Source organism: Tinamus guttatus, unplaced genomic scaffold, assembly GCF_059628265.1.
Source record: "Tinamus guttatus ecotype Peru unplaced genomic scaffold, ASM5962826v1 Tinamus_guttatus_pri_ptg000090l, whole genome shotgun sequence".
NCBI lineage: Eukaryota > Metazoa > Chordata > Aves > Tinamiformes > Tinamidae > Tinamus > Tinamus guttatus.
In genome coordinates, this window is record NW_028288624.1 from 3,199,538 (window position 1) to 3,271,056 (window position 71,519).

Below are 71,519 nucleotides of genomic sequence, written 5' to 3' on the forward strand. Positions count from 1 at the left end.
GGCCTGAGCTTTTCACGTGGCTTTCAAGTGCTTAGGAAGAAAGGCAGCAATTACAGAACATGGCCTAGGGTCACTTTAAGTCGCTCAGTGATGAACATTTATGTCACATATTACCAGCTTTTTAAAAGGCACTGTTCTGCGCCAGTGGTTACCCACTGTATAGATAATTGTAAAACAAACTCCATATTCCAGTTGACACCCTTTCTAATTACATCTCACCTTCATTAGGCTATTAAAGTGATAAATGCTAGCAATTACACTGAACTCCAGTGAAAACACTCTGTCTGTGACATGCACCAACTGTGATGTGAGTTATTTGTCCAGGAGCCCAGCACAATTCTGCTCACAGAGAGATGTTGTGAAGGAAGCAAACAAAAATAAAAGCCTGTCGAGGCAGTGCTTGGCTCATTAGGGAGTCTCTGACAGCAGTTTCCTTACCTGGCATCGAACCACTCTGCTGACATGGGTTGATCCACCAACGTGGTGCTCGGCAGCCTGTGCTGGCTGCTAACAGCTCTGTTGCAGGGAGCAGGTTTTGGATGATTAAAAAAAGAACATCCTTGTTGGCTGAAAGAGGAGAGCATCAGGAACGGGGAGTGTGGGAGCCAGGGAAAAGAAGGGAGCACATATGGCGCCTACCAAGAAGCAGCAGCCCCTGCATAACTCCCATGTTTGTAGGTGAACTCTGCACCCAACACCCGCAGGCTGCTAAAGGGCTGATGTGCCTTGGCCTTGGAGCCAAGGGCTGCTGGTGGAAAAGGCAGAGATGGCAGAGAGGAAGCAAGGTGTCCCCCTGTTACAGGAGACTGACAGCTCTAGCTCATCCCTTGGCTGTCCTTGGGACTACCAGGCACTGAAACGGGCCCTCGGAGTAGCATGCCCTGCTCTGCGGGGGTGTGGGGCAAGGCTCATGGGGGCACTGGCAGCTCTTTTGGCCTGCAGCTTTGAAATCCCTTTGCAGTGCCTGTGTTCCACTGCCTGATGACTGTTAATCAGTCTGTTAATTGGGTGGATGTGGCTTTATAGCAACTACTTCGAATCTGCCCAGTTTCAGCCTTGTAGCAAATTTAATTTTAAAACCTCTGCATGCTTTATTCTTGCTATCCATGTGGTTCATCTGAGGGATCAGTCAGCTTCTGCAGGAGCAGTTGCTTCTTCTGTTGGGTTGAGTCAACACTGAAAGTGGTGATGAAGTCTTGTGTGGTGTGGGTTTTTTATGGTTTTCTGTTTGTTTTTCTTTGTAATAAATACAATAGCTTCTGCAAACTTTTTCCTGAGGACTGTTGTAGGGCAGCTAAAGTTGCTGCTAAGAGAATGCCCTGACTCAGGCTCTTGGGAACTTTACTCAACTGTTCAGGGCTGGTGATTTTTGGAAACAAACAACAAAGCTTTCCCAGAACGAAATCCTTCCTAAAAGAAGGAGATTCAAAGTTGTCTCTTACCATTTGTAATTTTCCTATGGTTATATTTAGGGTTTCTCACATACATTTGCTGTCTGAAATTATGTGGTGTTTACCATCATCCAACATATTTGATTTATGCATTTTTCAGTCCATGAGCAGCTCAAACTCAAGTATTTGATATTCAGAATCTTGGTTGCATCTATGTGTTGATTAGCTGGTCTGTATGTATCCAGACACTTGATGTGTTTCTATTCGCTGATTAAACAAGCATGCCCTTTGAGTATTTTGTACTACTAAAAATAATAAGTCATTAAAAGCATTAGTAGTTGGCCTATGCCTTTAGAATACAATCCAGGGTTGCAAAGAATGAATTATTGTCAAATGACAGTAAAATGACAGTTTCCTCCAACTTCTTTTAATGTGGAAAGCTTTTTCCTCCTTGCATTTCATCATGGTTTCTGAAGTATCGTGCGAAAGTGCCTTATGCAAAATGATTAGCATCTGTCACAAGTTATTTTTTCCCTTTTCTCAGAAAGAGAATGGAATGAGATGGGAGTGAGTGTTGGTACAGAGGCTTTCTCTAAAACTGCTGTTCCTAGCAAAGCTTTCTGTATCTGGCTAGTTACAGGCTCAGTGTTGCACGAGATGAAACATGGTTTGGTGATACAGCAATTCCTGTGGTGGTCACCTCAACACCAAATGTTGAAAGCTCATGTGTGTGATGCAGAGTTACTTTTCTGTGAGAACTGAAAGCTTTGCTCAAAATACTACTCGTGAGTTTCCTCTTGCTGCTGGAAGTGTTTGAAAACACCCTTGCAGAAAAGTTGTTTTAAAGTAGCATGAACTTGAGGGGAAAAATGAAGTCTTTGAAGAAGAGGAAAGGTAAATCCACAGAAAAATGCCTGCAAGGATTATCAAGAAAGAGTTTTCCCTGTTTGCCAGTCCTCTGACCTCTCTGTTGGAGCAGGGCAACCGCAGTCCCTGCCACCCACTGTGCCATCAGCATGGGGAGTGGTGCTCCTCGGCTTGCCCGTCCACCTCCAGCAAGCCGAGCAGTGGTTGTGGAGGGCACGGATACGCACACGCAATTCCCTGATGGCTGCGCCATGCAAGGTGTGCTCCACAAGTAAAGCAAATGCACAGAAATCTTTACAAAATGTGCATTCTTTACAACACGTTTTTTTTTTTACATTTTTTGTTTGTTTGTTTGTTAATCTCTTGGCTTTTCTGCAGCATGTGATAATGGCACTCATTAACGAAATGCCCAGACATTCATTAAGTCAGTTTGGTTAATAAAAAACAATTAAGGATTAACTGCTCTGCAGCTACCCAGTGCCTTTTTTATATTCCCAACTGTTAAAACATAATAAAATGTTTTCAACCTTCCATCGTTCTGACGAGGAACAATTGTTTGTTAATACTGTGTGGATTATACAGTTCCTGGAAGCACCAGTAAGGGATCAAAGTCTTGCTGCACCAGGCACAGCGAGCACAGAGCAAGCAGCAGCCTCAGAGAGGTTGAAGTACATGCTGTACCCTTGCTGTCTCCTTCTTGGTTTCCATTTTCTATCTTGGTAGTCTCTTCCAATCCTCCTCTCTGTGACCATCCTGTTATTCAGTATGAAATGCCTCCTCATGCCTGCTGCAATGTCCTCTGTAGCCCACAGTTGTTAGGAACTCCTCCCTGGTGCTGTGGTGGGAGGCTGCATAGGGAGCGAGGAAGAGGAGGGAGGAGGGTAACTTCCAGGAATTGGACCCCCACAGTATTTCCTCATCAATACCATCTCCTGTCACTCACTATAATGTATGTTGGGCCAAAAAAACACAATCTAGTTTGATTCTTCAGTGCCCATGCTGAGTTTTGTCTCAAATGTGGTAAACAAGGAGCTGTCCTTGCCCCACCCTGCACTCTCCAGCACAACATGGCTATGCGGAGAGGTCCGGGCATGGACTGTTCCTAAACATAAAATGTCTCATTGGAGGCAAGGAACAACCCTTCAGCTGTTTGCTGTGGTGAGTGAAGATCCCTGGTGTGTTCCACTGCGATGTGAGGGCGGTGTCACCTTCTCTTCTCCATCAGCGAATCGGGAGAGCTGCTCGGTGGAGCTCTGCTCAACACTCGCTTCCTTCTTCTTGCCTTTGTGGCACCAGGGCACTTGGAGAAAATGAAATGCCATAGAGTAAGACAAGACTCTTCTTATCAGGTGAGCCATGAGGGTTGTGACAGCTTCTCGTCTAGTCCTTGCTCCATTTTAAGCGCTCTTTCATATCTGTGCTAGAGGAGTGAGGTTAGTGATTTTTGTCTGGGAGTTTCTAATATACCAAATTAGAATTAATGTTTTCTGTGTGTGTGTGTTTTTTTTTAAAATAGAAAACAAGAAATGCAGCAGAAATTGGGGTACTACCATGGTTTGTTTTCCAGATTCTTTTCAGACTCTGCTGTATGCTTCCCAACATGGAGCCGAAAATGCTTCACTTGCTTCAACCTAGAACAACCATTTCCACCTCTGCTCTATCTTGGGGCCTGTCCTGCTGGCCCTGTGGTGTCTCTCTTCCCTTCCAATGTCTGGTATTCTCTTTCATTTCTCACTCTTTTCCTGGTGAGATCATTTTGACAGAAATTATACCCTGTAAAAACACCTGAGAACTTGCTCATCTCCTTACAGTCTTTATTTCAATCTCTTTTGCCTGCTGGTTTGTGACTGTTTGTTACATATAATGTCCTATGCTCCATTGCAGAGGTTTAATAGTTTGATTCCTGTGCTTCTACCCTTGGGGAGAAAGTAGGTGCTGAGATGTACTGTACCGTAAGGCTAGTTAAGTTACCTGTATTTGGTGAAGAATTTCCTTTACCTAGTGTAAAGTAACTGGGGAAGAGAGTGAGTTGAAATTGTCCATTAAAAAGTGTCTGTAATGTTCACCAGGGACCATACACCGTTCTGCACTGATATCCTGCACTCTTTATGTGCACTGAGCCCTAGTGAATGTGTTATCTAGCTATTTAAGGTATTTAATACTTCAGATATGGTAATGATCCTCATTGTAGAAATGCTGAACAGGATGAATGGACTGATAAAAGCAATGGCTTCATGTTGATCCTCCTTACACAGAGGCCTGGCTAGAGTGGAGTCCCTACTACAACGCTTCACTTTAATGCCCACGTACAAAGAGAAAGAGGAGGGACACCTCGAGCTGAGAAGGGCAAGGGTACATAGTACTCCTTCATAGCTCTGGTTACTAAACATTTATCAGCAAGGTTTGGGGAATACTTGCAAGGATAGTGTCATGACAGCTTCATTACTCCCCCCCCCCCAAAAAAAAAGGCAACAGCAAAAAACAAAATTGGTGTTACTGATGATGATGTAATGGGCTTTTATTTTTCATGGAGAGTTTCAGTGCTACCTGTCACAGTCAAACCGAGCTTTCCGTTTGTGGGCAGTTCAGTACGAGGTACTTTCATATTCTCTTTCTCACTCAAGAGGAAACCAAAGTCTCAATTCTCCTATGAAACCAAGGTCTGAAAAATAATGCCGGATTGAATGCAGTGAGCTATCGCAATAACATTTTTTGAAAATTAATTTTTATTATTATTTTTACATTTCATCACATTAAACCTTTTGGATAACACACAGAGTTTTCAGAATTGTTTTTTCATAAGCAAAAAAAAAATCAAAATGGACTATAGTGATTATGTTGAAATATATTGAGTCTCATAATGAAAATTTATTGCTAGTGGCTTTTGAGTTTGATGGATAGACATTTTCTGAGGCAAAAATATTCCAGTGGGAAATTTCTAACCAAATCTAGTGCTAATATAGATGGCAGTAGTGGCTGCCTGCTTTTTTGTTTTGTTTTTGAGAATTCACACTGTCATTCTGAGGCCAGTAGATGTTTCTCCTAAAATATGGCTCTAAAGAGATATATATTTTTTCATACTGAACCCCCTCTGCCTCCAGTGACAATGGGATCTAGCTGTGCAGATTCATTGCACGCTGCGAAGTGGCTGCCACACTCCAGCAGCAGTTGTCCTCCATTTATGAGCAAAATGAGTCATGTGTGAACATGGGTGAGTGCTGAAGGCTTGGGTTAGTCTGTGCGAAGGGGCAGCTGCTGGACAAAGGCTGCATAAAAACAGATATGGACCTAGGACTTTGGTACTGCCTGATACTTTATACACTCATAAAAGCCTGTGCTTTAGAATGGAAGGTCCTTCCAGAAACACAAGTTCATGAAATCAGAGCAAAGGAGGTAGTACTAGTCTATGAATACAATTATTCATAGTCTTCCTAAATCTTGACTGAGGCAAATAAATGATAACATTTGACTGATACAGGAAATTATGAATGAGTAAATGATGTGGCTTGATAGCAATTCTTCCATTAGTCTCAGCCCACAAAAGCAGTGGGATGCCTAGTCACAGTGACTATGGCAAATGTCAAGCTTATTGAAGGAAAATCCCTCCTTCACACTCAAGGAGGGAAAAAAAAAAAAAAAAAAAAAAAACGGAGTGTTCACTACCCTGGAGAAAATCCCAGCCTGTTTGTCTTTTTTACCATGCTGTGCATTAGGACTATCTCTGCTAAAAGAGGGGGATCATTACAAGGGCAGAAGCAGTGAAAAGAAGACATGCAAGCACATGTGTGAAATCCTGCAAAAGGTGCCGATCGCGGTACTTCAGCACACAAGCGCTGGTGGCGGGGTAAGGAGAGCTGCCTTTTTTAATGCTCAAGCTGCCAGAAGTACTTGGGCAAAATTACACTATTCCCTTTCCTCCTTGGAAAGATGACATAAAACTTGCTGCTTTGCAGAGCCTGCAACAGCAGCCTGCCCTCGGGACTGCTGAGGGGCGTCAGCAGGATAAATATATTTTCTTTAAAATCTCCTTTAAAAGAGGCTCTGTTTTTGTGCTTTTTATTTCTATTCTGCAGAGGAGCCACATAAGGGTGGATTAAATCCCCAGATACATTAAATGCTGTGGTACTAGCCAAGACATGAAAAGTCATGCTAACTTCACAGAAAAAAAGGCGTCCAGCACTTGATGTTTGCCCTTTGGTGTCAGTGTGAGTTGGATGGGAGGAATTGCTGCACAGCTACTTTTGGCCCCCAGTCCAAGGACCCCACTTAAATGTTTAACCACCCTGTGGTGGTATCTGACCCTGTAGAAGCAGCTCTGGGTTTCCAGTGATCTCTCAGCATCTTTTGCTTGTAAGTGGATTAAGTTGCATGGTTTCCCCAAAGGTACATCTGTGCCTCTGCTCTGCAAAAGTAAACTTCAAGTTGGGGCAGTGGTGCATCTGCCAGAGCCTGCCAAGCAGAAGACATCCCTGTCACAGCAACACAGAGCCCTGGGCTTTGCACCAAACATCCCTCCCCTCCTATGGGATTCCACAGACACTTAGGAGAGGAAATAATCCTCATTACTGTCCATAAATCTCTCTGCCTTCTGGGTTTCATCCTCCAGAGCCGTTCATGAAAACGGACACATTAGTACAGCCTTCTGCAGAAAAGCTGGCAATCACAAAACAGTGTCATGCTGCAATCACTGAAATCCCCTGCCAGGCTGGTGATGGTGTTTTCTAATCAACTTCGCAATGAATATTTCTTAAATCATGCTAATCCAGCATTTAAAGCAGAGGTATCAGTTCCAGACAATGAATCCCTGTAGCTGGAGGGGGATCTACCTGCCGTTTCCCCAGAGAGGAGGCGATTAACAGCACGCGTGCTGTCAGATGAGCGAGCAGCACTGGCGTTTATAACCCCAGAGCTCCTCTCCTGCAATGAAGGAAATCTTCGCTCCCTGCATCTGGTGCAATCAGCTTTTATTTATGTAATGTCTGTGGAATATAGTTCTTAAAGGAAAACTGCACCTGTTTTGTTCTCTGGGGCAGGTTTTGCTCTACTTTATGCAGCTGCAGTCTGCTAAATGCTGAGTTTTCTTGTGGAAGCAAGAACCCTAAAATATGGGCAGACAAGACACCATGAACAACTTCTAAAGATTCAGCTTGGAGTCCCATGGACCTGAATTAAACATTGATGAAGAAACTGAACTGTCTTTTTCATGAAAATTTTCATCTTCTCGTCTCCACATACTCCAGAGAACCAGCCCTAACATTAGGGAAAATGTGAGCATCGCACCTCAAAGAAATTGTAGCCATGTAAGAAGTCTTGTTCTAAAGACATTTCTAAATTCAGGTGATGCAGTTATTGGGGAAAGAAGTAAGTACTGGTTCTATCTTCCGTGTAGCTAAATTTCTGAGAAGGGACCTTAGGTGGTCATTGAGGCCCTTGCATGTTCAAATCAGGACTACAGAGTTAAGTGGAGTTGCTCAGGGCTTTGTCCAGTTGAATATCTCCAAGGATGGAAATGCCCCCCCCCCCCCCCCTTCCAAAACCGAACTACCTTGAAGAATTTTTTTTCCCCCTTTGACCACCTGGAAACTAGTTTGCTGCCACTTGTACCTGTTGCCCCTTGCTCTTTTGCTGTGCACCTTTGAGAAGAGACTGGCTCCACTTTCTCCATAGCTGCCTTGTAGGTGCTGGAAGACTGTAGTCAGATCCGATTCTCAAAGCTGAACAGAGCAGCTTTCTCAGCCTCTCCTCTGACATCACCTGCTCCAGATTCAAGGTGCCTCACTGGGGACCCCAAAATTGGATCCGATGCAGCGGGTGTCAACCTGCTGATTGTGCTTCAGCTCATGTGGGCAGGATACTGATGGCCTTCTCTGTTGTAAGAGTGCATAGCTGGCTTGTGCTCAAGTTGCTCTCCACAGGGACACCTAGGTCCCTTTATCCAGGAATATGTTTCAGATATAGGAATTCACATAGAGATGCTGCTGGGGAATGTGCCTCAGAGAATGTGTTGCACACCATGCTATGTGCTACACCTATTTCCGCTAGCTCAGTTTGGCCTCCCCAGAATAAAATCACCTCCACACGCAGTTGCTAGATACTTAGCTTTGGGCTTTAGGAACTGGGGTCCAGTTCCTAGACATCCTAATTATATGGATAATCCTTACCTCCTCAGCCAGTCCTACCTACCCACGCAAGTAAAGTGATAGAGAATTCAAGCTCTAGCATAAGGGCCCAGTGTAAATGCCAGCAGGTGTTGGCCTAAAAGTACCTGCTGCTTGTACTGCTGCAGAGTGATAAACAGCTCAGCTTGTTTATAGCTTGTTTCTTGGTGAGTACTGCCAGCCTGTGCCTGGATCCAGAATCATTTTTGCCAAGAGGGGAGCAGATAAGGTGAAAGTGCAGGAGCTACGAGTGAATCCTTCTTTTCCTATAAGAACAACTTAGTCTGAGACCACAGTAAGCTACGAGAGGCTAATTACCAGCCCATTTTGGCAGATAGCCAGAGTTGTGGGTGGCTATTTGAAGTAGTATATAAATATACGTGTATATGTACCTATGTCGGAGTGGCTGCATGAAACTACTATGACAGAGTCATACTGTTTGTTTTTTGGCCTTGAACTTGAGTTCAACTTGGTTACGTTTATTAAGGGAGGGGCAAAGGCTGCTCTATAAAAGAATACAGGATAATGCTATCGTGTCTGTCAGTCCACTGGTTTTGGCTGGATAGTTCCACCGGAGGCATTGCAGGTAAAACATCACTTTGCTGTTTTATTTAGTACAAGGTAAAGCAGGAGAATGCAAGTAATAGTGCTGGAAAAGCACTATGGACGCATTGAGAGGGATTTGTCTTGGGGAGACAGAATAAATTAGAGTTCCCCATCCTTAATGTTACTTGGAGGGAAAGAAAAGATGAATTAGCTCTCCTAAGAGGCGCCTTGCAGTAAAACAGTGAGTTGTCAGAGGTAATTGGATCAAGTGGGAGTGGAAATTCTGGAGGAGGAGGAGGACTGTATAGTTACTGTGCGCTGCTGTTAAATGAGGCAAGAAAAGGTAGCTGGAACTGTCCTATGCTATGTATGCAAATGAGGGGAAATTGTCTTAATCAATAGCCAAAAAGAAATACTTCTAGACATCACTGGAAAGGTAGTCTCTGGCAGAGTTGCCAAAGTGACTGGCTTTGGTTTTGATTTTCTGAGGTGCTCGAGGCTTTCGTGAAATATAGGCATACTGTTATCCATCCTTTAGATAGAGGCTTTAGGAGATCCACTTTGTTTCCTGCACTGCTTCCGCTGCACGTTGTTGCTGTGGAAAAACTGCTGAAAAACAACTTTCTCTTTCTTTTTTTTTGTTTGCTTGTTTTTTGTTTTGTTTTGCTTTGTTTTTTTTTTCTGGCTACAGTGAGTTAACAAGCTCAGGCCTTGTTCATGTTAAGATTATTCTGAAACCGGCTCCCCAGAGTTCATCCCATGCTCTCAAAAGGTTCAATGACAGAGTCGTAGAGGGAAAGAAGGCTTGCATTACTATAGCACACCTTGAATATGTGGATGAAATTAAATGTACATGGATTTTTTTCACTGTCTGAGAGAGAAGAGAATAAAGAGGGCTACTGTGATTCTGGAGTATTTTTATAGTGTCTGAGGCAAATTCAGCTGTTCTTCCTAAAGCGCAGCTGAGCCCACACATGATGGAGATGTTCTGGAAAAATTGTCTGAATGGTAAAGAAGGCAGACAGCTGAACTATGAAATAGTCTGTGTTTCTACTTATCTAATTTCCACCTTAGTATTCAGTGAAAAATAGCAGAAGATGCCACTAAAGGAAGTTATGTCTATTCCCCAACATAAATCTTTATGCAACGTATGAGTAGCTGCCAGTAGCATTTGCCTGGCTATAATAGTAATTTGACATCTTTTATGAATGAGCCCTGGAGGGAGAGGAGGAGCATCCTTCACCATGGGGTTTAAGATGTTTATGACTGCAGAAAATAGTGGGTTCCTTGGGTTCCTTGCAGTAGTCACCAACCTTCTGGCTCCCATATCTTGAGACATTCAGTCTTCCTGCCTGTCCTGTCCAGGTGTCCCACCTGGCCTCTTTTTCAGCTTCTCCCAGTGTTTTTTTCATTGGCCCTTGCTCATTTGACCCTCCCTCGGTGACTGCCAACATGCCGTCTGCTGAGGAGGAAGAGAGGAACCGAAAAACAGAAAAGGGAAGTAGATGTAAACTTGGACATGATTTATGTATGCATTTCAGATAAGTAACTATCTTGGAAAAGCTCCCAGTGTTAAGTGAATGTGCCTTTAACCCCTCCTGAATAATAATTTCTTTCCCTAGAAGGGCCTCACTCTCCTTGCCTTTGTCAGTGTTCCACAATTGGCCTGAATTAACTTTTTGAGGTGTTCAAAATCCCCTTCCCTTCCCCAAATCCTGTGGCAGGGGACAGCCTAAGGATGGTACCTCAGAGACCTGATTTGTTACAAAGTTGAGGCATAGAGTGCCTCAAGGGACAGAGTTCAGTACTGTAAGATGCTCCTGAACTGGGCAGGCCACATTCTGCCTTGCAAGATGTTGACCTTTGCTGTTGTTGATGCATCTATCAGAGCAAATCAGAAGAGGACCGTGGCCGGAGTTCAGGATGCCGCTCTAGAAGGTTCAGGCTGTTGTCAATGCATGTATCAGAGCAAATCAGAAGAGGACCGTGGCTGGAATTCAGAATGCTGCTCTGGAAGGTTCAGGCTCTGTGGTCCAGCACTGAGTGTGGGAACGAAGCGGATGCGTGGTCCTCGGTGCCTACAGACACATGGGGCTTGTGCATCCGTGCACGTGCGTGCTCAGACACAGCGCCTACAATGCCGATGAAGTTATTCTTGAAGGGAAAATGCTTAAGTGTATTATTTCCTTCACTCTGGTTGCTAAATTATTCCGGATATGTTAAACAACATAATTAAATACACACACACACATGCTAAAAATTCTTGTTCTCTGTCAGAAGAGAAGGAACGTGTGTCAGCCCCAGCCTTCAAGCTCTGTTAGTTTTAATTTGAGTTGTGGAATTAGTAATCAGTTTTGCTGGAACACTGTTGCAGGAAATAGATCTTAGCATGCATGGGGCCTGGGCACAGTTTCAAATGAGTATTTGTTAAGAAGAAACCATTCCCTTGTCGTGTTATGGTACATTACGTAAGATTTAATTCCATTGTATTAAAAAATGCAAGCCTGAAGGAAATGCTCTGTCTTCTTGTTGGCCGAGGTGACTCCTGATTTTTTCGTGGGGCTTTTAATTAAAACGGTAAGACACAAAAGTCCTTCTCTTTCTAGGCTGTTGCTACAGATCCTTAGAGGAGGGCGCCAAAAGGCCAAGTTACTTCAAGCACCAGGAAAGGCGATGGCTCTAAGTAAAAAGTGGGGAGTGTATTGCAGCGTCAGCGAGGCCAGCCTGTGTTTTTTGCATGTGTGTGAAAGGTTCACAGCAGAAATCAGACACGTAGCTCTTACCAGAATCGTCATGTCTCTTTATACAGCACTAGGAATATGCCAGATACAGAGATAAGTTTGCTTGGTAGTAAAGAACTCACCCATGTACTAAAGAAAAGAAGTTTTCCAATGGCGTGCAGCTGAAACCGAGTAAGTTCTGTCTATACAAATTAGCACAGTGAAGATAACTAATTGTAGGAATGGTTTGGCCAAGCCATGCAGTTGATTCTCCACTGCTGGCTGATAAGGTGCAGTTTAAGGGGAAGCTAGAAGCCAGGTGCATGCATTAGTACTCCCCCAAGTGCATGGGGAGTTTTCCTGGGGGTGTGTGTGCAAAACGTTCATTTTTCCTGAGAGTCACCTCTTGGCTTTACACAAATATATCCAACAAAGGTGGGATCCAACATCCTCCTACAGCTACCAGGCTTCCTAGTTTAGATATGAATCTATAGTTTGGATCTGTTTAAACACTATCCCCAGCAGGAACTACTGAGTCCAGAATCCCAGACCCTGGGCATACTCACATCGGCAACCAGTGTGCCAGAGGCAAGTCTGAGTATTGCAGCTCAGTCCCATTGCGGCACTATAGCTCCTAGTGGGTCTGGTCCAAGTCTGTGGATGCTGGTAAGAGCCCATGCACAAATCTGGGTCCGGGATGCTGGTGCATGTTCTTCAGGCTCCATCCCACAGCCGCTGCTCGCTGACCATGTCCTTCAACAGCAGCACAGTGTTGCATTAATAACTCTCTTCTCTGTCCTCAGGGAAGGCACAAAATTGAATCTATAGCAGTGACAGCACTGGTTTAAGATAAACCAGTTGGGATTTGACTGCTCCGTTTTCCCCAGATGTTTTCAGCTAATAAGAATTTTGTCACTGTGACTGGCCTCTGCCTTGCATGCAGCCACTGCTGAACTGCCCAGGGGTGTCCACACCCCTGGGGAGCTGCTGCAGAGCTAGTGATTAATGACAGTCCCCGTGTTCTCTCCTTCACAGGGAAGGGGCACGATGCTCTCTCCCCACTCTTCCAGGAGGCTGGGGCAAGACTGGGAAACAACAGGGACGGCTGGGAACCTCCAGAGCCTGAAGAAATTTAATAATCAGGACTTCAGCCGCCTGCGAGCCTCATGCCTGAGCCAAGGCCTCCTCTTTGAAGATGACACCTTCCCAGCTCATGTCAGCTCCATCGGGCCCAACCTGCTCCCAGAGAGCAAGCTGTGGCTTATTCAGTGGAAGAGGCCAACTGTAAGTACCCAGCTGCAGTGTTTCCAAACACTGCCTCTGAAGGGGGACCGATGGCTTCCAGGGTGTAAATGCTTTGGCTTTGAGGATGAGGCCTGGGTTAAAAGCGGGCTAAAAGTAGAGCTCAAGCACCTGGGAGTATGAAGCTGCAAGGAGGGATCCTCATTGGAGAGGCACATGCGGGGTGGAAAAGCTCTATATGGATTTTCCTTTGCAAGTCAGCTCAGAAGGGAAGGTGGTGCTGCAAAATGCCTCCTTAGGCAGGGAGATTTGCAAGCAGCCCATGGGAGAAGGCCAGTGTTCACCGCATGCTCTGATCTCTTGAGCTGGAGCTAGCTGAATTATGGGCCTTTGCAGAGCCTATTTATTCCAAGTTTTTTCTCCCCAAGTCCTGAGGCTCACAAACTGCCCTATCAAATTAGTTCCCTATTTCTCTCCCATTCTGAAAATGAACACATTTCTCCATTTAAGTTTTCCTGAAGTAGGCGGTGAACTAAATAAAGTACCCTCAGGTTTTCCTTCTTGCATTTGGTAAATGTGCAGGTTTGAATCTTCCACTACTGCAACTCATGTGGCTTTACCCATGGCTGCAGGTCTTGTAGGTCGTGCATGACACGTAGTTTCCCTTGTATCCATCTGAGTGCATCTCACAGAAGTGTGAAAGAGCCTCGGTAGCTGCAAAGTCGTCTCAGATGTTTACCACCTCTGGATTTGTCCTGCAGAATCGGCGTCACTAGGAACAAATCCAGCTGCACTCTGCTGCCATGTTGGTTGCAAGATTGTCCTAATGACCTATTTTTGAGGGGTTTGTCTAGCTAGGTTAAAAGACACCTGTAATTTCCCTAGGGAAAACCATTTTGTACCAGAATATATCTCCCAGAAAGTGAGCGAAGTTGCATCCAGCCTACAGAGTGTGACCAATTTAACCTATATCCCTACTTTTCTCACCCACCACCAATAGCTCCCTCTGACATTAAAAAAATTGACTGGAAATGTATCTGTGACAAAAAAATGGCAACTTGATCCTATTAATCTCTTTGAGACGCTGCCTTCTGAATCATATAGCATCTAGTTATCAAGTGGCAGATTGCAATTGGAACTGCTACCATTACTTCAGATCCAATATAGCAGTTGAGCAACATGCTGTTGCAGTTTTACCTTGTACATTGTCAAGAGAATTGCCAGTTACATTCAGAGTTTGAAGCAGAAAGAAAACAGCTTGATTTTCAGACAGCAGCACTCAGCGGTGACAATTAGAAACAACTTGTTTTGACTTGCAATGGGAGCTCATCTGACATGGAAGTCCCTGGAAGGGGAAGCAGATCGGGAGTACCAAGATAAGATTTTAAATGCTACTCTTCTTAACTCCCTAATATTGTGCAGTTGTTTCCCATTAGGGATGAACTGAGACAGTCCATGTTTTCTACCCTTGCTTGGTGTCCATTGAAATGCATGTGCAGTTTGTCACTGAGTACTGAGTGCATGTAGTACTTGAGGCATTAGAAGTAGGCCTGAAAATACCAAATGTGGCAGGAGCTTGGCTGAAAAAAAACAGTATGTGATCCTGCAATTAGAGATTATATCGTAAGAGCTCTGCAATTAGCTAGCTTTTTTGCTCACCCATAACTTTGAAAAATGGAAGAGAAGTACTATTTTAGGCTAAATGAAAGTGTTTTCTATCGCCAGCCTTTTTTAAAGGTTAGTCAGAGGGAAATTCTACTTGAAAAGTTGTGTCAGACTTTAAAAACTAGGAAGAATGTCTCCTTTCCTTACTTCTTGCTTTTCCTTTGTGCAAGAAAAGGAATGGGATAGAGGAAGTCACAAAACTTTGGTGGTGCTGAATCTCCATTTTTTTTATCAATGAATGTTTTGGCTGTTTCACTCTGTTCTAATCACAAAGCACAGTATCATACAGATGTAGAAAGAAACAGAATTATCACAGTCCAGACAACAGGAATCGTGGCGGTGGTGTTATCTTCTGAATGTTTGACCTTGCAATACTAGTTATGTTTCCAGCTCTGTGTTTTTGTGTGGAGAGAGCTCATCATTATACAGTGATGCCTTGGCTTTAGGACAGAGGTAGCTCTCCCATGCCCACTGTGCTAGATCCAGTGTCCATTGCACACTTCAGTAAAGCAGGATAGTTCTTGGTCTGTGGAGCCTATGGCTTAAAAGGCAAATATGGGCCAAGGGTAAAATTGCCAATGGTGTTTCTAGGGGATATGCAGCTCTTGAGTGGAACAGGTAGGAAGGGAAGCAGGGTGTGTAGTTGCTCGTGTTTTTTTTCCTCTCTTCCTCTGCCCCTTCCCAATGCAAGTTTCACCTTCTTTCCAGACCAGTGCGTCTGGCATGGAAAAGGACAACTTTTGTTCAGGAAAGACAGCAGATTACGGTTTAAAGTTAATCTTAAAAGTTGGCTCTAATAGTGCAGGGGAAAAATCTTTGAAAAATAAATGTGCATTGTCACATGACCAACTTTAAACCAGCTTCAGGAAATGGGCAGCGATGATGAACAGTGCTGCCCGGCACTGCTTGCAGTTCTGTTGCTCTGCGGGGCCATTTCCTGATATGAGGCAAAGCCACTTTCCAGCTCTTAGTGGTGACAGCTCACAGCTTTAGTATTTCATAGTGACCACAAGGGTACAGAGGCCCTTGGATTCTGTTTGCTATTTTTCCTTGACAAAAATCAAAAGCAATTCACCTTATTGTGTGTGTGTGTGCATACGCAACCAGTGTAATTGAATGGAAGTGGCGTCTCCAGCCATCTGTTGCACCCACCTTTGCCTACTCAGCTGATTGAGTCTGAGCTCAACTTCAGCACTAATATCTCTGGGCCGAGGAAGCTGCAGTGCATCGCTGTTTATTACATCTGCCTCCATATGTTGGCTGCAGCCTTAGGAGGGTTGATCTACATAATGTCTCCAAGCTCTGTTTTGGAAAGGGCTCCTGATGGGGAGGACTGTGCACATCGCCATTTGAGGGGGGAAGTAGCACTTGTGATCTCCTCCTGACCAGCACTTTTCCCATTTCCCTGGCTGACCAGTCAGATAGCAGGATTATACAGCAATGCTTGGACTTGGGAAATGGCTGGTAGCACCATGCCACTCTGGAAACTTCAACTAATACCAATTGGTCTGACCTGGGAGCACAGTAAATTCATGCTGAGCCTTTGCCTTGGTTCCTCCAAGAAGCAAGGTGAGCAGGACTTGTGTGCTAGGTAGCGTGGCTGCTGCTTGGCTGCATAGTAGTCTTCCCTGCACCAAACTAACCTGACCAAGAAAATGGGGAAGAGAAAATGAAAATGGTCGAGAGTGAAAGACTAAAAAGACCACCCTGACTTGAAGCCCAGCAAAACTGAAGCAATCCTGCCGTTGACATTGTGTTGTTAGTTATGCCTTTTATTGACTTCTCTGCTTGTGATAGAGGGATATGATTTGTGAGTGCAGTTCCGCTGCCAACACAAGCATAGATTGCAAAGCTTCTAAAGAGGCAGTCTCTGGCAGGCTCAAGGCAGCCCCATATTTACTCTTTTTGACGCAATTTTCATTGTATTTTAGTGCTGAACCATATGAAATAAAGCAGGGATTGCCAGTGCAATCTGAGCTGGCTTTCTGTTCTTCTGATGGTTTTTTGGAAAGCAGTTCCTTTTCCAGCAAAACTTTTCTGTCAGACTCAGACTCGTGAGCACACACTCGTGAGCAACCCAGCTAGTTATTCTGCCATGAAGCAGGAAATTGAGTCCTGGTGGTGCAAGGAAACCTCTCAAGCTCCGCTTGTTTTTTTTTTCCCCTCTAATGAAATGTCAAAGAAAAGCAGTATATGAGTAAAAAATAAGATGATTAGGCAGAGCCAAGGGAGAGATTCCCTCAATGTCTATTAAACACCAAAAAGATGCAGAAAAAGCCTCCAGCCTGTTCAGTCCTGTAGCCACCAAGGGAGGGTAGGTGGGAGGAGGTGTGGGAGGAGGTGCTAGCTCCTGCTTGCCCTGTCTCCTGCACCCTTGCCTTGCTGTTGGAGATGAGGTAACAGCTACGGAAACAGCTAGATATTGGTCTGACTCCATGTGGCTGCTTCTCTGCTCTGTGTCCCTTATTGCTCAGAGAAGCCTGTTTTTGTGTCAGTTATTCCGAGGAGGTTTCCTGTTGCTATTGGAGGTCCAACATCATTGGCATGCCCAATGGTTTCTCGATTTACTGCCAGATAGCACCTTTAGTCCTGGGAACTGCAGCATCACATGTGCTTCTTAATGCAGTCACTCTGAATTAAGGTTTGTCCTGCTGAGGAGAGAATTGGGCTTCTCTTCTTGGCAGCAAGTGTTTTGTTGTTTCAATTGGCGTGTCACTGAACGGGTAGCTGTGCGGCTCGTGGCTGTCAAGGTGGTGGGGGAGTCTGAGGCAGTAATGCAAGCAAAGTCAAAGGGAAAGATGTGGAGTTATGGCAGGAGCTGGTGGGAATGTAACTGCACTGAGCTGGTAGGGCACTAGCAACGAGTCCTCTTCTGCCTCCCGATCCTTGTGCTGGCACCAGAATCAGTGAGGAAATTGGTGGGAAGGAAGCTGAGGGCAGACCACCCTATTGAGTAGGAACTTGCAGTCAGACTAGTTTATACTGTCCATGAAATCGTATCCCGGCCTTCTGATTTTCCACGGAGGTCTTCCACCAAGTCCTTTGCATTTATCTGCAAGAGACCTACATCTACACTGCTCACTCCAAACTTCTGAGTGTTTGCTAAGCCCTTTCGCTAAAGAAGTCGAGCAATTATAAAAAGAAAATGGGAGAGCAAAGTGTACATATGGGGCTCTTTCCTTCCACCTCTCAAATTAATCCTCCATCCTGACCTTTGGATAAGTAATGCTTCTATGGTAAGACCATTCACTAGAGAATGGTCTGATTTGTGTCAAACATTTTCTCTTTTATTTTGAATACATAATGACATTTTCACGGGACTGAGGAAAGTGAGTGCTGATAGGTTAGTCCTGTGGGGAATGAGTTTGGGTAGAGCAGGGACTTATGACCCATATTAGTGTTTTATTCACTGGCCTCGTAAATATTCTGAGAAAAGATTACCTTTCTCTTTGAGCTCCCTCTTTTTTTCCAACTCCAAATAAAAGTTTGGAGTATTTAGTCTCATAATTTTCCCCTCCTGCCTTACTGCCCCTCCTACGTTTGATTCTGCTTCTCTTTGTCCCTTGTCCTTCCTTGGCTCAGACCCAATTGCTCCCCACTAGCTCCACTAAAGAAGTCTTCGCCCTACACAGTCCATCCTTTCGAAGCAAGGCGATGTTTCCTGTCTCCCTTGAGCCCACAGAACATTAGTGCAGAGACACAAATTGTACTGTCCCTGCTGCCTCTGCGCTGCCATTTCTGACAATGCCAGCAGTGAAAGCTGCTGCCATTTCAGCCAGAAACTCTTGTTTCAAGTGACATTGGGACTGTACCTTGTGTATGCCACCGTATAGTGACCAAACACTATCGCTGGTGATCACCACCTCTCGGGTTTGCTCCCACCCTACGTGAGCAATATCCTTCACTGCAAGTCCCTGCCGTACCGTGGTACATGTGCACAGCATTGTGAAAGCCACGTGCAGACTTTCTGCCAAGGAGGATGCTTGCCCGGGCTGCGCCTCGCTGGCATCATCTTGGCTGAAGGAGCATGATCATGCGCCAGCTTGGGATGGCTGCCTTGCATCTCACCTTCTCCTGCTGGAGGAGCTTCTTCAGAGGGCTTTGATCACTGGGAAGCCATTTTAGAAAACTGACAGCATTTACTTATTTTGAGCTCATGCAACTGTTGAGTCACATGTTTGAGCCAGTCTAATGTTTGTGCAGCATATCAAATCAGCTGGGGAGGAGAAGTGCCAGGAGCTACTTAAGGAAGGGTTGCTGTATTATTTTCTTATTCAGGTGTCTTTTCTTTCTCTTATCTCTTCATTTCCTTAGGTGCTCAATGGCTTTTCTATTTAGGGCTGGTTGCTCTTTAGAAAGAGCAGATCCTTAGCCATGGAGAAGTGTGCAAAGAATTACTCCCAGGGGATGCTCAGGCCCTTCCTGCCTGAGCACTTGGATAACCCAGGCCAATAGCTAATGCAGTGAAAATGGTTTGAATTTCTATGTGCAAGACCAAGCAATGACGTGTTTCCTACTATACCGCCCAAGTAAGACTCTCTGAATACAAGGAAAATACTCCCGGAATTAAAAATAAAAAGTTAGCTAGGGCTGTGGCATTTTGTGGCCAGAGATTAAGCCCTCTTTCTACAGTTCATTCATCAAATCTGATGAAAAGCAGCCCAGGCAGATCTGTTTTATCTGTACGTGAAACACAAAAGACTCAGAGCAAACAATTCACAAGGCCAATGTGAAGCAGAAACACAAACCCTGCTCCACTTTCTGTGGAAAGGTCTCTGTGTCTCTGCCTTCCTGACTCCCAGAAACTGCAAGTTTTGGCAGCCTTGCTCAGAGCCCCTGCTCAAAGATGTCAGTAGCATTAGAGAAAGGCAAATGGAAACCCGGTGAGGGCCGAGCCACAACTTACCATCCTTGGCAACACCTGAACAGACTAGGGAAGAGATGCCTGAGTATCTCCTCTACTTCTTTGTTCGAGGCACCAAAGTATCCGAGCTCAAGAGAAATTGTTTTCCTCTGGGGAGATAGGGTTAAAAGGTGATAGTAACACCACTATCGGGTGTCTTACTAAATTCTTCTGAGATTCCTAACTGACAGTGGCTGGGTGACCACATGGAACAGAGTTTATGACTTTTTGCAGCATTTCCATCAGGATTTGCAAAACTACCATGCCAGGGGCTTATCTGTGTGACAAGCAACCTGCAAGGGCAGGAACATGTTGCTTATAAGGGCTGGGCGATCACGATACTCTTTGCATTTTCTTTCTTTCAGGAGCTTCAGGGAAATCCCCATTTGATCGTGGATGGAGCTAGCAGATTTGATATTATGCAAGGAGAAATAGGTATGGCCGTATTCGTGTTTTAGAAATCAGCATAGAACAGTGACCTGTGGTTGCTTTGCTATGTCCTGAGTGGAAAGTTGTGGACAGTGATGGCTGCAGTAATTAGTTCAGGTCACTCCAGATCTAACAAGTCCATACAGAATTAATTCCAGGTGTTTAACAAGATTCCCAAATTCTGCAGCTGTAATCTCTGTTGCTTTAGTTATATTTCACATTCCCTCTCTGTGTATAAAAATAAGCATAAAAATGGAGGCGCAGCTAAGACTGGGGAGAAGGGTCAAATGCAGTTCTGGGTTAAGCAGGCACAAATCCAATATGTGCAGGATTGAATTTTATCTTTTCATCCAATTGTTTCTGTTTGATCACTGTCAGGTTTTTCTTGCAAAACTCTTCACTTTTATGGATATTATTATCCATTTTCTGTGATACTTATGCCCAATATCTGTCTGCTTCCTCTACTGGTTCTCATAAGGAAGGGAGTCGCTCTGCTCCGGCAGTTCACTGTCTCTGTTTCTCACCCCAGTGAGAGGTTTGTGAAACCTCTTTTTGGACCTGATGGTCTCAGCATAGGCTTGGAGGAGCATGAAGGCAGAAATGGATGACTGTGTGGCAACACAGTTCTCAGCGGACATTGCTGCTGAATGCTGGGTGGTGGCTCAGTTTTTCAGTGGGAGGGAACTGATGACAGACAAAAGCCAGTTTCTTTTAACAAGCTGATTCTTAGATGTCTTAGATGTTGAAACCCTGTCTCCTAAAGAACCATTTGTGGACCAAGACAATGGGATAGCCAATAACTGTCCGAATGTAGTTGATTTTCCTCTCCTTTGAGGTGACTGCTGGATGCTGGCTGCCCTGGGCTCCCTGACGCTGCAGAAGCAATTGGACAACGTTTTACCAAGGGACCAAGGATTCCAGAATGATTATGCTGGGATTTTTCATTTCCGGGTATGTATGTACTGCGACTTCTCTGACTTGATTGGATGTATTATACAGAGGGTCCAAACTGCAGCCTCAAATGTACTTTCAGTGTTTTGTTTCTTCAGTGCTGACTCCCAGGTCAGAATTTTGTGAACCCCAAATTTGATAATGGCCCCTGTGCTCCAGGTATAGGCAAACTTCAGGGAATTCAAAGCCTATGAGTTATGTACAGATGCTTGCTATTCAGATGGATTTGTGCCCATATGCATTTTAGATGGCTTTCCGGCACCTGATTTAATTTGGGCTATTTGCATCTGAGTTCTTTACCTATTTGGACTCATTTTCTATTTCTCCATATGCTTCACCTACCACTTCCAGCTGGACGAACTTGAACGAACTTGAAATTACAAGTCCTTTGAGACAGATCAGAGGAATTGACTTTTGACACTTTAAAAATAGGTATGATTTCCTTAGTAAATCTCACTTTTGAACAGTTCTTGAAATTCTCTGAATCACCCGGGCGGGTGACTGGGGTACTAACTGACAGACCCTGCTCACTTGTATCCAAGAGAACCAAATTTCACATGAGGTTAGAGGAACATGCAGTGTCATTAATTCCCAGAAACTAAATTGGAGACAGAATCACTTGGCCATTCATCATCCTTTTTTTTTTTTTTTCCCACCAATCTGTTTTGTTGTATGCAGTTTGGCACTAAGCAAAGAGCTCTAGCAGTGACACTTCTTCGACCCCCTAGAGCAGACCAGGAGGATTATCTCGCAGTCAGTCTAAATATTCCTGTGCTCCTTTGCTCCTTGGAATACCAGATGTTTCTGGCTTGGCACATTTCCAGCATGCAGAGGTGCATTGTGTGAGATAAACCTGCTGAAGGGACATGCCAGGCCTGCTTAAAACACGTTCAAAAGATGCAAGCTAGATTTTCTTTGATGAGGGCTTTGAAAAGGTAGGAACAATTCTTAAATCTTAAGCAGCATAAATACCTTACAGTATTTGAAAATGTTTTCCCTGTCATCTCATCTGCAAATCAATGCAACTGTTTCTAGCTTTCTTCAAGCAATAAACCCGGGAGAAAGCTACTCTGAATGGAAATGCCTTCTTGGAAATGCCTTTCAATTATTCCATCAAAGATATTTTACTGCCATCCACAGGCTAAGCTGCCAGTCCTCAGTTCAGTGAAGGATCACAAACAAGGCACATCATATGCTAATATCAAAATTTCAGCTTACAATTTTTTCTCACCTTTTTGTATCTGAAGCATATTGTCTCTCAACAACATGAGGAACTGCTCTAGGCTTCCTATGTAACGCTGACTATTCAGATGCAAGTGTGTTAAGCAGTTCAGTGGTATTTAAGACAGTGACATTTTTGTCTGGGGAATAACTACAATGACATTTTTTCACCAGGAATTAATTCACTCCTGTGTTTGTTCAGGAATCACTTTATCTAGCACAGAACCCTGATGTCTCCAAGAAGGAAAGTGCCAGACATTGTGACAGTGTACAGTAGCAGCTCGACCTCAAAAGTTAACACAAATATCCCTCAGGAACAGCAGAGAATTACAGCCGAGTGCATCTGCTCCAGCAGGATTGACCTGCCTCTAGCCTAGATGTCCCTGCTCCCAGAACGAAATGGAGGAAAACTTTAAAGTCCACAAGTGGTCAAGACCTTCAGGGCTTGTCCAAAAGGCACCTCCCAACACCGTGCTGCCAATTTTCCTCTGCAGAAGAGAGTCATGGCATGGGTTTTTCACTGTGCTTGATTTTGGAACTGAATTTCTTTAAGACCCCTGTCAAGGGAGGGAGAAGGAGACAAAATAGCAACAAAACATTTGCCTACTGTGTTGTCATCTTGCACCTCTCCATTTCTTTTTCTTCTTCTTCTAAGACCACAAAAATAAGGCACTGATTTAAAGGGCTGTATAGGTGGAGGGGAAGAACTTCCCTCTTTGTAGCCTGCCTAAATAGAGCTTCTTTTTTTGAGCTGCTGTCATGTTTCTTGCTGCATTACCTGGAGCCCTGGAAGAATGAAAGCAGAGATCTTGTACACAGGAAGAGCCATTTGTAGAATGGTTCTTCCTCTATTACACTCACAGTTCCAGAGCCGTCATAGGCTTTCCATGAGGTTTCTCATTCACTTCCTGGCCTCCTCTGACCCTGCAAACTCAGATGAGACCATGACCTGAAGGCTTTTGGCAGGTAGGGTAATGCAACTCTGTTTATTCATCCAAAACAAAGAGACAAACAAATCCACAATGCCACTGTGAGAAGGCTTCCAAACTTGGAATCCATGCTGAAGACGTCAAGGAATTTGTCTTTTAGAAAAACATCACTCGGGAAATTCAGTCTGCGTTAATCCCTAGAGCCGGCTCATTATTCTCTGCAGGGGTGTTTGCCCATTATGTTTGCACTTGAAGCGCCGTGTGAAGGTGTGGCTGGATGTCACACCTTTTCTCCATACAGACCTCCTACCAGGTGTTGACTGGTGACCAGGAGTAGAGGCGAGCTGGCAAGAGGATTTTCCTCCAACTCCAATCCAGGAAGAATTCAGGCCCATCCTGTATCTAGGTTTGGAGCCCAGCTCTTCCTGCCTCCTCTCGTCACCAAGCCAGAAAGCAAGAGGTCAGGATGAGCCAGAAAGACTAGGATAATCAAACCTGCTTTCCCTTGAGCAAGCTGGAAGCTGCTCTGCTGTTCCTAGCAATCATGTCTTGTGCTTTTCTAACAGAACAGCTTATTTTGGGGCTTTTCATTGACCAAAACCATGAAATAAAATCAAGCTAGGCTAAATCTATTGCTGGCATAATTCCACTAGAGTCCTTAGCATTACTGCAAATAAAAGCTTGGCCTCTTATGATTGCAAATCATGCTAAGCTACATTAATCTGCTAATGACTGTGGAAATGGCTCCTTTAGTTCATCCCCATAGATTTCCTTCCGTCTTCTTTCTTGAAAGGTTGCGTTAGCTGTATCAGCAGGAGAAACGCTTGCTCTGTCCACATGCTGGAGAGACTACCTGCAACCTTATCCACCAAGAAGACAGATATCACCTCAAAACAGTCTTTAGTCACTACACTGTCCCTGTCTACTACAGTGCATGTCAGAGTCTTATCTGAAAAACAGAAAAATAAAATCTAGAGACTGGATTGTGGCAGGGTCTTTCTATCCGAAAGATGTGATGCAGGGAAAAATCTGAGCACATCTGAGGAATGAGGCTTGCTGGATTGTCGGCATGATTATTTCTTATCATCCTGAAGGCTTGCTCTTGCACAATAACATTAGCATTAGTTTCTCATGTCATATATTTCCCCCCATTGATTGCAGAACTGCTTATATTTCCAAATGCCTTTCTGTGCCACTGAAAAATCCAGCCACCTGGTAGCTTGTTTAGCAATGTAGGACATTAGGCTGAAGCAGCTCAGAAAAGAGCTTGCACATATTTATGCTTTAGATTCCTTCCTGGGCTATTTCAGAATGCTGTTGCTTGACGTGAATATTTGCTCTTAAAAGAGGTTCGTTATTCTGTTTCTTCTCTCTCTCTCTCTCTCTCTTTTGCAGTTCTGGCATTTTGGAGAGTGGGTGGATGTAGTGATAGATGACCGACTGCCTGTGCTAAATGGGAGATACCTGTCTGTACATCCTCGAACATCAAATGAGTTTTGGCCATCCTTGCTGGAAAAAGCATATGCCAAGTAAAGATACCCAGCCTGTTCTTCCACCCAACACTGACTGCTTTATATTTATTTTGTGGTGCATTTTACACAGAGTGCCCAGGGAGGAGCTCAGGCTGCCAGCTGCATCTCTTGTGCTCTGCTTGCATACAGGGCTCTGGCTGCAGAGCCAGCGTAAGCTGGAGGTGCAGGTCTTGCACTGAAGGTCTAAATGTGTTCAGTCAAACTCTGGGCTCTTAAGGTCTGAAAATTAAATTACCTGTAACACAGAAGGGCTGGGCCTCCCTTCCTTGCTTTAAGCAAATGTCTTTTTGCCTTTGTTTTCCCTCCCATGTTTTTTGTTTGTTTAATGCTACAGACTATGAGCGGGGATTACTTCTATTTGCAGTCACTAATCAGGGACTACACAGAGACTGAGGCCAGACGTTGAAAGAGAGGATGAGTGAAGAACATGCCCAAGCACAACACTGTGAGGCTCTGATATGCCTTCGTTTAGCACAGGCAGCTCTGACTCTTTGCTGAGGACCCCAGAGCACTGCAGGGTTAATGATGATTAATGAAGACGTGATGGTTAATAAAAAATCCTTGGAGGAGTGAGTCAGAATGTGATCTGTTGGCATCCATGGCACTGTCAGCTATTTATTAAATAAGCTGAAGTGAAATTCCAGTGCAAGGAGGAGGTACAAGGGAGCTGGACTTGGAAGACTTACCCTACATCACGTGGGTATAACCCATGCAGTGCAGTAAGGAGGGGCTGGACAAAAGAGCTAGTTAGGTTGGCAGATTAAGTCAGAAATAAGCAAACATTAAATCAAGGTTTGAGTGACTGGGGGATAGAAAGTATTTTACCCTGAGATACCTCAGGAAAGTTGACACAGGGGGGTCAGTATCAATTTGCTGCATAGGATTTTAATTATAAAGCAAAACAAAACTCAATTAAATTGAAGTTGCAAGAAATGCTGTTTATGAGATTCCCATTTGAGAAGTTTTTCCCCAGTGCCCATGACAAATTCCTTTCATCAGCATTAGACAAGGACAACCCTACAAAATACAATTAGCCACAGACTTCATTTGATTATATTCATTAAATACAGTGTGTAAGGTGGGGTTTAACAGCATGCTCTGCCTGCTCTAAGTACAGCATGTTCCAGCTTATTTGCTGTCTCAATAAAAAGCACATGATAAGAACACAAGGATTGTGTTGGCAGTATTAAATTATTGCCATATTATTGTGCTCTAGTAAATTGGAAGCAGAGCTGTAAACTTGTTTCTGTGTTGTTTTGAGAGCACAGGCAGATACCTTTACCTCTCATTTTGTCCGGTTTCCCATTTGCAAAAGGAATACTGACCATCTCTGTAAAGAGTCATGGCAAGGTGTAATGTAAAACTAGCAATTTAGCTCACCAGTCCTTCTTCTATTTGGGCTTTTCACCCTTGACTCTTTTTCTGTTCAAAAGAGAGAAACAAGATGTTTCAAGGTTGAGATTCAGCTCATCTTTCTTAAATGTCCGTACAGGCATATGAGGCACCAGATTATTTCCTGTTGTCTGTAAATCACTCTAGGCAGCTGTCTCCAATTTGGGTAAATACAGAAGAAAAGGTGCCACTATGCCTGATTCATTCCACAGGGCACGTGTTGTGTTTGGACATGTATTTCAGTCATGTTCCTTTCCTTACCTGGCCTCAGTGTCTGCACCGCTTTGGCTTTCCCTGTGCTCTCCAGCTCGCTGTGGGTGTCTGTCAAGGACACTATCACTGTATGTTGTTCATTAAAATGTGACGTAAGAGCTCATTAACTTCTCCTTTATCCAGATTGCGAGGCTCCTACCAGAATTTGCACGGAGGCTACCTTTCTGATGCTTTAGTAGACTTCACGGGTGGAGTCCAAGTACAGTTTTCATTAAAGGACCCACCTTCTGAGCTGGAGGAGATACTGAAAGCAGCTGACAGGTCACGGTGTCTGATGGGATGTAGCACCTCAGGACAGGTAAGTTGGAAGGCCTGGAGCATGTTTTCAAAAGGGTTGCTCTTTTGGGAGGAGCAGGTCATGCACACTCACTCTGTATGATAATTACAGCTTATAGATGCCTGGAGAAATCTTAGAAATAGGAAGCAGATAAGGCTCTGCAATAAAGAATGTGAAGGAGATAAGGCAGTTATAGAACTAGCCAGTCAGCATCCTGTGGATGCTCTCTGGGCTAATTCCATTGCAACAGAGTGGTATTTTCCTGAAGGACTAATTTGGCCTCATGACTTGGCAATGAATTCCTAGCAAGGCCAAAATGCACCTCTCTTCTGCAAGAGGATGTTATGATCATGATTTGCAGATTATGGGTCCAATGAGTGTAGTGCTGGGTAGTTGCAAAAGGCTTTGTGACGTTTTGTATGTATTTTGCTAAAAGCTTGCCAAAGGTTTCCATGAGATGCAAGGGAAGGTGAACACATGTGTCTCATTACTCCTGTAGAGCCTGGTTCATCAGGACACCATGTCCTGCTACTGCAAGCAAGGCAAGAATTAACTGTTCAGTTCAGACAACGCTGGGCTCAAGGCATCAGGGAAACTGCAGCAGCAACCCAGCCCAAGTCATCCTGCAATTGCACCAGCTGTGGGCTGGTAAAGAATTTGCAAACGTGCCAAGACATGTAGTTTTGTTAAATTTACTGTAGTTTTTTTATAGCCACAGCGGGAACAGCTATCGTATCTCTTAGGAACCAGTAATGCTGAGATGCTGATGTACAAAAACAAGTCTCTCTTTCTGCCGTGTCAAATGCCAGTGTTGTGAGTTGATGTGTCAGGGAGTTAAGGGCTGTGCTTTCTCCCTCCTGCAGCTAAGAAACATAGAGCTGAGGAACGGGATTGTGCAGGGTCATGCCTACACCGTCACAGGAGCTACAAAGGTAAGACTGGGGACCTGCTCCTGCCCAGCAATCTCTTCCTGCACCACCACTGAGGTGCAGAGGGCAGTCACACTGCTGTTTCTGTGAGGTTATTTTAATTAACTTTAGGCTTAGGAGGGATTTCTACAAGCGTCTGATCTGATACCAGTACATCCCAGTGTGGTTTGCAGGAGATGGATGAATTTTCACAGAATCGCTGAATGGCTGAGGTTGGAACAGACCTCTAGAGATCACCCCGCCCTGCTCAAGCAAGGACACCTAGAGCACGTGGCACAGGGTCGCATCCAGGTGGATTTGGGAGTTCTCCAGGGAAGGAGACTCCACAACCTCTCTGGGCAGCCTGTTCCAGTGCTCTGTTTTGATCCCATGGGAAGGATAAGGGTGTTGGAATCCTAAACTATATGTTTCCTAAAGAGAAAATGTAGTTTAAATTTTTTTAAAAAAGGAAGGAAAAAAAAAAAAAAACAGAATTCTTCCAACTGGAGCAAACCAGAGAGCCCATACAGCTTTTCTGGTGATCTTCATGCCACACTGCCACATAAAAATTTCACTCTTCTATTTTCAATGTAGAAGAGAAGAGAAGCATTGGCTGAAGTTCTGGGATTTGTCACAGGCTGCAAATCTACATTTGTTCAGATCAATAGCAAGCTGCCAGAAATTGCATTGTGAAAAGTTAAGAATCCCACATTTTAAAGCTGTTCTAGTCATGCAGAAATTCTTATGGACAAATATTAATAATGCTTATCTGAAAAAAAAGAAAAAAAAAAGACTGATTTGTCACAGAGAAAATAAAAAATATCTTACAACCCATCCTGAGAACATGACTACCTCAGGGAACTGTAGTGCATGGGGAACATTATAATGAGCAAGGCAAAAAAGGAAACCAGACAAGCGACCAGCTGCGAAGGCAGCTACAATGTCTTGGGATCCTGGAACTTAAAAGTACTTCAGAAAGGGGACACTAAGTTCTCCCTAAATTGTTTTCTTCCATCACCCCTCTATTTGATGGTTTCGGGCAGGAGCCTGGCTTTGGCTCATGAGGTTTGGTGGTTTGGGCTGTGAGCCTCTATGCTTGGTGCACAGTCAGTGACATTTTTTCTCTGAGCGTACTTGCCTGGAGCCAAGACGCCAAGGGATGGTAGGAACAGGCTCCAGGGAGAGATCCCAAGGAGGGCATAGCAAAGATCTCTAATCTTCCTCCTGCATCAGCTCGAAACATGTATGGATGCAGCTTTCTCCCACACATTGGTCCTTTACCAGGCAGCAAAAGGCACTGACTTTTAGTCTCAGTTAAAGTTAAAGCAGTCTTCCAAGGTATAGAAGAAGATGCGTTTTATTGCTTCTGCCTTCAGTGAATATTGGGTCCATGGGAAGCTGTAATTATTTTTCCTTTGTTCTTCCCTGTTTTCAGATACGCTACAAGAACGGCTGGGAGCACATCATCAGGATCTGGAATCCTTGGGGCCATGGGGAATGGAAGGGCCCCTGGAGTGATGAGTATGGCTTTAAAGCTTTAATCTCATAAGGAGAGTTGCTCTTTTATAGGCTTGTTGTAAAGGAGCTCTGCCTAGCACCTGCGATAATGAAGCAGACATTTCTAAATCCATTCATTTATAGCCTTACTTCCATCTGCAAAGCCACGGCCCACAGAAATCCTGTTCAGCCCTGGGGATATTAATGCAGCATTGATTTTATGTGTGCCCTTCACTGAGCCTAGTTCAGGCATTGCCTTTGGTCTGAGAGTATGGTTTTTGCCAAGAGTATGGTGGATAATTCCAGATAAGTCATGAATGAGAGATGTTATCACCTGAAGCCCTGGACATGCCCAGCCCTGTCTGGCTGGTATTAGCTAGCTGTCTCGCTGCAGTTGTGCATCCACCTTCCTGCCCTCCTTCCCCGCCCGTGAGTGTGGAAGGTGGATAGTTAGCAGAGTCCCGAAGAGCAGGACTGTATTTTCATGTGTTTTTGGATGCAGGGAGACAAAAAGGGGCCCTGAGTTATTGCAAAAACAAAGCGCCACTGACTGAACCGAACTACCTTCTTGGCTTCTGTGTGCAGGTTTGCAGGGGTAAGGACTGCTTGGCTCTTGCATGGACAAGCAAATTTCTCTTCCCAGAAGAAGTTAATGATACAGAGGACAGACAGCAATAGTGTCTTTTGTTTGTTTGTTTTTTGAAAAATCAGTTTTGGTTACCCAGTGGAACTGCATCAAGTGTTTTGCTGATTAGAGAGATGTACAGGTTCCACCCTTATGTGATTTAATAGCAAGAATCTCACCTTTGCCTGGTAGTAGGGTCATTTATAGCTCCTCTGCTGAGAGAAAAAAAACAGGTCAGCAGGCAATATCTGAATGGGCCAGTGGGTGATAGGGGCAGGGATAATAGCTATCTGCTCCGGCAGTATCCTCCCATTTTTTGGAAGGGTGCACTATAATCCTAACTATAATTGAAATGTCAGTAGAGCGCATTCACAGGTAAACTGCATAAATCAATAAATTATTGATTCATGCTCTGTTTGTTTATCTTACACTCTGCAGAAAGTACAATTATCACTTAATTATAAACCTTCTCTCTGGAAATAACACAACTGACTGGCTAATGTGCTCTCTGCACAGCGATATAATTTCAGGGAGTGCAAAGTCTCTGTACCTTGCTCACCTCTCAGGTCTGGGGTGTGGAATTGGGATGCGGAGGGCAGAGGCAAGACTCCCCATCTGCACCTGGGGACCTATAACTTAAAGACAGATATAGCAAAGCACCAGCATCCTGTTTTCTTGACTTGACTGCAAAGGTAGTGAGCACAGTCCTGTCCCCAACACGCACTTTGCCCATCTCTCCCGATCCTTCACAACTTGACAAGTGGAGTGGATGAATGAATAGGCGAGGGTTAGGGAAAATTGTGCCTATCAAAACTGTGTGTTGATTTGTTTCTGTCCGCAGTTCTCCTGAGTGGGATTATGTTGAGCCTAAGTGCAGAGAAGAACTCTGCAGACAAAAAGAAGATGGCGAATTCTGGTATTGTCCTGTTAATGCTTTCGTTACAGTGGGGTCTTCTGGGCACTGGGTTTCTCCGCTCTTAGTGATGCTTCTAGGACACCACTGCGTTAGCCCTGTGAAAACAGAAAATTGGAGGTTTTCTGGGTCCCATGGTCTCAAAGTCTGACAGGAGGCAGGAAAGGAACCAGACCAGGAGAAATGGAGTTGGCTGAGATTATGCAACAGCCTGGTTTAAAAAAAAAAAAAAAGGTGAAAGAATTGAAAATTTGGCTCCCTGATGCCTAGTTATTGTCTTGTTGCCCTTCCCAGTAAAGTGACAAGCTTGATGAAAGATTGATTGCTGTTCAGAGGGGATAGGTGCCTGAGCTTTCACGCTTGACTTGTCTGAAGATGCTGGTGGCTTTTCACAACCTCTGGTTACTCTCAGATCAAATTCAACCATGGGGGAGTCCTCCTATTAGCTGTTAGTCAGAAGAAAATGTACATTTGCTGATACTTAAGCTCTGAGGGCAGCAGGGGGAACAGCACCCTGGTTCAAGGTCAATGCTAAAGGCTTGAACCAAGCTTGGATGTGGGGCAGGGCACAGAGGCCCTGAGGCAGAGGTGTTCAGGAGACAGCAGGGCTCCACCTGGCACTATTGAACATGCCCAATAACTAAACAGGGGCTTTGGGATGGCTTGAAGGTCTCCAAAGCTCTGCACTTCTGCAGGGCTTCAGCCAGCTCAGGTACAGCAGTCTACTCTGTAACCCCTTTGGAGGACATTGCAAGTGAATATGAGTAAGTGGCTGGCATCTCAGACAGTAAAGTGAGACCTTCTTCCTTGCAGGATGGCCTGTAAAGACTTCCAGCAGCACTTTTCCTGGCTGTATATATGCAACAGCACCCCAACATTTTTGGACTTTGGAGATCAGAACCACACCAGGTGGTCTATGGACAAGCACATCTGCCAGAGGAGTCAGGTGCTCAGCACAGGCAGGAGCAACTATTCCTCTGGTAATAAATGCCCACTGCAATCACCCTGTCCTCTTCCCTGCTTTCCTCCAGGGCTTGCACTGAAACACTCACTTAGATTTCCACTTTGCAGAAATATTGATTGCGAGTTATTAAAGCCTGCTCTTTCCCATTACAGCACCTATCAGCTAAAGAGGCAGAAACAAAGCAGCAGCACTGGCTGCTGCGTTAAAGCAGAAGAGCTGTGATTTAGAAACTCTAAACTCTTTAAATCAAAATGTGCTTGCGTGTCTTTTTTTCAGGCAATTGCAGTAGGCACTACTAGGGACCTCGTTATAAAGTCTGATCTCACGACATATGTGGCTGGTTTCGCAGAGCAAGTAATATTCGAAATTAAATGGATATGAAATGAAAGAATTCTGCTCCAAGCCTCTGTTTTGGAATGTAGAAAAATCCTTTGAGCAGATAAGACTTTTGGGTTTGCTGCTTGTGCCAGGACTATTTTGGCATTACAAGCTCTGATTATCATTATTATTGCTATGATAGTTATTATTGTTATTATTTTATTTAATTTTACTTTTATTGCTGCTGCATCACTTTGGAGGCTTTGTGATTTTAATCTAAGATGATGACATTTGGTCAATGAAGGAGCTGCTTTAATCTGCTGCATCGATCCCTGACTCAGCAGCAGTCAGGCTGTGCTTACTGGTTTCAGTCCTCTCATAACCGTGATCACCACCTCAGGGCATGATATTACAATAGTGCATGTGATGCTGTGCACTGAAGACAGTGAGACCCATCAGAGCCCAGGCTGAGAGAGGAGGTGGGGATGCTGAACGGAGAGCATGGGAAGGGAGTCATCATCCTCAGAAGTATGTTTTGCCACTGATCCTCTAGCTGGGTCCATGTCCCAAAACAGTCTCATGTTACAATGCAACTTTCAAAGCCAACGATATAGCTACTGGCTTAAAGTCCGGACCACTTTGAGCAGATGATGCCACCTTAATCCTTTGCCCCCAGTTTGAGCATTTTGCTCCTACTTTTCAGTGACACTTGCTATTAAGAAAATGTTTCCTTCCAGCTGTCTTTTCCATGACAAAAACTAACAGAAGGAAAGGAGGGAAGCTTGGCCCATTTTGTCTTTGTCTTCTATGTGTTGTAATTTTCAAGCCAGAGTCCTTGTCTGCTCAGCCACTGAGTCTGCCTGGGGGTTGAAAATTGCTGCTCTCCTCTCTCAAAGAAGGTGTACCGTGTAGGTGAAACACATGATGCAGGGCTGGGAAATCTCCATGGCATTTACTATTTTGCCAGAGATTTCTAGGTTGATTAATGGCCAGTTAGTTGAACTCCAGATGCCTCAACTCACCCTAGTGACAATGTAGAGACTGCAGTGCTCTGCTATTATCAGAAGCGTCTTGGAAAAGGAACTGCATCTTCCTCTGGATCTATATAAGCAAGATCCAAGACAACAGACTACTAAAGAGGCATGTAAACACTATTGTGTGACCACGACTAATGTAATAATGCTTTCTTAACAGGTGCACATTCGAGGAACCCCCAGTATTTCTTCAAAGTGACAGACTCTGACACCAAAAGCTATAATGTGGTCATTTCACTTATACAAAAATATGCTGATAATACACTGGATGCACAGAAATTCAAGATAGGCTTTTTGATCTTCAGGGTAAGCAGAATCAGGCTTCATGAGCAATGTTGTTTTCTGTGTGGCTTATTTTACTGATAAATGGAAATGAAGAACTAAATCGTCTCTTGGGCTGTAAAAAAAGGGAAGGCAGTCATTATTTTGAAATAATTTCTAGTTCCTTCAGAAAGAGTAATTGTCTAGTCAGGGAGGGAAAAGAGAGGACAATTTTGCATTGTTCTTCCTTTGTATTTATTTTTCACCTTTCCTCCCCTCAAATTGATCCTCAGATGTGTTCATTTAATTTTTCTCTCTCTCAGTATGTTCCCAGGATGGGTGAAATTCAGTGAATGTCAGATCTGCATGATGTAGGCTCCAAGGGTTGCTCAGCCCAAGCTCAAGTTAGGCTTCTGCTTCTCCTCAGAAACGTGACATTTCTGGGTAGCAAGGCCATTAACAAGGGCACCAGGATAAGTTTGCGGTGTCAGTTTAAGGAAAAAAAAAGTAGATTGCTATGCTACTCTAATCACAAAAGGGACCACATCATAGGTTTTAGTAATGTGGTGATACCAGTACAAATTGACACAGCAGCTTATGCAGAAAACATTCCCACATATATATTATGAGAGTTGTCATACCAGCTCCTATTAGTCAACCCTGTCCCTGTCCCGGAGAGCAGTAAAACCCAGTCCACGGTACATGTATGGTGATATATTCCCTTGGTTTATTTCCCAACTTCTCCTATCAGTGCTGAAGGGTAACCAGAGGTGGTATGTCTGCATAGAAGTTTACATGGGTTTTCGTTGCAGGTCGAATTGCAACAATTCATGTGGCCTGACTCTTCCTCTCTCAACAGCTTTCAGTTGCTGTTATTCATCAGCAACATTATTCATCATTCAGTACATTTTGAGATGCATCAAATCTTTGCTGTGAAGCAAAATGGATATTATCCCTTGGCAGGATGAGAGGGGAATACAGCGCAGTCAAGGATGAAAAACTGAATGGACATATCTGATAGCTCTAGGAAGCCTTTGATTAAATATAGACATGAAACACTAATACGTGGCTGTGAGGGAAGTTTAATGTTGTGTGATAGAGCTGAGCAATGTATAGGGCCTGATTGTTATCTCTCACCAGTTTTGACTTCACTGAGATATTAATCTGCTTCTGGTTTTTTACCAGAAGGAATGTGTAATGAGATCCAGAAGTAAAAAAGGATTTTGTGCTATTTATTTCTTTGCAACATCACCCATTTCTATCAGCTGAAGATCTGACCCAAAATGCTTGGCAGTCTGCACACCTCCCAAACTCTGTAACAGTAGTCATCTTTTTTTCTCCAAGAATAGCAGTTTTATGTTTTTTTCTCCCAAAGGCATGGCTCATAAATAACTCTGCCACGCTGTATAACCATTCTAAATGGAATTTATACACACTGATATATTTTGGGGAATATGTTTAGTAAGGGTTTTTTATTATGCTATCTTTACATGTCAGCATAGTAATAGCTGTTACATTGTATTTGTTTCATCTCAGCAAAAATACTGGAATAACAGAAGAAAGATCAGGTTATACTATTTTCTTATAACACTTTCTGAAAGTTTTGGGCTGAATTTCCTGAAGCATTGTCATTTGGATGAGAGGCTTTGTGAAGTCTCTGACCACTATTGGTCATGCTGTGGAGAGTTGTTGTAGCAGTATTCATCCTTGGTTCCCTGATGAAGGAACTCCAGACTGCTGAATGTTAAATGAAATTGAATTCAAAGCTACTCATCCACATTTTACCTTCTCTTTCGTTCACTTTCTCCACCCTTGTGCAGTTTTGATTCATCTGGGATAGCGGCTGTATCCTAGGCACTTTTTGCCTGTCAGTGAGGAAGATAAGACATCTTAAGTGTAATGTAGATTCAGAGATTTGTGGGAATGTAAGACTGCTATAAGCATACTTACTTAGTTTAGTTCCTGACATAGAGGAGTAGATGTATATTTTTCTATATTTTTCTTTCAGGAGAACTCCAAAGTTCTAAAACAAGACTTTTCTCTAGCCAGAGATGTGACCAACTACTTTATCCTCAGCCCAGGAACTTATGCTGTCCTTCCTGTTACATCAGAAAACCAGCATTTTGAATTTCTTCTACGAATTTTCCTGAAGAATCAAGACTACAATGAGTAAGATGATGCTATATATTCCTCATAGGCCCTAGGCTTACAGTATCCTAAGATTTAACAATTCAATGTCAAAATAACTAATATGTCAATTTGCTGTTAACATTCTCTAGAAGGGCATTGGGAAGAGAAAGCTGTGTCAGATATATACAATTTGAAGTACGGGGGGGCTATTGGAGAACAGATTAATAGCTCATCCACAGTCATCAAGGCTCTCATCTTCAATGCAAAGAGACACACTTTCTGGGGCACACAAGCGAGCAATAGATGTGAGATCTAACAGATATGTCTGACCTGCCAGACTTGTGGTGAAATCTCTCTTTAATGAAAGGAGAACTGAGAGCCTGTTTGTCCTAACAGTAAGTAGAGTTGTAACTGTTGTGCCAGCTGGACTCCATAAGGATCAAGTCCTCACTCTCCTCAGGATGGTAGGGAAGCAAAGCCCAGGGAAAGGCTGTGATCCTGTGAGCCAGTTGCTGTGGGTAGGTTCATTACACAGACTGGCTGATAGGACTCGCTACGAGATGTACCATGAAGGACAGGAATTGCCAGATTTTTGTGTAAGGATTTGCTTGTAGTTTATCTAAGGAGGAAACCACAGCACTTAGTGTTAACCAAATAGTTGAAAACATCAGTTGCACGGTCGCTTTCCTTCAGTAAGTTATATAGTGGAGATGATAAGAGGGATTACCTCATAGACCCATATCTTAAAAATGAGATTGGTTTCTGGGTATTGGCCTCTGGTAAAAGTATCCCAGACTCAACTATGATAACTGCTTAGTTATGGAAAGCAAACATGAGAAGACTGTCCTTTGGACTAGGCTGACTTCAACATGATGATTCATGCACCAGACAGCTCAGCCCTGAGAGGCAGCTTTCTCCAGGGCAGCCTACAACTCCTACACATGGTCATGAGCAAGCTCCAGGACAACTCTGAAGAGAATCACAGTGAGTGCCTCAGATAGTCTGTGAGTGCACTGAGAGTCTGGGCCTTGCTCTTCAGGCTACCTCAGGGGACCACAGGAGTCCCCTAAGGTGCTGGGCACAACAACTACTTGTTTGGGCACCATCCCCTCTACTATGGGGAAAGGACTAAGCGCTGAGAGGGCACTCTGGGGGCTGCCATCATGTTCTCTGTCTGGTGGCTGGTGCCCCACAGTGAGCTGGAGAAAGTGTAGGAAAAACTGCAGACCTCTGGCTTGCCTAAATTCTTCACTGAAAACAAACCTCAAACATTGAATGCTGCTACTGAGACAACCTCTGTAGCAGCTCTAAGAACCATGCCCCAGATGAATTTTGTGTAGCCTGCAAGCATTTAAAACATCTCACCTTTTAATAGCCTGCGTGCTCTTATTCCAGATAGTGTTTGATCTTATTTTTGTGATTGTTAAACTTGGTGAAGAGAAGATAAATGATGTGAGGTTGCATAGGGAGACCTGGGAGGGGTATTGAAGGTGTGACTGAACTGTATCAGCTTGCTGGACCACAGCCAGGAAGAGTGGTCCCATAGATGCCTGTCTCCTTCCACATCTGCAAATCAGGGCACCAGAAAGGCCGTTCTCCCCCAGTGTGACTCTTGCAACTCTTTTCCAGGAAGCCAAACTACCTGCCCAGCCCAGTGCTGCCGAAGGTAAGAGGCTATGAAAACTGATCCAGATATTGGACTGGTGGTGGTGAATGGTTCCCAGGGAGCTACCATGACCAGTCATTAGCCAAACTTTCTCTCCTTCTCTTTCCTGCACAGCAGCAACTGCACTACCCTTGTCTCCCTTCACTACTTGGTCTCTGTCCCGAGTTCAGCTTGGGCACCCTACCCTTACCTTGCTGTGAGAGAAGGTGGCCAAGAAGGGCGCCTCTCTGGGGAGAAGGGGTTCAGATTGAAGCCTTTCTCTTCACACTTGCCTCCTTCATAGTCTGCTTTCTTAAGGAAACACAGTTTATACAGTCATTTTGTCAATCTGTCCCTCCCACTTTGCAACCCATCGATCAACCAAATGGCAGGGGGGGAGAGTCTTTCAAATACATTAAATTGTCCCAGTGTCTGTAAAATGAGTGTCAAATGAGAAGATGTGGTGGAGGAGACTGAAGAAAAAATCACAGCATGAGTTTGACTCTTCGTAGAAAGGAGGCACACCAGAGGGAAGGAGCATACCTGTTCTCCCTGTGGGCATGACTTCATTTAGAGTTTGCACCTTATTAAGCAGAGCAGTCCATGCCCCAGAGAGATTTATTCTGATTTTCAGCAGTGTATCTCCACAGACCTAGAGAAAATTACACCTGAAAAACTGAGAGAACCTAAGTCTGTTTGTTAGAGATTGAGTCTATTCAGTGCTGCCGTCTTCCTCGTGTTTGCAGCTAGATTCGCCTGCAAACCCGCACCTCTGCGTGGGCTGTTAGTTATAGTAATGCAGTCTAAGTGCACGTCCTTGACGTCAAGATGTAAAACTGCTTCAGGAGAAGGAAAAAGTGGGTCCTTTTCCTTTGATTCATTTTCCGACCTGCAATTAAGGTCCGTTAGTGAGATAAGGTAAATGGTGGTTTATTATCCTTTCCACTTAATAGCTGTCAGTCTTTTTGGCAGGTGTCTTTAACCAGTGTTTTACTTTGGACAAGTACAGCACCTACTGCTTGCGCTCTTGCCCAAGCAAGTGGGCCTTACTGGTGTGGATTATCTCTTAACGCACTTGCCTGAGAAAGAATTACGGGGCTAGGCTGATGTTGCTTAACCAGATTTCCATTTCCATCAAGTGTCCCCCGTCACTTGACTCTCTCAGATGTCGCAGTGTTGCTCAGGTACAGTCAGACTTGCCTTAGAAGGGAATCTAGAAGGGAGTAGAGAAGGGAAAGTCCATAGCTGCTCTACTTAATTTGTTCATGATGTTATAGCCTTCTAGGTGCATCTTCATGTGCACCACTGGTCTAAACTAAGGACTACCAGCAAAGATCAGACCTCATATCTCTAGTCTCATTGATTTCCTTGCTGAATTCCATCCCGCCTGTTTTCTGTCATCTTCCTCAGGTCTTGAACTGCTCCCTGAACAACTGAATTATTTGTGTGTACATTTTCTTTGATCCAGGAGGAACCGAGAGTCAACCAAGACAGCTCCTACAAGACTATCTTCCTAAGATATGCTAATCAGGTACCTTATTTGCAACATCTTGATGAAAAAATGAAACACAAAAGGCATGTGGATTTTTAAAAGAAAAAAGTAATCTCCGATGTTCATAGCCATCTGTTTAGATTTTTTTTTGAAATGTGTATTTATCCTCAAGTGGATATCCTAGAAACAATATTGACTAATCTGCCAAAATCCCCAGAAAAAAAAAGGAACATTGAGCTAGAATAGATTCGCTAGCCCCATATATCAGAGCAGGAGTGGAGATTTGTGGTGATGCTGGTGGTGGGATTGCGCATGTGCATTTTTTGCCTTTGATTTATTTCTTAAAAAAAAAAAAAAAAAGGAAGGAAGAAAAGGGGACAATTAGAAAGTCCTGGCTACTCCCTCCTCTCATCAGCATCGCTTTCCATTTATCTTTATGGCATTTGGAAACCAGACATCAGTCAGTGTTTAAGTAATTGATTCCTGCTCTTTCTCAGCCAAACTGTGTGTGTTCACAGTGATGCTTTTAATGGTTTAATAAACTCTTATAAAGGACTCCTCGACTTACTCAAGAGAAGAAAAAAATCACTGCCAAAAGTCTTTTCACAATAGACCTCTTGCAGTTAATAGTTATATCAATGCATTAAGGTGAAAATGACACAGGCAGTCACGCTGAATGCGCTGCAAGTGTCTTCCGGAGAGGAAGACAGTGCCTGTGTGAAGAAGTTTGAGACAAAGATGAGGCAGAAGAAAACCTTGTACTCACGTACTTCTCTTCCTGTTTTGTTCTGCATTAGGGTTCAGCTATTGATGCCTCACAGCTGCATCAACTCCTTAATGAAGAAGTCTTGCAAGGTAAAGCTTTTACAGCTCAGCTAATGCCTTTTCACATTTCCCTATCCTTCTTCTTGTGTAAATTAGAGGATTTAGTGGTGTCCTGATGGTCTTAAAAAAGCATGGCCTATTGCACTATTGCAGCCTAAAGAACAAGGAGTGCCTCTACCAGGGCTTCTTCATTCTCACAGAGCATCATTCACATGAAGTAGGTGATACAGCCCAGCCCAGGTGCCAGCAGGCTCTTTAATGCATGGCTGCCAGCAAGATCATGTACTTGTGCCTGCACAACCCCTGGGTTGCACCTTCTCCCTATGCTCTGCCCTGCACTGAGCAGTGCTGTGGAGGCATTTTCCCCCATGACATGGTGCCTACCCTGCCCCATGCTGCCCTCCTTGCTGCTGACTCTGAGCATGAGTGAGGTCCCAGAGCTTTCCAGGGGCGTGATCCTTCAGTCTGATGTGCCCTTCCCCTCCAAACAGTGACCTGGAGGTAGAGCTCACCCCATGGGGCAATAGCGCCTCCCACACTCACCCCACTCCCCCTGATTTTTTCCATTTTGTCAATCCTTGCAGACGAAATGGCCAGCCTGGGAGGAAGATTCAGCTTCGATTCGTGTAGAGGCATTTTAGCGCTGATGGATGTATCCTTTCAGCAGAAGCAATAAACTTCCCCAGCGGTGCCCATCCTTGCCTTGAGTTATGGCTGAGCAAAGCATCCCATTGTGAGAACCTGCAAGTAAATATTAGCCACAAGCCTCAATAAATAACTGTCCCAGGGCCTGTGCAGGACTTTGCCACGCGTGCCCTGGCTCTGAGTGTGTCTCTGCTGAAAGACTGAGATGAGCGCCCAGTCTGAAACCTACCGCTACCACTAGGCACTGTCCTCCGACTGCCCCACTGTGGGTGGGAAGCCCTTGGCCTTGGGGTCCCAGGCAGAGGCTGGGGTGAGGAGGGAGCGCAGAGCCCACGTGCAGCTTGGCTCTCCCGCCACATCTGCACCCACAGCTGCCTGGGGAAGCCGCGGCCCTGCCAGCATCTCTAGCAAACGCTGGTGTCAAGGGGAAGGCTCTGTCACTGCTGAATCACAGGCATGTGTCTGGCAGGCTGTTCATCCTGCCATGTGAGCCTCCCCTAGTTAGATGGATCACGGAGGCTTTTTACTGTTAACAAGACAACATTGGAAATACATTGCTGGCTGTTGTAGAACAAGAGGGCTTCTTGATGAAAACATAAATTCTCCCTGGTGTGTTTTCTCTCGCTTGCTTGCTTGCTGTCTTTTTCTTCTATGCCTCAGAATAACTTTGAGACATTTTCAGACCTTTACAAACTGCCAGAGAGTGAGTAAAAATGACCAGCAGTGCCTCTCTCTTACCAACTTCCTTCATGTCCCCAGAAAATAAATCTTCCCCTCTTCTTGAAGCCCTTCTCATCTAAGAGGACACTGAATGCATGGCACATGCGAGGAGCTGGCACAGCTACTGCTCTGCTTTAATTCAAGATGGATTTTTTAGTCTCTGGGCTGCATACAACCCATATGCAGCGTGACCTACTCTGGCTGCAAAGACAGGAACAACCTTTCTCAGCCAAGTTTCCTGTCAGTAGCACTGTCTGCTTGTACTTCACTGGAGATGGGTTTGGCTTTCTGAGAACTTTTGCCACCCCAGTTGCATAGGCAAAGCGTTGCATGCCTGCCTAGGACTCCTCGGTGATGCACAGACTTTGTCACAAGTCCCAATACATATTCCTCAGAGCATCCCAGAAGCAGTCTGTTGACACTGGTCTATGGCAAGGAGCTGTTTTCTTGCTTACAGCTCAAAGGCTGCCCGTGACTACTGAGAGCAGGGATGAGGATCAGTTCCTTCATCTCTCCTTCGGTGCCTGCTCTGCTTGGAGGATCTAGCCAAAGATAATCCTATATGGCTTGAAGGATCTAGCCAAGGTTAATGTTATGCTGCCCCATGCACAGGGACACTGCAAAGTGCTCCAGCTACATGGGTCTGGAGCACTGGGTCTCTTTCCATCCAGAGGGCTGCTGGGCTCAGTGTCTAATGTAACCCGGAGCAAGCGCTGCAGGATCTGTTGTGCTTAAAGGCACCATATAAATACAAACCAGTTGATGTTTGTGAGCACAGGTGTTAGCAGCTGTACAGTGTACCAAAAAAGGTGAGTTTAAATGCAGTCGAGAGCAGAGAGGCTCTTGGCACACACCTTGTAACAGGCAGCAGCGACTGCACCTTTTGCCTCCCTTTACGTGCATGAAGCTGAGTCCCAGGCAGCAACCTGGGCAGTGCAGACAGCTGCGTGTAGCTCTCATTAACGGCTATATTCTTAACTAAACACACAGCTCAACTCCAATGGACAGCTCACGCTGCAGGAGTTTGGGAGCCTCTGGAGATGCCTGGCTAAGTATGCGGTATGTGAGGGCAGCCTCTGCTCTGCCGACAACGAGCTCCGTGCTTCTCATGAGCAGGGTGCCGGTGCTTCGTGATACCCAAGGTCTGAGGGCAGGCATATTTCAAGGGCTGCACAGCTCAGTGGGGCCCATTTCTAGTGTCTCCCACCACACTAACTAATCATTTTTAACCTTTGCTTTTTCCTTACTCCTTTCTTTTTTTGTTAGACCAGGATGTTGCCTTTACACCTGGGAAGTACCAAGACATGGAGAGCTAAGGACAGGCTTTCTGGATCATGTGTCTAGCAGGCGGTAGGGGTTGCAAGGAGTCATGGTGTAGTGCTTTTCCTGCTGGAAAAAAATCCACTTTGTGATGGTCCATTTAATCTGTTGCATTTGCTTGTAGCCCGTTTATTAAGGGGGAAAATAATCTCCATAATTAGATGCAGTAGTAAATTTGGGGCATGCTGATGCAGGCTTGAAATGTTTTTTTTTGCTGTTTTTCAGGATATTTTCAAGAGGGAAGACAGAAGTCGTTCTGGATTTCTTGATGCATCAGAGCTGAAGAGTGCGATACGTGCAGCAGGTATGCCCAGATGTGCAACCGTTTTCTCTGTGGTAGTGTGGCTGAAAAGGGAAAGAGGGAAGAAGAAAGAGCTTCAAAGAGAAAAAAAAAAAAATCCAGAGTGATTTGGATGCTTGAGCAGGGTTTGGACTAGCTGGTCTCCAGAGGTCCCTTCCCATCTCAGCCCTTCTGTGCTTCTCTCCCAGGCAGTGAGCAAGTTCATGAAGGAAAAGTGCCAGCGCAAATCTGTTATTTAGTTTGTACTGACCTCTGTTGGCTACATTCACTAAGGCTGAAAGTGTGAGGAAAAATGAAACATTTGGCCTGTTCTTGCCTTCTCCTGAGCCAGGCAGCGACATCTGGAGCTGCCTTTGCAGTCAGAGCAAGGAATCCAACAGATGAAAGGCATGGGGAATAAAGTAACAAGAAACAGCAGATACCTGAGACATATTTTGGTAACTGAGAGAATTTAGATTTCACTCTTGCTACTGAGGTTACCTAAGAAACATTGCCAGGTGAACAGAATTCAGGGAAAGCATATCCTAGGCCTCACTGTGCCAAAGCATCACTGTTCTGCTAGTGTAGGGTGTGATTTTAGGAACTCTTCAGCAGCACTTTGCTGAAGCCTGCTCTCCAGAGAGAACTCAATATATGTCCATGGCCTTTAAAGAGTTAAAAAGGGGTCATTGCTCACTGTCACAGGGGCCCTTGGCAGTGATCTTGCATTGCATGTCCACTTACAAAACTTTTAGGAAATGTAAGTGACTTTTCTGGAGATCTTTCCCACCTAGAGATTGCAACCACAATGTGGGGACATGATAATCCACCTGCATCAGTGATATCTTCCCCTCTACAGGTAGAAAGAAACATTTTTTTTTCCTCCTCTGATTATTCATCTAATTTTGCCCCACGATGAGTTCATTTAGAACTGAAAACCTGACAGCTGGTTGAAGAAGCTGGAAAGATATGTTTCCTATTCCAGCTGAGCCATTAGAATCTAGGGATGAGGAAATGAGACTGTCTTCTGAAGTCCAGAAAGTAAATTAACCTAAAGCCATCATCAAGCAGCACTCTGCTGAAAAATTCTCTTGTTTAGTAAATCAGCTTTTAGTGCTGTCAGCGCTATGCTCAAACCTGGAATTACAAGACAGAGTGGCAGTGCCTGTGTTACCACTGCCCTCTCCTCCATGTCTTGCCTGCAGGTCTGCCCGCCAACCAGCAGCTCCTGCGGCTGCTGGCCCTGCGCTACAGCGATGCCGCCGGCAGGATCGGCCTCTCTGACTTCATCTGCTGCCTGCTGCGCCTGGAGACCATGACCTGTGAGTCCTGCCACCGGGGTCTTGTCTTTTCTCCTTTCAGCTTCTCATTACTTGCTGTAATGAAAGGCCTAAGGTCCTTGTCATGATGGCCTGTGTTGTGTGCATCTATTTTCTGGTACCCATAAGGAGCGAGTGTCTGCAAGCAAAAGCTTTGCCTAATAGTAAATTGAGTTATGCTTTGCATAAACATAATTTTTACCGTTATTATTACAAGCATTTTGACTGGAAATGTGGACAGTTTAAGAAACCAGCAGTTGCGACCTGTGGGCTCAGACCACCTTTGGAATGAACTGGGCTTTAGCAGTGTGCTGAAATGAGCATTCAGGTTTTGGCCAGTTTTTATTTTATGGCTGATGTTTTATGGGCCACTAGCGGTCAAGGGGTCAGGGTGAGCAGCACTGCTCCAAAATGGCATTTCAACAGAGTGCAGCAGAGGCAGCTGAGAAAGACGGTCTGTTTTCTTATTTTAATATTTTTATCGTTAAAAAACAGATAGCTTTTAAACATCCATATTTCCGTTATTATATATGCCCACTTGCTGTAGACAGAAATTCTTATGGCTGGAGCAGTATCTCTCTTTTTTTTTTTTCCCAATATTAAAAGAATCCTCTTGCATACTACATGCCAGTATAAAGACAATTCCTTTAAATTCATTTGGAAAGGAATCACTGAAAGTTTCATTGCTATCTGTAATGAGTAACTAAAATTGTTCTCAAGTCTTTTAGTTATCACTTTACAGAGAGTTTGATGTGGAATATATTTTCTTTCAAACTTTTCAAATCACTGTGAATAGGATTTTTACAGGAGAGGATAACTGTGCCAAATGGGAGTAAAAAGCAATCCACCTTTACGATGATGTGAATGCAGCAGTAAAGATAAAAATCTGTACCAATCACTCATTCTTTCAAGATGGCCAGAGATGAGACCCAAGCCAAAAGCAGCAGCTTCTTTGCAAAGCCTATTTAACTAGGGGAAATGGAGCATTCAAGGGACAGTTACCCTTTTCAGCTCAGCTGTAGGTAACTCCATTGGCTGTGAGCGCAGGAAACTTCCCTATCCTGAGGGCCTAGTGGGCCTAGCAGGCTGCAGTGCCCTGGCCCCACACCTTGCAGCCAGCCTTGTGCTTTGCCTAGAGCCAAGCAGGTGTTGAAATATTCATGACCTTACAATGATTTTCCAGTCAGAGCGGGAAGTAGGATCCCAGAGAGGAGTCTGGTGAGCCTACGGAAATGCTTCCTTCTAGGATAGGCAGACTGTAATTTTGGTTCTCTTTTTTATTGCTGTTCATAGCAGCACACTTCCAAGCGAAAAGTAATTTCAAAATAAATAAAAAGAACTGAAAACACTGCATTTCAACTTTATCCAAACACTTGGATTTGACTGTTTCTCCTAGACAAACTGAAATAAAAATGTGTTCATAGAATATCAATATTTGGATGGATTTGAGTTTTCTGGCTGCAAAGTATTCCATCAGAAAACTTTCAACAGCGATAATTTCAAAGTCTGGGTGAATAACAGCAGCATCTGCATTCATATTCCCTAGGAGAAGTTTGCAAGGCATACTAATGACTGCAAGTGCATTGCTCTGTAGGGCGCACTGTGATCACTCACAGCCATGGAGGATGGAAAAGGACCAGCAAAAAGCTGCCCTGTGGGAAAATAGGTTTCATTACTTTTCCATTCTCCTGCCGTTCTTCAGGCTATAGAAACAATCCATGAGAGCGGGGGCAGCTGGCCATGTGGGCTGGAGCGCGGGGTAGGAGTCTTGTGTGGCTTTCTCAGATCAACGCCTGGGACACCTTGCTGCATCCCATGTGCCTCCGCAGGCTGTGATCCCTGGGAAAGGAAGGGCTGCCCCAGCACAGGAGCATGGTGACATTAGGCAGTGTATGAGAAAGGCCAAGTGCAGCGGAGCCTCCTGGCTCTGTGCTGCAGCCACTCTCAGCAGCTTCATGTGGGCCTCACATCCTCGCTTCCTCCTAGACCCATGCTGTTCTCTATCCTACCCCTAGATGCATTTCAAAACCTAGCGGAAGGTGGAACTCAGCTTTCGATGACTGCAATGGAGGTAAGGATGCATCTTCCTTTGGCATCCCTTCTCCCTTGGCTGCCTCTTTCCTTTTTCCAGATCCAAAGCAAGATGACGGAGCGGGTTAGTGGGAAAGATGCAGTGCCAGTGCCAGGGATGCAGCTGGGGGTATGGCCATGAATGCTGATGGGTGCCAAATGTCTCCCACCCTGAGGTGCATAGCGAGCAGAAGGGAGGTCTTCCCCTGGGAGCTCCCGATCCGGTTGCACAGCCTCACTGGGTACACTCAAGGCAGCGGGGGCCAGCAACAGGCTCTGCAGCTTAAGCACAAAGTTTCCTCTCACCTGTGCCAGCCTCTCCTTGCTGTGAGCCCAGTGACTTTGAGGGAACAACAAAACAGCTCAATGCCCTCATTTCTTCCTGCCCATCTGTTAACTTTGGATTGTGAAGAATCTTGGTTTTAAAAGAAATAGCAGACAAATGCTCACTGCTGCTGTCTCTCTTAAAAGCACAGCCTGAAGGATAGCTGGCAGAACAAGGATACATCAAGCTTTCTATCAGCTAGTTTGAACCGAGGATCCTGCTGTGCACCATGGTGATATGCCAGAGTGCTGCATTTTATCAGTCTAGAGACTGTTATTTGACAACACAATATTTAAAAAGAAGGGTATTTTTTTCTTTTCTTAAAAAAAAAGTCTTATCAGCTGCTGTTTAGACGATGTGTTTCGTTCACCAATGTGGCTCAGTTCACTGCTTCTTTGTTGCACCAAGAGCCCAGGCTGCTTTCCATGCATAGACTCAATGTGTTTTACAGGGTAGTCTGCAGGATAAACACGTTTACAGGCTCTGCCATCTCTTCCATTCATAAGCACGCAGATGGTCTCCTTTTCCAGTGCCTGCTCTTGTTACAGCTACTGCAATAAAATATCTTTGAAAGTAACATATGGAAAATGTTACTGGGTCTGAACTGTAGTAAGAAAAGCAATTTCCAAACCCCTAACCCATTTTGTGCATTTTTGTGGAGCGCTGCAGTCACCATGTCCCATCCCTGAAAGCACTGAGGTACATCCCTGAAGCATCCCTGTAACGTCACGTGCACCTTTCCTTCTCCTTTTTGTAGTGGCTGACCCTCGTCATGTATTCCTAGAAGAATATCAAGACTCAACAAGGCTGGTAAGAAATCTACTTATTACTATGCACACTTAGCACAGAGGGGTTTCCTCACAGCCATGGATTTGCCTGGGGGGCTCTACAGAAGGCTCCCCCTGGGAGGATGGTTATTTTTAAGAGAAAGAGGAAGCCTTGAGCTACAGCTGGAGTGGAGCTGATAGGAGCTGCCAAAGGGAAGTGAGGGCAGAGAAGAGAAACAGGCTGCAAGACACTTTCCATCTGGATGATAGGGGACCCTTTAGGAATGCTAAACATGATGCTACTAATATTTTTAGGATTTTACATAAGGATTTGGGTGGAGAATGGAAAAAAAGCGTTAGTGCACTAGTTAGAGTGTGGGAGCAGAGGGCCTGCCAAAGGCAGGGAGGGCTGTGACAACCCAGATGACTGGTGATCACTGAGTGCCCTTGGCAAAATGTCGATTTCCTTATCAACTATGTTTGAAAAATGAGTGAAAAACAAAACAAAATCCTTAGACCATCACTGCAACCTAGGGACTGCATCCAGATGAGCTTTTCTTTAGAAGAGAATTATAATAGTAAATAATATTTTAAAAGGATCTCTGGTACCACACTCTCTGTTTCTGAAGGCAGCTAACACTGGACACTAGTTTTGTTGAGAGGTTGACAGGGAAAACAGAGACTCCAGATGTAAATTGTACTCCCGCAGGAGAAAGCACGGTGGATGCAGACCTAGGGCAGGGACGGCTCTTTGCCTCTGCCCTGTGGCTCAGTCCTTGTTCGAACACTGGGCTGTGGCACCTCCGGCTGCTCGTTGCGGAGCACATGTGTGCTGGGCTCCCTGGCACCGAGTGGGAATCCACCCTTTGCACTCCCAGGAAGGGAGCCTGGGATCATGGACCTTCTGTTTGTCCAGAAGTCTCTGATTTCCAGGGGTTCCTGGAACAAGTTATTCACAACACAGCACCAGCCCATTGCACCATGGTCTATTGTTAGGTTAAATACAAGACTAGAAGGACCTTGTCTTGGGGGATGAAGTTGCTTTAAATTATTGCTTGCAAATGATATTCATAGTCTATTTGCTCTCGTATTTCCTTTCATGAATCATTCATAAACTGATCATAACTTTGGCAAATATATCATTAATCATAATTTTCACTTAACAGTTTTGAATGAAATTCTGCCTGCAGGGTGTTCAGAAGCAGTTCACTTGAGCAATTCACCGGTTGCTTCCAGGCAGTGACTGGGCAGCTACCGCACATGCCCCTCAGAGGACTGAAACTCTTTAAATTAGAGCCTAACAAATCATGAATGCTGTGGGAAAACACACCAGGAGTTAACGCTCATCAAATATTTGGAGATTTCAAATATTTTACCAGCTTCCCAACTTCTTGACATGCCTATGACAACGTGAAGTTACTCAGTCTGATTCCTTGGGAAAGGCTGGTGGTATCTCAACTGCTTTCAGCTGCTCTGAAGTACCAGGAGAATGTAACACCTACTCTGCTGGGCAGCAGTTATGGGCAACTTCACCGTCAGATGGTTCGACTCAGCCTGGTGTGGGAAGACCTTGCCACAGTGCTAGCACAGAGTAGAAGTCCTCAGGTTGCCATGGGTTTGCTTTCCCAGAGCGTAACACAGGAAAAAGAGGCAGGAACATCTGTGTTGATTTTAACTTCTATTAGAAAAAAAAAAACACCTTTTTTTTAGAAAAAAAAAAAATCTTTCTCATTAGTCGTTTCTGCAGGCTGACCTCCAGTCATCTGTGTTCTGAGCCACTCTCCCTACATCTGTTTTAGGTGCCCATGTGCTTCTCAGCAGGACACAGCCCAAGGCTGCTCTATGCAAGAACTATCAGTGGGGATCTCAAAAAATCAAACACAGTGAAGGAGTGAGCTGGGATTTTTTGTGGACATTTGCTTATGCTTGCTGGTATTCAGATGTCTGGATAGAGAGTCCTTCTCTGGCACCCTGGAGTTGCCCTGGAGAGAGAGGATGGAGATAAAGGAAGAGATCCCTGGGAGAACTGGTACTACATGACTTACTTAATGGTTTCAGACTGGTTGGAAGTTCTGATCATGAGCTCCTTCCCTCCTCTTCAGGTACTAAGTGTGGCTGATTCCCCTGGCTATTGCATGAAAGCCAGGAACAGCTCCACTAGCTCCATCGCAGATGAACAGAATACGGCCTTTTATCTGTAAAGCGCGTCTATTGCTCAGATAACAAAAATAAGTAAGACATAGTTTGATTTGAGTTCTCTCTTAATTTGTTTATGTCCCATTTTTAAATGCTAGAAGACTGAAGAAAAGACTCTTAAATAACAAAAGGCTGTGCAATGTTTTTTGTTACTTTTTATTTTAAAAAAAAGGGAAAAAAAAGAAAATCTTATCTATATTAAAAAGTGTGTCAGCTGCAGGGGTTACATTTTATTTGCTTTGGGAATGAAGAGAAACATTAGAGATGCAGAACAGATTATTTTCATGATTTCCACCATCTAAATCAGGACTGACTGGGAAAAGACAAGTTTATCAGAATTGCATTCTCTTTCTCTGTCCTGATGGCTTCAAAACTTTAGGGCTTCTTCCTATATAACGCTTGTTCAGAAGTTTAACTTCAATCTGCTAAATAACTATAACCTTCCTGTAGCCTATACACCAACTCTGCTTTCATACTTCTAGCACTATGATAAAATCAAATCTAATACTCCATCCTACTCAAATACTAAGAAAAAAAAAATCCCTGAAAACTCTATTTGTGAAAATGCCAAAGAGAAAGATGCAAATGTCGATGGATGAAAGCTGTTCAAGGTTGTCATGGCAATATCATTTCACTCCACAACCTACAACACAAGTTTCCATCACGCCTTCCGCATGCAAACAACAAATTTGCTCATTTGGCAGTGAGACGTTACATGCTGGAGCAACAGCTCTGTTACAAGATGAAGAAGGGCCTCACACCTACGTTACGTTACAGTCAGTCAGATGTATTGTCCATATGCTGCAGCATGGAGAACATGAGTCACCTCAGAACATCAGTCTTACATAAACTGTAATTTCAAATTTTATCAGGAAATGTGGGGAAAGAGGAAAGGGAAAATCAGCAAAAAATAGGCTATTTCAATAGTTTTTAGTCATTTCTGAAATCCAAAATGTCTCTGAAAATAAAAGATAGAGTTAATAAAGAAAAAAAGACAACTAAAACAAGTAGATATGGAAAAATATGCTCTGCGGATTTGTTTCAGAGAAGTGTGCTTGTTTAATTTAGCCTATGATTTCAAAAAGTATATGTAGAAACATGAAACTACTTTTGCGTGATGTACTGCCATGCAGCAGAGGGGCACTGGAGCTGGCTTAAAACTGCTGGGAATGAGCTATTTGTAGCTACACAGATTTCACCATGGGCTATTACACTACCAGGTAAACGGTATAATTCCATTCAAGACAAAAAGCCTAAACACATTTTTGTTGCTTGAAAGCCGCATCTGTAAAAACAGTAAGCTGTTGAATGTTAAGATCAGTGCATTAAGATTGGTCTTAAAGATTTTAATTTGCACACAACATATTACTTTTCCTTTTGTTATCATGCGTAATTGCATTTCTATGGAAGATAATTTTGCCTGTCATGAGACAAAAGATCCTTGTCTCTAACACCTTAGTCTTGCCACAGCTGACATCATAGTTCTGCTTTATTAAAAAGCCATCAGCAGAGAGCACATACCCCATGTGAGAATCGCCACTCAAGGTAAGGTGTAAGGTTGAAATTATGAAATCAATCTACACCTGTTTAGAAAAAACAGTTTATCATAACTTCCATAAAACTGTTTTCCAGATTTTCAAAGATACTTAGGTACCTAACTATGAAGACAAGTACTTAGGTACTTAACTATATGATTTTAAAACATTTCTGCTGTGCACGCTGCTGCCCAGCGTCCACCTCCAGTTTGCATCATGTTGACTTGATCTTCACGCCCTCACTCCAGCATCAACATTAGGCTGGTTCTCACAAGCAGCATTTAGGTTTGTGCTTCAGTCTGTGTGACCGGGTGTCTTCACCATGAACCTACAGCCCTCTCGGGTTTGTGGGTTGGAGCTTGCATGCTGATACCACACTCTGGCAGAAAGCAATAACTCACTGTTGTCAAGCCGAGCATGGCTGCCTGTCTGAAGCCTTAGAAGAATTGGTATTCCACTTGATTTATACTTCTAATCAAGCTAATTAAGCAACAATTCAGGAGGAATCCATCATTGTGACAGACTTGTTGATTAACCATCCCACAAGCAAAGTCAAGGGTGCTTAGTAGCCTGAAAAAAACAGGTCAACAGGGAGAAAATCAGTGATTTGGCCATAATACAACAGCGACTGCTATTTCCAAAAGCAACAAGAAGTTTAATACAGTTCACAAGTGCAGCAACCAATATTAAAAATACAGGCAGCTCAAATCAGCTGTGTGGTGCATAAAGAGGGAACACATTCACGTCTCAGGTAATGTTATGTGATTAAGCAGTGAAGGCCAACCTTACAGTCACTCTGTTAAAATCTCCGCACCTTCATCTGTGTTTGCCAGCTCTGAAATTTTAGTGTAGCCTGTTAGGTTTCAAACATTTTTGAAAACTATCTCTAAGATCCAGGCAATCTGATAATATCTGGTTTTGGGGGTTTGTTTTTGATGGAAAACAGCTTCTTGTCCTCAGGGGCACAAGTTTGGGAAGCCTAAGGATGTCCATTATTGTAAATCAAAGAAAGGGACTTCAAACAAACAATTTATTTTTAAATCTTCATGAGATTAAGATCCTCAAGGGAGTAAGATTATGCTGACGTAGATGAGATTAGTGGAGCTGAACTCAGTTGAGTTGGAGATGGGATAAAGAGTGATGAAATTAGGTGGGATCCAAAGAAACCATTGGTGTCAAACAGGCTTTGGTGTGTAATTACTGACAACTGAGCCTGCAAGCTCAGCCTTTGAAGGCAAATCCTGACATCGTGGTGTTCCCTGCCTGGAGGCTGTGCCTCAGCCCTCGCAGGGTGGATGGAGGAAGATCCCTTCCACATGCCTGGTCTCAAGGCCTGGTCCTGCGTGTGTTGTCGGAGGAGGAGGCCTGTGTGGAGGCTGTTCCAGAAGGCACCAGCGGCAGCGGTGCTGATGCCCACACCACCAGCTGCAGAAATGTGGGAGACCAGGAGGGTCCACAGCTCATCTGGGAGGGTTTGACCACACCACCACCACCTTTGGGTTGCCTATAGAGTACTCAAAGGAGCAGCACTCTGCATGTCTCACAGTGAAACTGCTATAGTTCCTGCAGGTTTACTACAAAAAAGAAAGCAGGTTATTCCATAACTGCATGCTGGGGGGAAGAAGGAGGGCCTCGCTGGCGGTTAACCAGGGACGGCTGCTTGAGGACCATTTTCTGCCCCTGACCTTTCCCCAGGACCCACTTGGTGACAGGCAGCTTTACGTACGTCACTTCAGTCAGCCAAATTCTGGCTAGTGAGAAAGCGCCAGCTACATCCCACGGGATTCTCCAAGTATATCCAAGATGATAGGTTGTAGCCCCGATATTAGCACTGTTTTATTATAAAGGAAAGCAAGCCTTTAAAATGTAAACTATTTCTTAATGCGAATTCTTTTTAAAAGAAACGAACAAAAAAAACAACCTCAGCAATCTTGAAACACTTCATGGCAGGCAGTAATTACTATTTTTCAATGATGTAATGCAGTTCTTAAGGCAGGGACCAGCCATTCCACTCCACACACATTAAACATTCCTGAGCATGGGCTATTTGGTCACAGGTATCTCTTGGGAAAGGGAGCAAAGTTTTGGACTGATTCGTGTGTGTGTGTGGATGTATACATACAGCCTAGAGGGAGTCCTGTGAGCCTAATAACACCTCAGCTCTTGCTGTTTGCAGCAGTGACCTTTTTTGCTCTCCTCTCAGTACCCCAGACTCAGGAAGGTAGGGAAGAAGCTAGTCATGACGGATCCTCCATCCATAGGTACTCAGGCCAAGCTCAGTGCAAGCCCAAGGCAAATGTAGGTTTTTCTAGCATTGAGGGTGCCGGCTGTATTTCACGTGATCTCTACCTGACCTTACCACTTCTCTATAGGATCACTTTGCTGCTGTGCTGGAACTGAAACGCATCACTGTTACCCAGCAATTCCTTACCTTATGCAGCAATCGCAGATTTCCCTTTCTTTTCATGCCAGCCCCTCAGCCCCATCTCGCAAGAGCTGCTCTTCTTCAGGCACAGAGAGGTACCAGAGTAGACAGAGAGACCTACAAAAGTTTTCAGAGGAGGTTTGCCATCACCCTCCACATTACCCACCCCTGGCCCTTGCCTGTGCTCGGTGCTTGTGGCCAGTTGTGCCACCAGCCCAGCTCTGGTTTCTGCTGCCTGGCAGTGACATCTAGAGGCTCTTAGGGCCACGTCCTGCCTCTCTTGCTTAGCTCACATCCCCCTGGCAGCTGCTGGCAGACAGAGACCTGCCCCTCCGCAAAGCCCTGGGTCTGCCAAATGCACACGCTGCAGGGCACTTCTGCGGCAGCATGACCTCACTGTGCTGCTTGCTCAGGGCCTGAGGCTCAATTATTCTGAGATATAAATGTGCTTCCCTTGCTTTCCTTCCCATTACCACCCTGTCGTAGCATTTTGAGGAAGTAATACTGCCTCTGGGAGCCCAAAGATCACAGAGAGTCAACCCATGAGTCTTGCTCAAGGGACAAACATCCTCACAAGCTGGTGCTAATAAAACACATACAGCTTTTACCTCAAGGAAATATCATTCCTTTGCTCTCTAAACCATATGTTAGACCCACTGCCATCCAGCGACAAACCTAGCACTGCCACTGAAACGTCTCCGGATCGAGGTTTGCAGTGCAAGATGAAAAATCATTGTACAGCCGGTAGTCTTAAGTTTTTAAAAATAATGCTTTCAAGACAGAGAGTAAATTCATCAGCCCGATGGCCTGAATAGCTCATCCTTTCAATACATGCATCTCCTGAAACATTTCTCGGGTTTGAGCTGCATGCCTACCACGCGAAGTTAGTGTACACGAGCGGTTCACAAGAATATGTTTTCCTTAGCTCACACACCTTTGGCTTTGCAAGTCAGCCTAGCAGGTCACAGACAATCATCTAGCTCGATGAAGTGGCATCCTCCCCTGACACAAGGACAGATGCTAAAACCACGTTCGAAGGGAAGCAGATGCGCAGACCAAGCCCCACAGCCCTGTGGGGCCAGGAGGCAGCTCCAGCTGCCTGCATCCCAGCTCACGGCCATGCCCAAGGCAGGGTCAGGCAGCCTCCTGGGCACGCTGGCAATGGAGGGAAGCTTCTCCGAGCGCGGAAGTATAAACGGAGCCAAGGACCTCCTGGTGAGAGGTGGGGAGAGAGGCGAGTCGTCACTGTCAGAGATGCCTCCCTGCTTGATGTGATGCTTTATATCCCCCTCACCTCTGCTTGTTTGTTTTGTTTGACTGAGGGAGAAAAATCCGGCTGCAATGATAGCTCTGAGCCCCACACAGGGAGCAGTGCAGAGATCAGAGGTGAGTGCTGGGAGCTGCTGCAGCACCCTCAGGTCTCACGACCCGAAGAAACCTCCCGGTCACCTCTGTGGGGGCAGCCATTGCACCACTAGAGCTGCTGCTTAGCACATCGCCAGGTGTAAAAGCAGTCATTAATCTACAGGACTGTTAATGTTGTTCCTTTTTTTTGCTTGTTTTTATTTTGATGTTGTTTTTTGGTTTTGTTTTCCTCCCAGATTACCACCCCACACCACCTGGATCTCAGAGGTGACAGTAATTGTGTGGAGGACTTACTTGTTAGCTTGTCTTGATCTTATAGCTAGATTTCAAGAAGTAGGGTTAAATTAGAATAATGTAGTGCTAATCAGAAGGCGTCTAGGTTTTCCTTCTTCACACTTCTCTATCCATTAAACAGCACATTCATAAAAATTGTTTTTGTTTTTCACCCTGGTGCAACTCCACTTGGAAGAGTTACTACCTCTTCCCTGAGGCTGGAATTGTGTCATGGCGTGCTGCTGGATGTGAGTTACATCCAAGAGGTTACGTGCTCAGCAAACAGCGTTGGTCTGCTGAGCCCCAAGTGTCTCACTGAAAAAGAGAGCAGCTAAATTGGTTGGCATGTTAGAGAGAGGCTCAGGAGATCCTCTGGTGTCCCAGCGGATCCATCACTGCCAAGGCCTCTAGCATGTGCTCTCCATGTTGCTGGGCCTGCAGGGGCTTGGACATATTCTCAATGGCTTACAACAGAGGAATTTCTGAGTCACACATAAAAAAGAAATAATTTCTCTAATAAACATAAGGCTATTACTGAGATGGCCTTTTTTTTTTTTCTGTGAGATGCTAAGCAAGAATCTCTGGCTATTTCAATATAATAATGCACTTCTAGTACAGCATTAACAGAAGATAACTGACATAAAGCTTTTATACTGATATTCATGGCTTTCAAGGCACTTTACAGATGAATTACTTCTCTTACACAGATGGCAAAGCTGAGGCATAAAGAGTTACTGCCTTTTCTTTTTACCTAAGAACCTTCATTAGAACTGCAAGTAAAATCAAACTCAGAGCCAAGGTTTCAAAAAATCCCTAGTGTTTTTGACAGAGCAACTTGAGAGTCATTAGAAAGACCTGGGGTCCACTTGTACCTAGTGGTAGGAAGTGAGCAGCAGAAATTTTGGGGTCAGGATGAGATTTTTTTTTTTTTCTAACAAGATCTGCTCTGATTAGATAAGGATTTCATTAATCCAGGGATATGCCATGTCATACATAATACAGGAGCTCAAGGCTCCCTGAGCACAATGTTCTCTTCTGGCAGGCGATTATGGATCTGTGAAATCTTGACAGGTGATGGTAATAGCTACCTGGATGACAGCGGTCTCTGGGGAAAGGTGTGATGCTCTTTGGGCACAGTTTGCACAGGTGGAGAAGGACACATTGAGAGTATGGGCAAAAAATCATCATCACAGTCATCACAGCGTGCTAGTGCTAAGCTGATCAAGCTTGCTGCTGCTGACATGGTCTGCGCTGATTGCTGTATATATCCAAAGCCATGTTTACTTATTAATTTATTAAACCATTTTTGGGAATCCAGTTGCGCCCATTCTTTGGAGAAACAGGCTGGACCTTCTTCTTGCAAAACAAACTAACTTTTTTTTTCTCTTCATTTGTAAAATGGGCAGATTCAATAAGATCTGATAAATAACACAGATATAAGACTCTTATATTGCTTACATGGAAGGGCTCCCATGAGATTAATTCTGTTTTAATTTATGATTTAGATGTGTATTTTAACTACCCAAATGCCAGTGCGAAGACTTTATCTCATTATACAACACATTTATTCTCGCTAAATGCTGTTTCTCTTGCTCTCACCTCTGGAAAATTTAAACATAGAAACTTCATTTGAAACGATCATTTAAATAAGGGTCTGTCTACCAATCTCCAAGTAAGAGCTTGTTTATGCAGCAGCACAAACCTCTGGCAGTTTCAGATGTGCTCTGCAGATGGCAGGATTGAACTGCAGACTTGTTTTGAGCTCCACAACTCTTCTTGCTCTTAAAACCAGCAAACAGAAAACTTTCAAAGAGGAGAAAAAGATGCATGCAGCATCTTGTGGGGATGACCTGCAAAATAATGTCAATGCACAGCTGGCTTTTGAGGTTTAGAAAAAAATCCTTTTGCAAACTAACTTGTTTCTCCACAAACAGGCAGGGACCAGCCAGCATTGCAAACCCTGGGATTGCTTGGGGATGCTATCCCCTCCTTCCTCCACTTCCGAAGAGTTGTCAAAGGCACAGGGAATAGCAGCCACAAAAAACGAGGGTTCTGGGTGGCTTCAGGTTGAGGACTGACTGAACAGATTAAGATTCCTTAGCCTGGAAAACAGGTGACTGTGGAGAAGATGAGGAAAAGGAATGGGGCAGAATAGGTGCACAAGCAATGAGACTCACCAGAAACCAGAGCAACCTGGCGAACCTCTCCAGCCAGCATATGTCCCTTCTGGGGTGACAAGGTGTGTGTAAGTTCCTCCCACAAAACCTACTTTCTCTTTGAGGAAAAGCAACCTTTTTTTTTCCTATTTTAATTAAGCTTAATTGGCAAGATGGATATGGCCCTTATCTGCAGCCTTTGCTTCGTGCAGCAGATCTCCCCTCCCCTCTTGAAGGAGCAATGAGCACAGGGGCGATGGTGGCAGCGTTTGCTAAAGCCAACCGAGTAGGAATCACAGGCTCCTGCCACTAAGCTCTGGATTGTCTTGCTGGCTGGTGCAGCCTGATATTGGGGCCGGGTTGTTTTTGCCTGCGGATGTGATGGAACTTTCACAAAGTGTGTGTGGAACCTGGGAGCTTTCACAAAGTTACCAGGTCTGATATTCCTGAATACCAGCCAGGTGCACATATGAGTAAAGAATTGCTTGAAGATTCAGGTAAGAACCATGCAGAGATGACATGTTTCAGACTGTGTTGGCTACATGGTCTTTGCAGGCAAAACTGCAACTGTTCTGTTAGCAGGAGGGCAAGTCTCAGCCCTGAAACTGGAACAGCCTGCAAGTGACTCTCGTTATTTGTGATGATATTCAGTAAATGGGACCCCTCTTGAAGGAGGCAAGATGGGCATCTGCTAACTGGAAAGTAACTGAAATTCTTCAGCTTGCTTAAGGAATGAGTCCGAAGTCCTTAAAGATGAGAAGTTGATCCTAGTCTTTGAATATAATGCAGTATTCATATTTCCTTGGGAATAAAATTAATATACAATAAAAATGCAGTAATGTCTAATCACAAAAGTGCTCCTAGAAGGGAAAAGCTTATGTGATATGATGAGAAATTATTTGGCACAGCTTCTTTTTATTCCTTTTGACGGTACAGTGAAAGGGTCTGTTAAGGTAGAAGTGGCTACAGTTTGGCCTGACCCTGTGTGGAGTCCGTGCAAGCACACTGCATGAGGGGGACAGGGAGGCCAGGCTTCTTCTTCTCCAGATCCTTAATAATCTCCATGTTCAGGGTCTGATTTTTGTTTATTCTGAATTTGCTCAAAGCCTGCGTGTAATCTTTCTTTGGGGTGGGGCAGCATAATTTCATTTATCAAACTTATTGTTCATAATTGCATTTGCCTGCAGCCAGCTCTCTAATCTGCCTTTCCCAAATCCCTCACGATCGCACTGGTATCCAGCGCCAGCCGCCACGTGAGCAGGGAGGGATCTAGCAGGGCAGCCAGGCACACATGTGCGCCTACCTGCCCATGGAGAAAACGCAGCCATCCTAGCCTCCACATCCTAGCCATCACATCTGCCTCCAGAGCTTCGTGCTGCTTCCAGTTTCCAATGGTTGGAACAGCTGTTTCCCTACTTGAAATTTCCTACTTGAAGGAGAGGAATCTTTAAGCTGCAAGGGCCAAATATGTTTTGGGTATCTCTGGCTCTTCCCCTGGTGCACAAATTGATCGTGCACAAATTGATTTTCATCAAATATCACCAAGGACTTTTGCTGATACCACGCTCTGTGCCTCCCACACGGGTTGTTTCTTCCACTCTGAGGAGCAGATGAGGTATCTTGACCCTGTTCTTGGTCTCCATCTTCGGTCACGTTGGTCCCTGCGCAAATATGCCAGAAAGGCTGGTATTAACTAATGCTTGCAAGAACAACATCCTTTAGGGATGGGACTTTGACTAGGCACTAATATATAAAGTTTGCTCGACAATTTTTTTTGTTTGTTTTTTAAATGAAAACCAGGGGGACTAGATGATGGAGAAGTATTGGATTGTGTAGAAATTTCGATAGGAACATTAAAATGAGCAGCCTGTCAACACTGAAAAATTAGATCACAAAAGTCATCTAGGAGGAAAAAAACAGGAAAAATATCTGTCGTTTTCAGAAATAAATGCTTCCTCTTGTGAATTTGAAATGCCTTTTTAAAGTTCATTTATGACTGCATTAGAAATCAAAGTCAAAGTGAAAGCAAAGTATATTGGATGATGCCATAAAGTTTTCAAATGAAGTATCTGTAAATGGGGAATTTGGACATTTTCAGATTCTAATGCAGGAACAAACAAAATTTGGACTCCCGTAATTCTCTAGAACCTCATTTTTCCACAGTTTGCTTAGTTCTTCTTGAAGGATGGAGTGCAGAGTGAGTGGCTGTCCTAGAAACTAATGATGAAGAGCCCTTTTTTGAAAAGGGTTTGAGGGAGGTCAGAGATTTTTCTAGTTCACTTGCTTTCAAAACTTGAAATTCCATCATAATTAACATTAACTCCCTCTTCCATCTCCAAAGCAAATAATGGCTGTGAAAATGCTTTAAGGGTCAGATGGATGCATACAAGCAGAAGGTGGTCCTGCGAGAGGACCCACAATGCTACTTAAACAGAGACAGAGCCCTTTCCACCAGCTTACCTGCAAAACTTGGCTCTGCTGTTTCAGGTGAGATTTTTTAGCTCCTGGCCTGCAAGTAGGACATCAAAAAGATGAATTTGTATCTCAGAAAGCAGGCTTTCAACCTTACATGGCTGCCATACACATAGTCCACTGCTCTATTCTATATAGCTTGCCCCAGCGTTATGTTACCCCTTTTTCACCCAAAGGAGTTAAAAATAAGACACCTTTGCCAAGTCTCACTGCATCACTGAGTAGGGAGAAAGAAAAAGCAAGGTTTAGAAGTCAGGGTTAACTCTCTCATGGTATCTTCACCCCAACAGACTAGAGAGCCCCATCGCTCTTTCTTCTGCCTCATGCTTTGGACCACAGGATCCCAACTTCACTACGGCCCGCTGACAGACCACTTTAGTCACACCTGAGGTGCTCTCAAGACAAGGCTGAGGTGCATGAGCTTGGAACAGCACTGTTCCTCCTGGCTGAGGTCCATGTAGTTTGTATGGTCCACTGCAAAGAACTGCTTTGCCTTTCCATCTCGTAATTTGGTTCCTGACGCAATCTAAACAATAAATATTACTTTAGGCAGCTTTCACTTGATTAAGATACTCTAACAAACTGTGTCCCAAAACATGCTTGAGCATTTTTGAACAGCATAATGAAAGCACTCTAAACAACAAGGCAGAGGAGGCTCTGGTAAGGCAGCTGCCCCGAGGGTCAGTTAGCTTAACTTCGTTATTGATTTTCCCTGAAAACTAAGTACAACAGAGAAAAGATTAAGGCAAATAGATGATAAGCATGAAGAACTTCTTACACTTGAAAAGTGAAACTATAATGATTAGAGGAGACATCTCAATAGCATTGCAGTGCCCAGACTCAACTAGGGTTTCTCACTGAGTTAGCTCACAGGTGTTTCTTATCATAATATAAAACCTGTCCGTTTTTGTAAAGAATCGCAAGGAGATCAAAGGCCATCTCCCATTTATCTCTGTAGGAAGGGGCATGCTATGTTCCGATTACAATGGGACTGAGAAGGTGCATGTGGATGTCAAACAGAGCAGTCAGGGCTGGACCTCAGCTCTGTGCTGTTCGCAGGAGATTTTGTCTGTGAGGTCTTCATTAACCTTATTCTATTCTAGATTGGGACTAGTTTCCTATTTGTCATCTGCCTCCAAATCAAAATCTTAAGAGTCACAGATAAAAAAAAAAAAAAAAAAAAAAAAAAAGTGCAGTGCTTCTCTGATATCAAACTGTATGTCCTAATTAGAGAGTGTGTCACTTCCCAGAGAAGGAGCATGGACACAGACTGACCCCTAACCCCTATGTTTTTGTGCTACTGCTATATGCTATACTGCTAGATCCCTGAAGCTTTGCCTAGGAAAGTGATTGCATATCTTTGCTCCAGAGAAGATAGAAGGAGTAATGGAAAACACTTGTTTTGGATCAAATTGGTACTGACGTAGACCTGCCACTACTGTCAAGCTGAACCTTTTCACCAAGCTTATTGTGCTTGTCTGGGCTCAAGCCAGGACTGAAACAACATTATCGAGCTATCATGAAAAATTGTGATGACATTCCCAATGCATTTCTGTGTGAAGATGTTTAGATGATTTGGATAAGGATGCAGCATTTTGTCTGCTTGTTTGATTCAGCTCAGCACATCTTAGAGAATAGTTATCTCCACAATTTCGCCTCTCTTGTGCCCTGCAGAAGGTCGGTGCTTCACCAGGAGGCAGTTCTCCGCTTCCAAATGCAGAAAGCAAACAGCAATATTTGTCAACTCCATTTGTTTTGTTTCAATCTCAGCTTTAAAGGTTTGTTTTTGTTCTTTTTTTTTTCTCTCATTCAGGCTCTTCCTTTATTTTTATGATAGTGCAGTTTTCATTTCCAGCTGCCACAACCTGAACGAACAATGGGAGGAAAGGACCCTGCACCTCTTTCTGAATTGCACAGCTGCACCTTTGCATTTTTGAAGCTTTAGTACCTAGGGAATGAGAAATGTCAGTATTACCGTATAGTTTTCCTCGGGTAATTTTTAAATCCTCCAGCTGTCAGGGTAATTTAAAGACAAAAAAGAAATCAAGTTTAATCATAATTTTATGATTTTTTTTTGTCTTTCACAGATGAAGATCCCCTGGCTATATGTTAGATAGATAGTGCAAAGGCATTGATTTGTTTGAGAGTTGCATTCCCTGGTGTGAAGTCTCCTTGTCACAGTGAAGGAAGAGGTGTTCCAGACTCTAGAGTCAGATCCAAAGATTGCATTTGCCTGAACTATAACAGGTAAAGAGAAGTGAGATTCAGAGCTCCAAAAACCCAGAATATTACTAGTGAAAGGATTCAAGTACTTCACCTCTGGGCAAAGCAGGGCTATGAGTCTGCAGCATAGAGAGGGAGGGATCGGAAGGGACTGGAAAGGACATCGATTTTCTTGGAGGAGAGTGAGCAAGAATGACCTCAATGCAAAAATATCTTCTCTCTCTTTCTGTCCCACAGACAAATATAGACTTACATGTTATGCAAAAGCAGTCTTAGAGCATGTTTGGAATGGAGAACTTGGGAGGCAGATTGCTACCACTTGTCCTCACCCTTGTTTTTGTTTTTTATTTCCCCACTTCCTTTTGTCCCCCTCCTGTGTGGCACGTCCTTGACAACTGCCACAAAACCATGCCAGGCCATGAACACCCCAACTAACATCCACAACCAAGCTGGTGCTTTGCCACTGCAGCCATAGCTGCCCTGGGCAATCACCACCATATCCTTCACACATTGCTAAATCCGGGAATGGCACCCACAAAATGAAGGGCCCTGAAAAGTGTCCAGCGTACCATATTGAGAAGTGTTAAACCACACAGAGAGGTGTCACCAAAGCCTAGCCAGATGAAGGGCTGGAGGGGAAGTTCAAGGACACTTCTGTCTGAAGCCAAAAAATAGCCAACCCACTTTAGCTTCAAAACAGAAGAGGTGGCAATAGCAAATTCCACAGGGAAGGTGGCTGATAAAAGGGGAGCGATGATGGTGGTGACAGCAGCTGCTCCCCTGCTGAAGCAGGACCAAGAACATGCTTCCCTCACCTGCCTCTGCACCAGGAGGAGAGGGAGGTCTCCCAGCTGGCCTATCTACCAGCAACTGCAACCCATAGCAAAGGCAGTAAGAATAGTCACTGGTCTTGAAAAAGAGACTTATGAGGAAAGATTGGTTGATTAGGTTAAAGAAGAACCCAGGGAAGGTCAGGAGGCAGGAGATGAGAAAAATGCCAACACTGAAGGGCATCATATTGAAGTCAAACTTTGAAAAGATCTTCCTAGCAGTAAGGGTAGGAAAATGCTGCATGAGATTGACTAGAGATCTAATAGCTGTCCATCCTGGAGTGTCTGTAGGAACTGGTTAAATAGCATCTGTCCAGAAATACACACATATAGGCAATTATTTCTACTGATAGCCTGATTGCTAAGCAACAGACTGACTAGAATAATCTCTTACTCTCCTATTCCTGTGCTAGAGATTGAGATGGACATTTTGGCCCAAAGGCAAAAGGTAGGCAAGGGACTTTAGCTCTTCTGATCTTCTCTTTTGTTTCATAATCCTGTGAATGGCAGAAACTGGAGGTCTTCATGCTATGCCACCTGTATTCCCCGGTGCCATGGGATACAACACAAGCCCATGCACTTCGGAGACACTGGTGGCTCTTCAGGATTTTAAAGCTTAGACAAAATAACTGTTTGATCCCATGGTGAGCTGCTGCTGGGTGTTCTGAGAGCGATACCTGGTCTGTGGGATTGGAGCTGGCACCTTGGGCTAGCCGTGATTCAGGGAAACATGACATCTTAAAGGGCATCTTGATATTTTTCTATACCTATCTTAGGAAAAACAAAACAAAACAAAAAACTTAGGAGATAAGGTATCCAGACGCCGAATTTTTTTCTCAACAGCATTGTAAACAACCACTGCATTACTTCAGGTAGATGTCTTTATATTGTAGGCATGGCTCCGTCCGTAACCATTATATGAGATAAACAATCTTCAGGAGTACTAATTCACATAAGCCAGTTCATAAAGCAGTATCCTGAGGTGGACTAGAATACCATCTGCCTGTTCGAATTCAATAGAAAAAAAAAGGAGGCTTACTCAAAATAATATGAAATTCCCTTCTCAGAGCTGTTCACAGCTTTCATATTTATACTCTCACCAGGGTCTGAGGAAAGAGACTTGCAAGTCTTGCAGAAGACCTGTGGCTTGCAAGCCAAGGTCTTCTAGAACACATTGCAGGGCTGGCAAGGTCCAGAAATAAATTCTCCATGGAAAAAACAGTGAGTCCAATCCTTTCTAAACTGGGTAGCTCTCTCTACATTGCACATCTCTCTGAATTCGTGCATTGATGTTCGGCACTTGTTTGGCTTGGACTGGAGTCCAGAAGGCTCCTGTTTATGGCTATTTCTAGGAGCTTTCCCCAACACTCTCAAGCCCTCTGAGGGCAAGTCACAGCTGTGTTCCCACAACACCATCAATACTTTGAGCTAGAGAGAACAGCTTTCTTTGTGCTACACATATATCCAAAAGCAGAGGCATGATCTGGCCATCGATTATTAAAAAAGTAATAAATAATAATGCTAATGATGATATTATTATTAATAACAATGCTTCCTTTCAACCCATCAGTATAATCCGTGTCTCTTCAAACCCCCAAAATACTATAGTTGGAAATGGCCACAGGTATCCTAATTCCTAATTTTCAATGCTCAAGTCCTTCACTGTGTAGGTCACTGCCTCCAAGGGCTGCATTTTTCTTTTTTCTTGGAAGAGCCTTGTGTTGAATGGATGGAAGAGCGCTATTCTCTGCAAAACCAGTTGTGTCTGATTTCCAGGAAATCAATCATACAAAACAAAACCAAAGCAAACAGATCAATCTCTAAACAGAGAGTCTTTTCTCTGTTTTTTAAAACAAAACAAAACAAAAAAATTACCTTCCCTAAAAAGTAACAGGAAAAAGTTATCTCTAGGCACTTTTATTTTCACTCACAGTGGGGAAACACACTAATTCTCCTCCCAGATTTTCTGTGAATGAAATGAAAAGCAAAGCAATTAGACAGGAAAAGAACAAACCATTCTTCCAAATATAACAGCCAACAGTAGAGCTTTTGTAAACAAGTGAAGCTTTTTTTCCTTCCTCACAGTTTTGAGAGCTCAGCTATCTTGTGAGAAATTGCAAAACTATGAACAAGCACAATACCCCGTACGTGCCCAGCTGCTCTGCTCCCTAGGGAAGATCTCCAGACCTCAGACCTGAGATTCGTGTGCCCACAAGTACAAGGTTTTTTTTTCAAAGATTATGCTTGCTCAAAATTCAGTTTTCTGTTGAAAATATTACATCAGTCAGAAAATGCTGAGCAACTGAAATAAATACCCTTTTTTCCATGAAGCCACTGGTCAAGAGGGTGCAGCTTGGCAGAATGGAGAGCTGACCAGAGGTACCACGTCAAATGTATTTCCCCAAATAAAGGACTTGATAAAGATCAAAACTGCAAAAAATTCCAAAAGCAGAGAAAACAAATTTCAGAGAAAAAAAAATAAAAAAGAGAGAGAAAGGGAGACTTTTCACAGCCTCTCTTAGGCATGTATTCTAGGAGAAAATAACAACTTATTGAGTTTAAAGTGTTTACACACCTAGCAAGATTGCTCATAAGCAGACATCTAAAAAAGCTCTTCAGGATTCTTATTCCATAAACATCCAATACAGGTTTCACTTGAAGAAATTTCTATTGATAATTCCTGAAAAATATATCTATAAAAACAATGTGCCAGTCTTCAGGGCAAATGGTAACAGTTTGACCACTGACACTAAATGCTCCTCTCTGTGTAAAACCTAGGCAATTCACATTCCAATGGCTCAAGAAAATGCATCACACGTTCAGTCTGCCCATATTCCACATTCAGTACAATTTCTTGGCAAACAAATACAGATTTTTTGAAGTATTTTTTTCTCTGAGCAAAGACAGTATAAAATATATTTTTGTGTGAGAAGCCTGAAGCCAAACAGTGATGGATACCTTTTTGTTACGATCAGTCATGTAGAAGAGCTGCTCGGTGAATGTCATCTCTAAATAACACCTTATGTGTTTGAAAAATGATGTATATAGCCATTCAGTGTGTCTTTGGGATAATAAAAGCCTTCAGATCAATCTCCTTATAGATTTCTTCATCTGCATCTTCAGGATCTGATGACAGGAAACCTTGGCTACAAATCTGTTGTTGCTCTTTTGAAACATTTTATAACTGTGCCATATTGATAAAACCTGACAACAATTTGTTGTTGTTGTTATTGCTTATGTGTTTATTACTATCAGCACTATCAGTTTTAGAGCTATGGGGACACAGGCACAAGTCTGCATGGAGGAAGCCCTTATCTCCAGCTCCATCCTTCTCTGAGCAAGGGTGACTGACTGACTGACGGACAGATATAGTCCGAGCCTTCCCCAGCCATTGCCTCTCCCTCTGCACTACCCTAAAAATGCAGGTTCTGGTCCTCTTAAGGACTAGCTGTCCCTTCCCCCTTCCAGGATGCCTCTAATCCTGTTGTTTCTCTGCCCAGGTCACGCATACTTCTGCTGTTCTCTCTGGGGCGAGCATAGGGGCTGACTGGGGGAAGCCAGTGGCCCAATAGGTTTGGAAGGACTTGCTAAGTAACTTCAATTCCCTATCTTTAATTCAACATTCCCTACTCTGAACTGTTGATCTTTATTCCCAAACAATATTCTACCTGATATATGCCACAAGGGTTCAGACGACAGAAGGCCCACCATCTAAGAGGGGCCAGAGCTCCCAATGGTAGGCTGGGATTGTCTTTCTGGCCTTGACTGGGACAAATTAATTGAGGAGTCTGAAGAGCTTTGCTTGTTTATGCTGAAATTCTTGTGTCTAAAGTATACACATACAGACTGGCTGTGGGCCACCCTCCTCAGAGCACTTTGGTGACGTCTCTCTTTCTCTTGCTCTGTGGCTTAAAAGGGCTGTCTCCAAACACCCTCCAGCACAGCAGAGCAAGCAGAGCTGTCCAAAAGCCCTGCCACTTTGCTCTAATTAAATTAACATCCTTTATTAAGGTCATTGACTATTAAAGCTAATTTTCTTCCTGAGAGTGAAGGCCAGATTTTCAAAAGCAAGATACCATACGAGAAGACTGAGGCAATAAGAGCCTCTTATGAGCTACCTTTAGCTTCTCGCCTCTGTCTTCATTGCCAGTCAACTGAGATATGCCATCAGTGCACACACGATCTGTAGATCCCAACCATTTGGCCATCAGCAGAGGATGAGTTCACAACCATCAGTATAAATACCTTCTGCTTGAATTAAACATAACATTAAGCAGCATGGATATTGCAGACTTCTACCATTTCAGGTTGAGTACAGGGATTCAATGTGATTGTGAGCAAGGCTTTGGTTTAGCTCTGCTAGAAATGACCCATTAAACATCTGATTGGTCATCCAGCTCTGCATCCAGACCTGCAGCTTTCCCTGTATGACCAAACTGTGATGCTATGAAAATCTGACCTGTTTACAGATGTCCTTTGCACAGAACAACAAAATTTTCATAAAGATCATGTGAAGCCAAGAGTGATATCTTGAGAGAAACCCACTTAAATGTATCTTCTTGTCTCTTTGAGTCTATAGTACAGGAAGTAATTGCAATAAGTACAAGATTAAGTATTACGAAGCTTCTAAAAATGAGCTGGGTGTGTTAGAGTCTCTAAGCAAAATAGCACTTAGGATCAGAGCTCTCCAAGAATATAATCTCTTTCCCTTTAGCTCTATCCTTTTCCCCCCATGCACACAAAAAAACCAACATTCTCATCATGCTGATGTCATGACACATCCAAACAATGAAAAAAAAAAAAAAAGTCAACCCCAAATCTTCCAGACACGTTGAAGGAGCACAGCCCGCACAGGAAACAAGCACATGTTTTACATCAGGCTACATCGGGTTGCCAGGGAACCAGGAAATCAACATGATGTTGCCATGACGATGTCACTTCATCATCATTCAACATACAGCTCCAAGGAGGGCAGCGAGGAGTCAGTGTCCACATGCGGGATCAGGGAAGATGTGGGAACAAGCAGAACAGTTCCTGTCCTGCTGCGGACAGGGGCTTGCTGCTGCCACAGCCTCTTGTACGATGGACACATGCAGGGGTGACAGGCAGCTCCATTATCTTCGCATTTTAACACTTAGGGAATTTTCCTCGTGTTTTCCAAATGATCTCCCTCCCAGTATCATTGACCACAGCTATGGGTAGCAGTGTTTACTAATGGGCAATCCACTCTGCATAACACGGCAGTGCCCTCCTCCCCTATTGCTCCTAGCTGAGGACAGCAGCAGCAGCCACGGGGGTGCCTCAGAAGTGGGATGAATACAGGAAAGAAGGCTCCATTTGTGTGCTACTACACAGGTTGCTTTACAAGCTCCCAGGACTGCTGGAGTATCATTACTATTATGCTATGATGATCATGATTAGTAGTACCAAAAAGGTGACAGTATTAAAGGCCACTATCTTCGCATCACTATCTAGATCCTGCAGTGCTGAGCACTTTAGGAATGGGAAACTCCTAAAGGGAAATTAGGAATGGGAAATAATTTTAACTAGAAAATGAGTATGTAGTTAACCAGGCCTGGTCTTTGACTCAGTACCAATCCCAGTGTTCAGCAAACCCAACCACCACACTGTGGCACTCGGATAAGCATTCCAGCGAACAAAATTCTCGCTGGAATATCCTTGCTGTGGAAAATAGCTGCTGTGATCAACAACCAACCTTAATATCCTCCTCCACACTCACCTTTTGGCTCTTGAACTATTGCACATTTGCAAAAAATAGCATCAGATGCCAGTTCCTCAAGAAGGACAAGCGCTGAAAAGCATGGAAAGTCTTTAAAGAAAACCTGATAGCTAATGCTGACCCTAAACATCCTGAAAGGATGGCAACTGGTTTGTGACTAATATGTAGATGAAAAAGGAAAAAGATCTCAGATTGTCAGACAAGTTATTCACACCTGATATTGGACCAGCATTGGTGAGAAAAAAAGTAACAGAGGATGGAGGGTCCTACACTTGAGATGAGGACCTGAAATGAGTAACTTTTCAGAGATGATAAAAAATAAAGCTGCAACCTGATGGGACAGAAAAAGGGACAGCCAGAGCACTGGTGTTGAGCACTACAGGAAACACCTGCACACATTGGTGCTTGTGAGGCCAGCCCAGGAGCTGCAGGGACTGGGCTGGGACCATCTGATGGTCACTCTAATGTTCGTCATCCCATTAGGGTTGTTTAATTTGGTTTAAGGGTGACTTTTTGGTTTGAACAATAAGCAACCCTTTTCTTCCAGAAATCCCTCTCTTCTGCTGGAAGCCAGGCTGGGACTGGATCAGAGAGCCCTATCAGCTTGGAGGATGCTGTTGTGGACACAGCCTGAGTGATCGAGGGTGTCAAGAGGGCTTGTGACATGTATCACTGCAGTAGGTGAGAGCTGCAGGTTGGCAACTCTGCCTTTAGTGATGAGTCTCTGGAGATCTGAGGCCACATGGTCCAGAAACCACAGCTGAAAGAAAATGTTCACAAAGAAAGCACATTTCTAATAGCTTTGATGACGAGGTATTAAATGTTACGAGACTCCCTTAGCAGACTCTGTCCAGATAATGACTGTATCCCAGGGAAGAACTCAAAAATGAAGGAACTTATCCAAGAAAACAATGGGAAACAGAATAGCATATAGGAATAGCAGTATGGGGACTTGTTTGCATGCACTGTCACCCCCTGATCCTGTTGGAAAATCCTCCCAGTGAGCTTCCCGGCTACTCAGTCCTGCTACCTCTCTGCCTGCCCCACTCCGCTGGCTCCAAGAGCAGCCATTCCTGAGTGCTGGAGCCACATGTAGGCAATGCTGGAGCACTTCTACCTCCAAAAACTCAGTATCTGCTCCAGGACTGTGTTCAGGGTGGAAGATCTGAGATGCTCAGCACTTAACCAGTGCCGTGGGACACTCTGAATCCTGCTCCTACTGATCGTTGCTTTTATCTCAGAGCAAGGCGTACTGCGATGGAATATAAATGACAGTTCTGACTCTGTTGGCATGTGCTTTGTCTGGGGACCAAGGAAAATGCTTGCATTTCTTTTGTGTTCTCTCTCTCTCTCTCTCTCTCCCTCGTAAGGTTACTGAGTATCTGCCTGTGTGGCAAACACATCCCTAGGAACAATATTAAGAAAATGGAAAAATTCAGATCATTTGCCAGTCTGCTCATGTTTGGAGCAGAACCCTGTGTTGAGTTTAAAAATAACCTTTAAATTTCATTTAATAACTTCTATCAAAATCCTATCTGAATCCTAATGCATTTTTTTTCCTCTTCTTCCCACATTCCACATCCATCTAATCTCAGGGAAGAATGACAAAATATTGTCATTACATGTCCTTCATCTCTCCGTGTGGCTTTTTGTAATTTAGCTGGTATTTGACTCAGCCATCTGAAAGAGCAAATCTGAACACCACACATTCATGCAGCTTCTTTCTTGGAGAAGTAAAGGAAAATTGCTGGCACCACACAAAAGCTTCTGTATTTTGCTTTCCATGTATATTTTCCCCTTTGTGCTCTGTGGCTTTTCAAAACTACCAGACTCACCCAACCAACACAAATCTATTTTCTTTCCATTTTCTTCTCTCCTGCTTTTTTTCTCCTCCCCCCCCCCCCTTTTTTTTTTCCCTTTTTTTTCCCCCAGAAGGAGGCTATGTTTTCATTTCCATTGGCAGGAATGGAAAGCAACATGCTACACCAGGACTCAAGGCCTTCTCACAGGCTTTTCAGTTTCCTGTGAGTGTAAGCAAGTGGCAAAGCAAATATACGAAGGCATCAGGCCAGCCTGATGTTTTTGCAGCAGAAGAGTATCTGTGGTTTCATAAAAGAGCAGACATCAAGAGAGGCGTCCTTAAAGGGGCAAATTAGAGGAAAACCTAGAGTGGAAATACAGAGAGGTGCTGCCACATGGTGCGTTGACAGACACATCATTAGGACCATCAATGAGAGGAAGGAGATATTTGTACCTGCTCTGGGTCCCAAATTCAAAGCCCTGTATTTGCACCTAAGAGAGAGACTTATTCCACTGAGCCCCTGCTGCAATATTTCTGCCCTTTCTTAGGGAAAGCTAATTAAAGCTCAAAGATGTGGGAAAAAGTCTTTGTTGCAAGCTTATCACTCAATTTATGTTTATGTTAGAGCAGAACATGTTTTACCCTGAAAAAAATAATGTGGAATGATATTCACTGCTGTTTTATCTGTTTTTTCTTGCTTCACAATCACATCAGAGAAGAAAAAACAGTCAATTCCTGCCCCAGAAAGCCACCTGAGTCTTAGGTGCAGCTGGAGAAGATAGAACATCATGGGAAACTCAGAGCAGAAGCAGGCTCTGGTTTTAACTAACTGATTTGTCATGGGTGAATGTAGCAGAGTGGAAAGTCCTACATCTGTTAATATTAACTGATATTATCAGGAACTCCTCTGACCATCAAAAAAAAAAGTTTCTCTTGGGGAAGGAGTTGAAAGAAGTGCTAGCTTGGTGACCTGAACCAGCAGTTTGCATTTGTAAGATCCCAGAGAAAAAGAGAAACAAGATTGTCCCCAGGATGCCAAGAAATGGGGAGAAGTCTAAGATGCAGAGCAGCTTTATTCCCCTTAACCCTGAAAATTAAACATGCCATGGTAGTCTTCTTTTTATGCCCATCAAAAATTGAGTGTTGCCTCACATGGAAGCAGGAGAAGGTTTGTCAGCAGTGCTGAGAAAAGGCCAGCTCTGTTACTGTGAGATGTTTCCCTCTGCCCTTTTACTAAGAAGATGAGCTGGGCAGTAGTTTTCTATTTCTTTACCATTCAACTCCCAAGTGCTCCAACAGGCAATGCAATCTGTGCTTTCAAGCCTTGCGGTGAAGCTGTGTTAGAGCAGGCGATGGCACAGAGAGGGAGCCACAAAAATGGCTTTCAACAGCTGGCAGGGGAAAAAATAGCTCTGCTGGTGCATGGCTATAAAAAGGTTTATACACAATAGTTTGAAGGAGAAAATTGACTCCATTACAGTCAAGTGGCTCAGTGCCTTCAGCTGTGTGTGGACACTTCTGATTCACAAGGAAATTGTTTTGATGCCTTTTGTTGTGTTTCTTTACTGGAGTTATGCAACAAATGTGTCCAGCCACCTGTTCTCCAAACCGCTGCTTTCCTGAGGCCTTTTGGGCTGTGAGGACAAGTAACAACTTTGTTGAAACTCTGCATATAGTTATAAATCTTCCCTTGGGCCTTCAGATGTTTGCCCAGCTGCTTTTTGAGCTGCTTTTTGTTTGATGGGTCTTCTCATTTTCAGCTCTGCGGTGGCTGCTCCTGTTCCAGGTCCTCAAAGGGGTGAAGGCAGGAAGAAGATAGGTGATCTGGGCTCTGCTCTGGACACTGAGAAAGTATCAGTCCGTGTCTTTATGTTTGTTTTTCTCAGATGATGAGAGTGCACCTTGTGTTGCTCCACTGGCCTTCTGACTCCTGATCTCCCTGATGGGCA

At 44.1% G+C, this 71,519-nt stretch overlaps 1 protein-coding gene across 1 annotated transcript; it reads left to right on the forward strand.

Annotated features, from left to right (window-relative positions):
- The first annotated feature begins 4,575 nt into the window (after nt 1-4,575).
- On the forward strand, nt 4,576-46,571 carry CAPN13 (calpain 13). The gene is made up of 21 exons (XM_010211440.2): nt 4,576-4,594; nt 12,719-12,966; nt 19,858-19,927; nt 20,757-20,872; nt 24,418-24,551; nt 26,343-26,517; nt 27,360-27,428; nt 28,840-28,925; nt 30,368-30,442; nt 31,253-31,419; nt 32,916-33,061; nt 35,025-35,185; nt 36,776-36,812; nt 38,260-38,322; nt 39,081-39,138; nt 39,693-39,760; nt 41,464-41,532; nt 42,019-42,097; nt 43,279-43,395; nt 45,408-45,463; nt 46,545-46,571. Exons 2-21 carry the CDS (start codon nt 12,730-12,732, stop codon nt 46,569-46,571), a joined length of 2,010 nt encoding a protein of 669 aa, XP_010209742.2. The 5' UTR covers nt 4,576-4,594; nt 12,719-12,729.
- The last annotated feature ends 24,948 nt before the right edge of the window (nt 46,572-71,519 follow it).

Coding starts and splice junctions, on each gene's coding strand:
- CAPN13 (XM_010211440.2), top strand. CDS start 12,730: ATGCTCTCTCCCCACTCTTCCAGGAGGCTGGGGCAAGACTGGGAAACA. Junction 35,186..36,775: donor AAGAATCAAGACTACAATGA/GTAAGATGATGC, acceptor ACTCTTTTCCAG/GAAGCCAAACTACCTGCCCA. Junction 43,396..45,407: donor GCGCCTGGAGACCATGACCT/GTGAGTCCTGCC, acceptor TCCTACCCCTAG/ATGCATTTCAAAACCTAGCG.